The following is a 52377-nucleotide window of genomic DNA, read 5'->3' on the forward strand; positions in this document are numbered from 1 at the left end:
CCTAACCCTAACCCTAACCCTAACCCTAACCCTAACCCTAACCCTAACCCTAACCCTAACCCTAACCCTAACCCTAACCCTAACCCTAACCCTAACCCTAACCCTAACCCTAACCCTAACCCTAACCCTAACCCTAACCCTAACCCTAACCCTAACCCTAACCCTAACCCTAACCCTAACCCTAACCCTAACCCCTAACCCTAACCCTAACCCTAACCCTAACCCTAACCCTAACCCTAACCCTAACCCTAACCCTAACCCTAACCCTAACCCTAACCCTAACCCTAACCCTAACCCTAACCCTAACCCTAACCCTAACCCTAACCCTAACCCTAACCCTAACCCTAACCCTAACCCTAACCCTAACCCTAACCCTAACCCTAACCCTAACCCTAACCCTAACCCTAACCCTAACCCTAACCCTAACCCTAACCCTAACCCTAACCCTAACCCTAACCCTAACCCTAACCCTAACCCTAACCCTAACCCTAACCCTAACCCTAACCCTAACCCTAACCCTAACCCTAACCCTAACCCTAACCCTAACCCTAACCCTAACCCTAACCCTAACCCTAACCCTAACCCTAACCCTAACCCTAACCCTAACCCTAACCCTAACCCTAACCCTAACCCTAACCCTAACCCTAACCCTAACCCTAACCCTAACCCTAACCCTAACCCTAACCCTAACCCTAACCCTAACCCTAACCCTAACCCTAACCCTAACCCTAACCCTAACCCTAACCCTAACCCTAACCCTAACCCTAACCCTAACCCTAACCCTAACCCTAACCCTAACCCTAACCCTAACCCTAACCCTAACCCTAACCCTAACCCTAACCCTAACCCTAACCCTAACCCTAACCCTAACCCTAACCCTAACCCTAACCCTAACCCTAACCCTAACCCTAACCCTAACCCTAACCCTAACCCTAACCCTAACCCTAACCCTAACCCTAACCCTAACCCTAACCCTAACCCTAACCCTAACCCTAACCCTAACCCTAACCCTAACCCTAACCCTAACCCTAACCCTAACCCTAACCCTAACCCTAACCCTAACCCTAACCCTAACCCTAACCCTAACCCTAACCCTAACCCTAACCCTAACCCTAACCCTAACCCTAACCCTAACCCTAACCCTAACCCTAACCCTAACCCTAACCCTAACCCTAACCCTAACCCTAACCCTAACCCTAACCCTAACCCTAACCCTAACCCTAACCCTAACCCTAACCCTAACCCTAACCCTAACCCTAACCCTAACCCTAACCCTAACCCTAACCCTAACCCTAACCCTAACCCTAACCCTAACCCTAACCCTAACCCTAACCCTAACCCTAACCCTAACCCTAACCCTAACCCTAACCCTAACCCTAACCCTAACCCTAACCCTAACCCTAACCCTAACCCTAACCCTAACCCTAACCCTAACCCTAACCCTAACCCTAACCCTAACCCTAACCCTAACCCTAACCCTAACCCTAACCCTAACCCTAACCCTAACCCTAACCCTAACCCTAACCCTAACCCTAACCCTAACCCTAACCCTAACCCTAACCCTAACCCTAACCCTAACCCTAACCCTAACCCTAACCCTAACCCTAACCCTAACCCTAACCCTAACCCTAACCCTAACCCTAACCCTAACCCTAACCCTAACCCTAACCCTAACCCTAACCCTAACCCTAACCCTAACCCTAACCCTAACCCTAACCCTAACCCTAACCCTAACCCTAACCCTAACCCTAACCCTAACCCTAACCCTAACCCTAACCCTAACCCTAACCCTAACCCTAACCCTAACCCTAACCCTAACCCTAACCCTAACCCTAACCCTAACCCTAACCCTAACCCTAACCCTAACCCTAACCCTAACCCTAACCCTAACCCTAACCCTAACCCTAACCCTAACCCTAACCCTAACCCTAACCCTAACCCTAACCCTAACCCTAACCCTAACCCTAACCCTAACCCTAACCCTAACCCTAACCCTAACCCTAACCCTAACCCTAACCCTAACCCTAACCCTAACCCTAACCCTAACCCTAACCCTAACCCTAACCCTAACCCTAACCCTAACCCTAACCCTAACCCTAACCCTAACCCTAACCCTAACCCTAACCCTAACCCTAACCCTAACCCTAACCCTAACCCTAACCCTAACCCTAACCCTAACCCTAACCCTAACCCTAACCCTAACCCTAACCCTAACCCTAACCCTAACCCTAACCCTAACCCTAACCCTAACCCTAACCCTAACCCTAACCCTAACCCTAACCCTAACCCTAACCCTAACCCTAACCCTAACCCTAACCCTAACCCTAACCCTAACCCTAACCCTAACCCTAACCCTAACCCTAACCCTAACCCTAACCCTAACCCTAACCCTAACCCTAACCCTAACCCTAACCCTAACCCTAACCCTAACCCTAACCCTAACCCTAACCCTAACCCTAACCCTAACCCTAACCCTAACCCTAACCCTAACCCTAACCCTAACCCTAACCCTAACCCTAACCCTAACCCTAACCCTAACCCTAACCCTAACCCTAACCCTAACCCTAACCCTAACCCTAACCCTAACCCTAACCCTAACCCTAACCCTAACCCTAACCCTAACCCTAACCCTAACCCTAACCCTAACCCTAACCCTAACCCTAACCCTAACCCTAACCCTAACCCTAACCCTAACCCTAACCCTAACCCTAACCCTAACCCTAACCCTAACCCTAACCCTAACCCTAACCCTAACCCTAACCCTAACCCTAACCCTAACCCTAACCCTAACCCTAACCCTAACCCTAACCCTAACCCTAACCCTAACCCTAACCCTAACCCTAACCCTAACCCTAACCCTAACCCTAACCCTAACCCTAACCCTAACCCTAACCCTAACCCTAACCCTAACCCTAACCCTAACCCTAACCCTAACCCTAACCCTAACCCTAACCCTAACCCTAACCCTAACCCTAACCCTAACCCTAACCCTAACCCTAACCCTAACCCTAACCCTAACCCTAACCCTAACCCTAACCCTAACCCTAACCCTAACCCTAACCCTAACCCTAACCCTAACCCTAACCCTAACCCTAACCCTAACCCTAACCCTAACCCTAACCCTAACCCTAACCCTAACCCTAACCCTAACCCTAACCCTAACCCTAACCCTAACCCTAACCCTAACCCTAACCCTAACCCTAACCCTAACCCTAACCCTAACCCTAACCCTAACCCTAACCCTAACCCTAACCCTAACCCTAACCCTAACCCTAACCCTAACCCTAACCCTAACCCTAACCCTAACCCTAACCCTAACCCTAACCCTAACCCTAACCCTAACCCTAACCCTAACCCTAACCCTAACCCTAACCCTAACCCTAACCCTAACCCTAACCCTAACCCTAACCCTAACCCTAACCCTAACCCTAACCCTAACCCTAACCCTAACCCTAACCCTAACCCTAACCCTAACCCTAACCCTAACCCTAACCCTAACCCTAACCCTAACCCTAACCCTAACCCTAACCCTAACCCTAACCCTAACCCTAACCCTAACCCTAACCCTAACCCTAACCCTAACCCTAACCCTAACCCTAACCCTAACCCTAACCCTAACCCTAACCCTAACCCTAACCCTAACCCTAACCCTAACCCTAACCCTAACCCTAACCCTAACCCTAACCCTAACCCTAACCCTAACCCTAACCCTAACCCTAACCCTAACCCTAACCCTAACCCTAACCCTAACCCTAACCCTAACCCTAACCCTAACCCTAACCCTAACCCTAACCCTAACCCTAACCTCCTAACCCTAACCCTAACCCTAACCCTAACCCTAACCCTAACCCTAACCCTAACCCTAACCCTAACCCTAACCCTAACCCTAACCCTAACCCTAACCCTAACCCTAACCCTAACCCTAACCCTAACCCTAACCCTAACCCTAACCCTAACCCTAACCCTAACCCTAACCCTAACCCTAACCCTAACCCTAACCCTAACCCTAACCCTAACCCTAACCCTAACCCTAACCCTAACCCTAACCCTAACCCTAACCCTAACCCTAACCCTAACCCTAACCCTAACCCTAACCCTAACCCTAACCCTAACCCTAACCCTAACCCTAACCCTAACCCTAACCCTAACCCTAACCCTAACCCTAACCCTAACCCTAACCCTAACCCTAACCCTAACCCTAACCCTAACCCTAACCCTAACCCTAACCCTAACCCTAACCCTAACCCTAACCCTAACCCTAACCCTAACCCTAACCCTAACCCTAACCCTAACCCTAACCCTAACCCTAACCCTAACCCTAACCCTAACCCTAACCCTAACCCTAACCCTAACCCTAACCCTAACCCTAACCCTAACCCTAACCCTAACCCTAACCCTAACCCTAACCCTAACCCTAACCCTAACCCTAACCCTAACCCTAACCCTAACCCTAACCCTAACCCTAACCCTAACCCTAACCCTAACCCTAACCCTAACCCTAACCCTAACCCTAACCCTAACCCTAACCCTAACCCTAACCCTAACCCTAACCCTAACCCTAACCCTAACCCTAACCCTAACCCTAACCCTAACCCTAACCCTAACCCTAACCCTAACCCTAACCCTAACCCTAACCCTAACCCTAACCCTAACCCTAACCCTAACCCTAACCCTAACCCTAACCCTAACCCTAACCCTAACCCTAACCCTAACCCTAACCCTAACCCTAACCCTAACCCTAACCCTAACCCTAACCCTAACCCTAACCCTAACCCTAACCCTAACCCTAACCCTAACCCTAACCCTAACCCTAACCCTAACCCTAACCCTAACCCTAACCCTAACCCTAACCCTAACCCTAACCCTAACCCTAACCCTAACCCTAACCCTAACCCTAACCCTAACCCTAACCCTAACCCTAACCCTAACCCTAACCCTAACCCTAACCCTAACCCTAACCCTAACCCTAACCCTAACCCTAACCCTAACCCTAACCCTAACCCTAACCCTAACCCTAACCCTAACCCTAACCCTAACCCTAACCCTAACCCTAACCCTAACCCTAACCCTAACCCTAACCCTAACCCTAACCCTAACCCTAACCCTAACCCTAACCCTAACCCTAACCCTAACCCTAACCCTAACCCTAACCCTAACCCTAACCCTAACCCTAACCCTAACCCTAACCCTAACCCTAACCCTAACCCTAACCCTAACCCTAACCCTAACCCTAACCCTAACCCTAACCCTAACCCTAACCCTAACCCTAACCCTAACCCTAACCCTAACCCTAACCCTAACCCTAACCCTAACCCTAACCCTAACCCTAACCCTAACCCTAACCCTAACCCTAACCCTAACCCTAACCCTAACCCTAACCCTAACCCTAACCCTAACCCTAACCCTAACCCTAACCCTAACCCTAACCCTAACCCTAACCCTAACCCTAACCCTAACCCTAACCCTAACCCTAACCCTAACCCTAACCCTAACCCTAACCCTAACCCTAACCCTAACCCTAACCCTAACCCTAACCCTAACCCTAACCCTAACCCTAACCCTAACCCTAACCCTAACCCTAACCCTAACCCTAACCCTAACCCTAACCCTAACCCTAACCCTAACCCTAACCCTAACCCTAACCCTAACCCTAACCCTAACCCTAACCCTAACCCTAACCCTAACCCTAACCCTAACCCTAACCCTAACCCTAACCCTAACCCTAACCCTAACCCTAACCCTAACCCTAACCCTAACCCTAACCCTAACCCTAACCCTAACCCTAACCCTAACCCTAACCCTAACCCTAACCCTAACCCTAACCCTAACCCTAACCCTAACCCTAACCCTAACCCTAACCCTAACCCTAACCCTAACCCTAACCCTAACCCTAACCCTAACCCTAACCCTAACCCTAACCCTAACCCTAACCCTAACCCTAACCCTAACCCTAACCCTAACCCTAACCCTAACCCTAACCCTAACCCTAACCCTAACCCTAACCCTAACCCTAACCCTAACCCTAACCCTAACCCTAACCCTAACCCTAACCCTAACCCTAACCCTAACCCTAACCCTAACCCTAACCCTAACCCTAACCCTAACCCTAACCCTAACCCTAACCCTAACCCTAACCCTAACCCTAACCCTAACCCTAACCCTAACCCTAACCCTAACCCTAACCCTAACCCTAACCCTAACCCTAACCCTAACCCTAACCCTAACCCTAACCCTAACCCTAACCCTAACCCTAACCCTAACCCTAACCCTAACCCTAACCCTAACCCTAACCCTAACCCTAACCCTAACCCTAACCCTAACCCTAACCCTAACCCTAACCCTAACCCTAACCCTAACCCTAACCCTAACCCTAACCCTAACCCTAACCCTAACCCTAACCCTAACCCTAACCCTAACCCTAACCCTAACCCTAACCCTAACCCTAACCCTAACCCTAACCCTAACCCTAACCCTAACCCTAACCCTAACCCTAACCCTAACCCTAACCCTAACCCTAACCCTAACCCTAACCCTAACCCTAACCCTAACCCTAACCCTAACCCTAACCCTAACCCTAACCCTAACCCTAACCCTAACCCTAACCCTAACCCTAACCCTAACCCTAACCCTAACCCTAACCCTAACCCTAACCCTAACCCTAACCCTAACCCTAACCCTAACCCTAACCCTAACCCTAACCCTAACCCTAACCCTAACCCTAACCCTAACCCTAACCCTAACCCTAACCCTAACCCTAACCCTAACCCTAACCCTAACCCTAACCCTAACCCTAACCCTAACCCTAACCCTAACCCTAACCCTAACCCTAACCCTAACCCTAACCCTAACCCTAACCCTAACCCTAACCCTAACCCTAACCCTAACCCTAACCCTAACCCTAACCCTAACCCTAACCCTAACCCTAACCCTAACCCTAACCCTAACCCTAACCCTAACCCTAACCCTAACCCTAACCCTAACCCTAACCCTAACCCTAACCCTAACCCTAACCCTAACCCTAACCCTAACCCTAACCCTAACCCTAACCCTAACCCTAACCCTAACCCTAACCCTAACCCTAACCCTAACCCTAACCCTAACCCTAACCCTAACCCTAACCCTAACCCTAACCCTAACCCTAACCCTAACCCTAACCCTAACCCTAACCCTAACCCTAACCCTAACCCTAACCCTAACCCTAACCCTAACCCTAACCCTAACCCTAACCCTAACCCTAACCCTAACCCTAACCCTAACCCTAACCCTAACCCTAACCCTAACCCTAACCCTAACCCTAACCCTAACCCTAACCCTAACCCTAACCCTAACCCTAACCCTAACCCTAACCCTAACCCTAACCCTAACCCTAACCCTAACCCTAACCCTAACCCTAACCCTAACCCTAACCCTAACCCTAACCCTAACCCTAACCCTAACCCTAACCCTAACCCTAACCCTAACCCTAACCCTAACCCTAACCCTAACCCTAACCCTAACCCTAACCCTAACCCTAACCCTAACCCTAACCCTAACCCTAACCCTAACCCTAACCCTAACCCTAACCCTAACCCTAACCCTAACCCTAACCCTAACCCTAACCCTAACCCTAACCCTAACCCTAACCCTAACCCTAACCCTAACCCTAACCCTAACCCTAACCCTAACCCTAACCCTAACCCTAACCCTAACCCTAACCCTAACCCTAACCCTAACCCTAACCCTAACCCTAACCCTAACCCTAACCCTAACCCTAACCCTAACCCTAACCCTAACCCTAACCCTAACCCTAACCCTAACCCTAACCCTAACCCTAACCCTAACCCTAACCCTAACCCTAACCCTAACCCTAACCCTAACCCTAACCCTAACCCTAACCCTAACCCTAACCCTAACCCTAACCCTAACCCTAACCCTAACCCTAACCCTAACCCTAACCCTAACCCTAACCCCTAACCCCTAACCCCTAACCCGTAACCCTAACCCCTAACCCGTAACCCTAACCCCTAACCGTCACCCCTAACCGTCACCCCTAACCGTCACCCCTAACCCCCTGCCCGTAACCCCAATGTCCCTAACCCTAATGATGGTAACCCGTAATGATGATGAGTGTAACCGTAATGACATTAAGTGCAACCCCTGAAATCCCACCCTGTAACCCACTAACCCTGTAATGGTAACTGTACCCTGTAATGTGTGTCAGTGTAATGTGTATTACTGTCATGTGTGTGAGCCTAAGTGTCACCAGTAATTTGTACAGTGTAACTGTAAAATGTGATGTTCCTGTCTGTAAGGTGTCTTATGTGTTGGTATGTGTGAGGCTGATGACTGTAATCCTTACTGTAATGTGAGTAACCCTGTAAGTGCAATTGCCATTGCTGTGTTTGGAGGTGGGTTAGTGTGTGATAGTATGTGTGGATGTTATCCTTTGAGTAGGGTTGTGATTGATGTGTAGTGGTGTTCTGAATTGTTTTTTGGGTTAGTATTACAAATAAAACTATAAAAATAATAAGCCTGGTGCAGCACTGGAACTTTGCACCCACCCTGGGAATAATTTTTTTTTTTGAACTAAATAAGAATTGCTTAAATTATTCCCAGGGTGGGTGCAAAGTTCCAGTGCTCTAAAATTATTGTTGGAACATTTCCAAAACATTTGTTCGACTACAGTAACCAACATCAGACATACATTCAGTCACATGCTGAAAAACACTATTTTTGCCCTTCTTAGTATTAGTTTATTTCAGGACTGAGACAGAGTCGAAGAGAAAACAAAAGACAGGTGTAAGACATGGGATTAACGCACACTAACGCACTATGACAAAACAAACTTCACGCAAAGACCGAGGACAACTACATCTGAAAGCCAGATTTTGATTTGCACTGCTGTTCTCAGTCTAAACCTAAAGGTGACTGAGACAAGCGGAGCAAACGCGAAGACTAAGACAAAGACAGAGGCTGCCTAAAATAGTTATTTTTTTCCTAAATTTGGCATGTCCTGCTGATGCTAAGAGTCAAAAAGACTCGCCTATGAAACCGAAACACAAACAAAGACAGGAAAACCACACAACAAGGTGACGCAAACGCAACACATTTTCCAGACAAGGAGAAAGTCTAATGCTACTGAGGGAACGCACACACAGAGGAATAAACTGCTCCATAAAAGGAATGGGAGACATAAGAGTAAAAACTCTTTATTAAACTTTATTAGAGTTATTAACAGTTATTAACAGATCCACCTTTATTGGGCATGCTACATATTTCTGGTGCACAATGTCTCCACAACCTTATATACCTCCAGTACTTCTGATGGATACTTCAAAAGTCCAAATGGATATTCCCTTTAGCATCTCATTGCATACTTTCCCCACAGTACAACTCCCAGTTCATTCATTGCCTCCATTGCCCCATGAACTTCACCGTCCAGTTTCGGCATATGTTACACCCACCGATTGCTCTACAAGACCTTCAAACTACTCCTCCCTCTTAGATCTGCACTTATGCTACTGCTATTAAGCTATCCTTCAAGTAGTAAGACGCAGGATATTTTTCTAACCGTTCACAGCTACATTACACTAATGGGATATCCAACTGGACCGCAAATGCCTGTTTCATCTTAATTTATACCACACAGTTTCATTACCCTTATACTCCCCGGCCACACCTGTCCCTTTCTGCAGTGCATTTTTCCCCAAACGGTGTATTCACCCATGGACATGGAGGGCCACCCTTAGCTTAGTACCGTCATTTCCCGGTCTGTTGAGCAGTGGGATGGTAACCTGCATCCTTCACTGTCCTACACTTCAGTTTCTCTCATTCTTCCGGATTCATTGGGCTCACTACTGACACCGAGAATGTTTTATACTATCGTTACCCGCATTCCATTTCCACCATTTACTACAATCGCAGATTAGAACTTACTGCCTTGCTCATCTTAACTGCTGCTATTACTGTAGTCCATTTTAACTCTTTCCATGTGATCCTTAAATCAAACTCTACAAACTCTCCATTACAGCTTTCGACAACATTGGACCTGCAAATCCACAAACCGTAGCTACAATCCTTCCTGCGTTGCTCCCTTCCATTCAGCGCAGAAGCCACTGCTACACATAAATAATTGTTCCTCCGCAAGGCAACATCATCTCTGCTACTAGCACACCCAGGCCAACGATGACCGAGCTCTGCTCCGCCCAATGACGTCTCTTCCCCACCTACATGCTCATATCAACATTTCACAAATCATTCTGTCACAAACTACAATGACCGCAGCAATTTACAACCCTAACGCTCTACAATACAGTTAGGCCAACTTGCTACACATGCCAGTCCTTGTCGACACTGCCATCTAGTCCAACTCCCCACACCCTTCTGCTCGATCAATCTCCATCATCTTCCTATGACTGTCCACTACAGACGCATCCCTGCAGTGACACAAAATTCCAACATTCCAGGGGTGCGCTCCCCAGAAACAGCATTCCCAGAAGCCCCCCAATTCACCCTGCCTGCCAAAACCGTGGCCAGACACTGCCCGCAGCCCAAACATTGGCAGTGAACATCGCCTCGCAGAGCGGCCGGGACCAGCCGGATTGTGTAGATTGTTTTTACACATTCATCAACCACACGCTGACAGACACCATTTGCACTCACCTACCACACTAACCGCTCCACATGCTCACCCCATCCATTCAGCTCCCTGCCTGCCAGCACCCAGTGTCGGTGGTGCTCCTCGGGAACGCTGCTCCCGGAAGCCGCAAAATTCACCCTGCCTGCCAAAACCCCGGCCCGAGCCTGCCCGCGGCCCAAACATTGGCGATGAACATCGCCTCGCAGAGCGGCCGGGACCGGGGAAAAAAAAACCCAGCTGGGGGAAGGAAAAAAAAAAATCCCCCAGCTGGGGTTTTTTTTATTCTAACGTGGTTTGAGGTTTTTTGGGCTATTTCTACATCTCTGGAAAAGAATGCATCTCAAGGCCACATACAACCCGCTACAGAAACACAATCAACCACCACACGCTGACAGACACAATTTCCAGTCACCTACCGCACTCATCGCTCCACATGCTCAACCCATCCATTCGGCCCCCTGCCTGCCATCACCCTGTGTCTGTGGGGCTCCTCGGGAACGCTGCTCCCGGAAGCCGCAAAATTCACCCTGCCTGCCAAAACCCCGGCCCGAGCCTGCCCGCGGCCCAAACATTGGCGATGAACATCGCCTCGCAGAGCGGCCGGGACCGGGGAAAAAAAAAACCCAGCTGGGGGAAGGAAAAAAAAAATCCCCCAGCTGGGGTTTTTTTTATTCTAACGTGGTTTGAGGTTTTTTGGGCTATTTCTACATCTCTGGAAAAGAATGCATCTCAAGGCCACATACAACCCGCTACAGAAACACAATCAACCACCACACGCTGACAGACACAATTTCCAGTCACCTACCGCACTCATCGCTCCACATGCTCAACCCATCCATTCGGCCCCCTGCCTGCCATCACCCTGTGTCTGTGAGGCTCCTCGGGAACGCTGCTCCCGGGAGCCGCAAATTTCACCCTGCCTGCCAAAACCCCGGCCCGAGCCTGCCCGCGGCCCAAACATTGGCGATGAACATCGCCTCGCAGAGCGGCCGGGACCGGGGAAAAAAAAAACCCAGCTGGGGGAAGGAAAAAAAAATCCCCCAGCTGGGGTTTTTTTTATTCTAACGTGGTTTGAGGTTTTTTGGGCTATTTCTACATCTCTGGAAAAGAATGCATCTCAAGGCCACATACAACCCGCTACAGAAACACAATCAACCACCACACGCTGACAGACACAATTTCCAGTCACCTACCGCACTCATCGCTCCACATGCTCAACCCATCCATTCGGCCCCCTGCCTGCCATCACCCTGTGTCTGTGGGGCTCCTCGGGAACGCTGCTCCCGGAAGCCGCAAAATTCACCCTGCCTGCCAAAACCCCGGCCCGAGCCTGCCCGCGGCCCAAACATTGGCGATGAACATCGCCTCGCAGAGCGGCCGGGACCGGGGGAAAAAAAAACCCAGCTGGGGGAAGGAAAAAAAAAATCCCCCAGCTGGGGTTTTTTTTATTCTAACGTGGTTTGAGGTTTTTTGGGCTATTTCTACATCTCTGGAAAAGAATGCATCTCAAGGCCACATTCAACCCGCTACAGAAACACAAATCAACCACCACACGCTGTCAGACACAATTTGCAGTCACCTACCGCACTCATCGCTCCACATGCTCAACCCATCCATTCGGCCCCCTGCCTGCCATCACCCTGTGTCTGTGGGGCTCCTCGGGAACGTTGTTCCCGGGAGCCGCAAAATTCACCCTGCCTGCCAAAACCCCGGCCCGAGCCTGCCCGCGGCCCAAACATTGGCGATGAACATCGCCTCGCAGAGCGGCCGGGACCGGGGAAAAAAAAAACCCAGCTGGGGGAAGGAAAAAAAAATCCCCCAGCTGGGGTTTTTTTATTCTAACATCGCTTGGTTTCCTCAGCTACTCCTACATCTCTGGAAAAGTATACATCTCAAGCCCACGTACAACCCGCTACAGAAACACAATCATCAACCATCCACCGCTCGACAACACTGGCAGTCGACTACCACGCTAATCGCCCCGCACGCTCACCCCATCCTTTCGGCTGCCTGCCTCCCAGCCAGCCATCGCCCGGTGTCTGCAGAGCTCCTAGGGAACGCTGTTCCCAGGAGCCTCAAAATTCACCCTGCCTGCAAAAACCCCAACTGAAGCCTGCCTGCGGTCCACACGCTGGCAATAAACATCACCTCGCCGAGCGGCCGGGACCAGGGAAAAACACCCAGCTGGGGGAAGGCAAAAAAATTCTACCGGCTGTTTTTTTTTCCAACGCTATTTTACTAATTCCTATATATCTCAAAAAAAATAGACTCAGCCACCGGCACAGTCTGACAGGAAAAACATATTTAACCCTGACAGCATCATACAGTATCAGACACGTTCAAAATCTACCACTCACTCCACAGCCATTCATGACGCTCCTCACTCAGAACGTAGCCCCTTTCCCACGTGCCTGCCACAAAAACAGGTCACGGCACATCGAGCGCCATCCCTGGAACAGCCTCACCGGGTATCTCAAAACTACATCGCCGCTCCGCATCATCCCAAACTGCTAGCCTTCGTAACCGGATGCTGAGCAATATGCTGAGCTACTTCCGCTTCTGCACTGTCTTCACTTATCATTGTATACTCCAGCTAAATTCAATCAAGTATTTGCTCAGGGCTACAAAGTACTCAGTGGCACCTGAAAACCCCAATGGAAAGGGGTCGACAGCCTGCTGGTGCGCAGCTACCCGCCCCAAAAAACCCATACGACCTCCACCCGAAAGGGCCGTGCTAATCAACACGGGACCATCCCGTGCTGGGACTGTTCCATCCCTACTACAATTGCTACACAAACACGCAAAGCCTCTCTACCTCAAACGCACACGCTCTCTACAGACATGACCTCGGGACACCGGACTACCGCACAGGGGACTGTTACCGCTACACCAACATATGCAGCCTGACAATAAACACAACAACGCTGAGGCTATGTAGCGGGGACCCTCTGGTGTGCCCCGCCTTGAGAGCGCCTCCGCTTTGGCTAAAAGACAGGGGATCGAGTCACAGTCATTGATGGAGACTAAACGACACGAAAACAATGGGACTAGGATGCCGCAGGAAATAAACCCCTGGGATAACTGTCAAGAAAAGTCAGCGAGGAAACACCTGCTGGTAAAGCCCAATCTTCAAAGCGGACTAGCCTAATGCACACGTGATGCTACATTAGTGTCGCTGCCCTGGCCCATCATTCAGTAAAACGAGATGTGCGCAACTGGCCCCGTGTCAATAACTCGACCCTGCATAGATACTACTGACAGCTGCTGCAATTGCAGCAAGATGACAATATGCCCCATGCTCTACAAGCACCTGGTGCTGCTCTGTCACGTGCAAAAACAGAACGCGAGCCTCCTTAACAGACACCGCACCCAGAACACAAGGCAGCCCTCTGCAGCTGCGCTCCAAAACCTAGAATAACAGTCAGAGTCCTCTGTGACACTTCAGAATTCCAGAGCATCATCATAACTAATAAGCGCCAAACCAACCGACTGCTGAGGCCCGTCACGCTGCGCCTCAGACCTCGTCTCAACTGTTTCTGGAGGCTTGCTGCAAAGTGCCTGCAAAGCCAATAGGAAAGACATTGCCGAGTTACAAATTTACCTCATGCTAGCTCTCGATCCAATTGCGATCGCCTCGACTCCATCTCACACGCGTAAAGACCTCCGAGTCGCTTCCGGCCTCTACCCTGACGCTGCGATGCCGTACCGTATGGACTCAAACACCGAACCGGAGAACACTGGCAACAATAATGCCGTACCATGCAACGCACTCTTACATAACCGACAAGACAAACCGCAACGCAGGCCCATACAATGCTTACCCGTCTCAGAGAGCGTCCGTAAAGAGCGCTGCAATGCAAGACCGACAGAGATATACAGTGCAATTCAAAATCAAATAAATACAGAGCTCCACGTTACAAAACGCAACACGGCCCTCGATACAAGGCAAGACAGTCTCCGAGAACAGAGAATACAAATACAGAGCGCTGCAATGCCAGATCGATACAGAGACAAGCACTGCAATGCAAAATCGAGTACAGAGTGCTGCAGTAAAAAACACAATGCGGCATCATATAAAGCGGGACGCTCTCAGGTAACATTCGATACAAGTACAGATTGATGCAATGCAATACAAAACAGTACAGAGCCGCGCAATGCAAGGCGGCCCCAGGTATCGCTCGCTACAAGTACGGAGCGCTGCAATCCAAGACCGGTATGGACACAAACAATGCAATGCTAGATCAAATACAGAGATCCACAAGAAAAAAAACAATACACGGCTATACAAGCCTACACATATTCAAATACAGAGCTCCGCATGACAAAACACAATGCGAGTTCATGCAAGGCAAGACAGTCTCCGATAGCAGTCCACGCAAGTTACGAGTGCTGCAGTGCAGCACGCCCCAACATTGAAATAAAAATTCAAATACAGAGCGCTACAACACAACAAAAATACAGAGCAATACAAGGCAATACAATAAAAATACAGTGCTACGAGAAAAAAAAATACGGTGCCGTACAATTCAATAGAAATAGAGCGCTGCAATACACACACAATAAAGGACTATTCAGTGCCAGACACTCGCATGGCAGGTGATACAAGGCATAATAATACAGTGCAAAAGAACACAAAACGCTGCAAAACGATGCGGTCGCAGATGGCGGTCAAAACCGATGCGGCGTTTTGAGAAGCCGGGATTTAAGACCTAAGCCCGTAACGAGCCGGAGGTGAAATGCTGCGGGGGAACTCTATGGTAGCAGAACTGCCATGAGCGGAGCTTTCGTTCTGGCCCGCAAAGGGGACTCTCCAGAAAGACCTCTGATGAAAACTACACCTTAAGCTCCAATCGCGAGATGATGAACGCTTGACAGGCTCTAGGCCAAAGCAGCGAAGCTTGAGACGCCCAATGCACGCCGACCGAAGTGTACAAGAGTGCAGAAGGTAGATACCTGTAGAAACCATCACATACAAGACTAATCGCACAACACAAGTGACACTGGGAAACACACACAGGCCAGAACGGTCACACCCTAAAGGACGTACGTCAAGACCTCTGTCCGCCCCAAACGTAACAGGCCCTAAATAGCTCCCTCCGCAACCCTGGTGTTACACCTCCTGCCGGCCTCACCCCACCCACAGCTTTTGCCCTGGACTTACCTTTGAGGGAAGGATGCAGAATCCATCGTCATCGTGCACATCACAAAATTAGATGCTCCTGCGTTCCACATGTTCTACGTCAGTATCTGCTTAAAATATATAAACAAACACGCCTCGCTAACATCACTGACTGGAAGCATCACATTAGCAAACACCGCTCCCTTCCGCAAGATACCCAGTTGCCGATACGTAACTTAGCAAGTCCAGCAATATCGGTAGCGTTTTGGAATACCGTCTAGAGTCCAACAAAAGCTTGCAATTAAAAACAAACCCCCCAAAAAACCCAAACTTAAAGCCCCACACCTACAAGCCTGAACACTGTCAACATTCAGTCTTCTTGGCTACTGCTGATCATCCCCTCCCACCTAGCTCCCATCATCACTTCTAAATACCGTTGAAATGATAGACCGCGCAGCCTGCCAATGAGCAAGTCCATGCGAGCTCACTACCCAACCGCTGCCTGAACAGTCGAGGCCTATCAACAGATTAAGCATAACCTCCTATCGCTATGCCACCTAACCCTCACTCAGCACCCCTGGGCAGAGAAGCACGAAACAAAACACACACACAGGCACAGACCAACACTACACAAACCACCACAAACAATGGGATTCAAAGAACAGAGAAAACTCTCGGCAAGAAGAATGACTCCCCGACGGGAGATGCTGTCCGGCAAGACGACCAGCAGGGCCACGATGGCCCAGAACAAGGAGGCTCTACGGCAGCCCCGGAAGAGCAGAGTTGAACAGAATGGTCCGTTACAAGAAGTTACGCTCTAAACGGAGACGCTGGATCTGCAAGAAGCCGGCTTCAAGACCTAAGAACGTAAGATTGCGGGGAAGAAGTCCCACAGTCCGTGAAAAAGGACCGCTAGAGAGAAGAGCTGCTGACACAGCCTGAGATGACACCGCAAAAGAGAACCGATGGGAAACTTCCAAGATGTGACGCCGATCCACGCTTTATGCGCAAAACGCAAGATGAGAAGCGCCCAATGGACGCTATGCCCAAGAGTGCAGGCATTCCAGACCCTAGGAATGGCACCCGATACGCATGATGTGCTCATTGAGCACAGAGAGCAATAACAATGTTGAGACACAGGTAAAATCCCGGACACAAAACACAAACCACACAGATGACACCACCACAGACACAGTTCTGGAACTACCCTGCCCCCTCGGGCTACAGAGAAACCCCTTCCCTTGGCCCGCCTAAAGCGGCCTGTTCGTGGACAGCCCTCTCCCCTACACTAGCTTCGCAAGCTCTCCCTGCAATGCCCAACCGTAGTCCCCTCCCTCCAGACCCTTCCAAACCCCTGGACTTAGCTTTCAGAGGGACGAGGGCTCTAAATCCAACCTCGACCAAAAATGCATTAGGTATCTGGGATGCTCCTGCAGTCACCAGGTTGCACTTCATCACTGAAAAAGAGAAAACCCAGAAACACTGCTGACAGTAAGCATCACACTGGCCGAGATCAACCTCTTCCACAAAAACCCCCTCCTCAGAAGAGCTGGGGTGCTCCGCTCACCTGCTCGTTTCAGAGTCGGACGCTGCAGCCATCATTGCTTCTGCTACCTAAGATACCAAGAGACACAGAATGATCATTCCGCCCCTGAGAAGTCACCAAGCCCACACTCCTCCTCGCTGCCGTCCCGGCTCACCTCAAACAGTTGTCCAATGCCACAGGTGTTCCTCACAGCCCCTGCAAAACCAAGAGAGACACCCCTCACTCAGTTGCTGCACAATACTTTGCTCTCACACGCTCACCGGGCCCACAATTGCCTCACCTTCTCAGACCTCATGTCAGCATGCTGCTTTGCTCCTCCGAGGCTATGTGCGGCACCTGCAATAAAATCAAAGCAAACAGAACGTGCTGAGATACTGCCCAAAACCAAAGCTTGCCTGCATCGATCCCAATCTCCTGCTCCTTTACTTGGCTGCTCAGCCACTCTGCCCTTGCGTTTTACGGGTTCCCTGGTTTCCCTGGGCAGAGCAGTTCCAAGGCAAGCACACGCAGGCACAGACCAACATTACACACGACACCACGAACGATGGGATTCAAGAAGAGAGAAAACTCTCCGCAAGAAGGACTCCCTGACGGGAGATGCTGTCAGACAAGGAGACCGACAGGGCCGCATTGGTCCAGAGCGAGGAGGCTCCACGGCAGCCCCAGAAAACCGGATTAGAACAGAATGGTCCGTTACAAGAATTTACGGTCAAAATGAAGACGATGGATGTGCTAGAAGCCCGGCTTCAAGCCCTAAGAGCATAAGGATTCAGGGAAGAAGTCCCACAGTCCATAAAAATGGACCGGAAGAGAGAAGAGCTGCTGCTGACGCAGCCTGGAACGCCACCGCCAAAGAGAGATGCGAGACCGATCCATGCTTTACGCTTGTAAGGCAAGAAGAGAAGAGCTGAATTGGCACTATGCCAATGAGTACACGCATTCGAGACCCCAGGTATGGCACGGAGGCACAAGATGAGCTTTGTGAGTGCAAAGAGCAACAAGGATATTGAGACCAGAGGAAGGTCTGCGACACAAGACACACCACAAAAACAACATAGCACCGAAGACACAGGCTGGAACTGCCCTGCCCATGCTAGTCCTAGGATGCAGGGAAACTCGGTCCCTTTCTGTGCCCAGAGAGGCCCGCTCCTGCACAGCCCTCTCCCCTGCACTAACGTTACAAGCCCTGCCCGCAATGCCCAACTGTGGTCCCCTCCCTCCAGACCCTTCCCAGCCCCAGTCCCTCGACTTAGCTTTTGGAGGGCCAGGAGTCTGAATTCCCCCTCGACAACAAGCATGTTGGCTAACTGGGATGTTCCTGCAGTCAACAGGTCTGCTTCGTCATCTGACAAAGAAAAAAAAACAGACGAGGACATCACACACCACACATGGTGCTGACAGTAAGCATCACACTGGCCAAGACCAACCTCTTCCACAGCAATCCCCTCCTCAGAAGCACCAGGATGCTCTGCTGCTCACTTGTTCATTCCACAGTCGGACACTGTAGCCATAATCGCCTCTGCAACCTAAGATGCCAAGACACACAAAGTGATCATTGCACCCGTGAGAAGTCACCTGCCCTACGCTCCTCGCTGCCACCCCGGCTCACCTCAAGAGCTTGCCCAATGCCAAAGGCGGCCCGCACAACCCCTGAAAAACCAAGAGAGACACCCCTCACTGAGTTGCTGCACAGTACTTTGCTCTTACACACTGACCCAGCCCGCAACCACGTCACCTTCTCGGACCTCTTGTCAGCATGCTGCTTTGCCCCTTCAGGAATGTGTGGCACCTTCAAAAAAAAAAGCAGAAGACACATGCTGAGATACTGCCGAAAACTGCCGCCTGCCACACCGATTCCCACCTCCTGTGCCTTTACCTTGGCTGCTCACCCATATTGCCCCTGACATTTACGTGTTCCCATGCTGAGGCTCAGGTACCACCTGGGAAACACAAACAGGGATGATAATTTCACCAACAACAGCACACCAGAAAAAATAACTGCTACTTCAGCATACTACTCATTGCTCACCTTGCCCGGGCCACCCCTGGTGCCGATATCATGCTTCACTCGTTGCTTTGCACCTACAATATTGCAAAAAAAACCAAACCACCAACTGTAAGGCAGTCGTATAGCCGCTAATCATGTCTTCCGTTCAACACCGTGCGCCAACCCACCTCCTGATGACGCTCTGCTCAGCGCCTCCATTGGTCTTTGGTGCCCATCTTGTTCCCTGGCACCTGAAATCAATATTGAACAAGTCACCCATATGCTGCTTAAGACATTAACAATTCCAGATGTATTGATGTGATTTTGGAATAGCGCCTAGAGTCCAAAATACAGCCTGCCATTACATACAGGCATAAGAGACAAAAGTTAAAGCCCCCCCCGTGCATAAGCCTTACCACCATCAACACTCAATCTGCTTTGCTGATGATGATCAGCCCCTCCCACACAACTCCTATCACCTCTGTAAAACACTGTTGAAATGACAGTCCACACTGTCTGCTGATGGCCGCTCCATCCGAGCGCACCTCCCAGCCTCTGCCTAAACAGTCCAGGCCTGTCGACCTATTAACCGCAGCCTCTTATCGCTATGACACCTACCCCTGACTCTACGCCGCTGGGCAGGGCAGCTCCAAGCCAAACACACACGGGCACAGACCAACATGACACGCAACACCACAAACAATTGGATTCAAAGAAGAGAGAAAACTCTCTGCGAGAACAATGACTGCTGGATGAGAGAAGCCGTCGGACAAGGAGACCGACAGGGCCACAACGGCCGAGAGCGAGGAGCCTTCGTGGCAGCCCCAGAGAAACAGGAGAACCAAATGGTCCCTTACAAGAAGTTGCCGTCAAAATGGAGACAATGGATGTGTAAGAAGCCTGTCTTCAAGACCTAAGAGCATAACAATTCCAGGAAAAACTCCTACAGTCCATGACAATGGACCGGTAGAGAGAAGAGCTGCTGACACAGCCTGGAACGACACCGCCAAAGAGAACTGACCAGAAGCTTTCGAAACACAAGACTGATCCATGCTTTGCATTTGTAAGCCAAGAATAGAACCTCCCAGTTGGCACTATCCAATAGCTACAGGCATTTGAGGCCCTAGAGATGGCATCCAAGGCACCTGATGAGCTTCTTGAGTGCAAAGAGCAACAAGGACATCAAGAACAGAGGAAGGTCTATGACACAGAAGACACCACAAAAACAACATAAAACCACAGACACAGGCTGGAACTGCCCTGCCCGTACTAGTCTTCGGATGAAGGGAAACCCCTTCGCTTTACATGCCTGAAGAGGCCCGCTCCTGCACAGCTCTCCCCTACACTAACTTTACAAGCCCTGCCCGCATTGCCCAGCTGTGTTCCCCTCCCTCCAGACTCTTCTAGCCCCGGTCCCTCGACTTAGCTTTTGGAGGGCCAGGGGTCTAAATCCATCCTCAACAAAAAGCACATTGGCTACTTGGGAAGCTCCTCCAGTCGCCTGGTTCCATTTTGTCATCTGAAAAGGAAAAAACCCAGAAACACTGCTGACAGGAAGCATCACACTGGCCAAGACCAACCTCTTCCACAAAAACCCCCTCCTCAGAAGCACCCGGGTGCTCTGCTCACCTGCACGTTTCAGAGTCGGACACTGCAGTCATCATTGCTTCTGCTACCTAAGATACCAAGAGACACAAAATGATCATTCCACCCGTGAGAAGTCACACGCTCCACGCTCCTGCTCGCTGCCACCCCGGCTCACCTCAAACAGTTGTCCAATGCCACAGGTGTTCCTCACAGCCCAGAGGAAGGTCTGCGACACAAGACACACCACAAAAACAGCACAGCACCAAAGACACAGACTGGAACTGCCCCGGCCACCTGGGCTGAAGACAAACCCCTTCCTTCCCTTTACATGCCCAAAAGGGCCCGCTGCTGCACAGCCCTCTCCCCTACGCTAACTTTACAAGCCCTCCCTGCAATTCCCAGCCATGGCCTCCTCCCTCCAGTCCCTCGACTTAGCTTTTGGAATGCCAGGGGTCTAAATTCATCCTCAACAAAAAGCACATTGGCTAACTGGGAAGCTCCTGCACTCGCCTGGTTCCGCTTTGTCATCTGAAGAGGAAAAAACCCAGAAACAGTGCTGACAGGAAGCATCACACTGGCCGAGATCAACCTCTTCCACAACAACCCCCTCAGAAGCACCTGGGTGCTCTGCTCACCTGCTCGTTCCGGAGTCAGACGCTGCAGCCATTATTGTTTCTGCTACCTCAGATAGCAAGAGACAAAATTACCATTGTGCCCGTGAGAAGTCACCCGCCCCACACTGCCACCCTGGCTCACCTCAAGAGCTTGTCCAATGGCAAAGGTGACCCGCACAGCTCCTGCAAAACCAAGAGAGATACGCTTCACTGAGTTGCTGCACAATACTTTGCTCACACACTGACCCGGCCCACAATTGCCTCACCTTCTCAGACCTCTGGTCAGCATGTTGCCATGCCCCTCCAAATCTGCATGTGGCATCTGCAACAATCACAGCAAAGAGACACATGCTGAGATACTGCCAAAAACCACACCGTCTACCCACACCAACTGCCATCTCCCAGCCTTTACCTTGGCTGCTCACCCGTGTTTTCTCTGCCATTTACGTGTCTATGCTGCAGCTTGGGTACCATCTACGAAACACAAACAAAGGACGCTTATAGCTTCACCAACAATATGACTCCTGAAAAATAACTGATACTTCAGCCCACTGGTCGTAGCTCACCTTGTTGAAGTCACCGCTGGTGCCGATATCTCACTGCACTTATTCCTTTGCACCTCCAAAATAACACACAAACCACAAACTAAGTGAAGTCATGTAGCCACCGGTCACATCTTCCCTCGACATCATGCACAAACCCACCTTCTTTTGGCGCACCTCTCGCCACCTCCGTGGCTCTTTGGTGCCCATCTCGTCCACGGGCAACTGCAAAAAATTAATAAACATGTCACCCAGAAGCTGACCGAGACCTTAGAGTCCAGCTCCATTGCTTGATTTCAGAATACTATCTAGAGGCCAACTCTAGCCTGCCATTAAGAAAAAACAATGCAAAAAAGGACAAAACCTTAGACCCCACACATAGAAGCCTGAATACTTTTGAGATTCAATCCGCTTTGCTGCCGTCGATCAGCCCCTCCTACACAACTCCAGTCATCTCTGTAAAACACTGTTGAAATGAGAGTCCACATTGCCTGCTGATGGCTGCTCCATTCAAGCTGACTGCCCAGCCTCTGCCTAAACAGTCCAGGCCTGTCAACCTATTAACCACAGCCTCTTATCGCTATGACACCTACCCCTGACTCTACGCCGCTGGGCAGAGCGGCTCCAAGCCAAAACACACATAGGCACAGACCAACATTACACACAACAACACAAACAATGAGATTCAAAGAAGAGAGAAAACCCTCCGCAAGAACAATGACTGCTGGACCAGAGAAGCTGTCAGACAAGGAGACCGACAGGGCCGCAATGGCCCAGAGCGCGGAGGCTGCACAGCAGCCTCAGAAAAACAGGAGAACCCAGTGGTCCCTTACAAGAAGTTACGGTCAGAATGGCGACAATGGATGTGCAAGAAGCCCGGCTTCAAGACCTAAGATGGTAAGGATGCAGGGAACAAGTCCCACAGTCCATGAAAATGGACCGGTAGAGAGAAGACCTGCTGGCACAGCCTGGAACACCGCAAAAAAGAATCGACTAGAAACTTCTGAGGCGTGAGATCGATCCATTATTTACGCTTGTAAGGCAAGAAGAGACATGCCCAATTGGCACTATGCCTATGAGGAGGGGCATTCCAGACCCCAGGGGTGGTGCCTGATGTGCATAGTGTGCTCCTTGACTGTGAAGAACAACAAGGATGTTGAGACCCTGGTAAGGTCTAAGACACAGAAGACGCATGACACAAACAACACAGCACCACAGACACGGCCTGGAACTGCCCTGCTCACTTGGGCTGGAGACAAACCCCTTCCTTCCCTTTACATGCCCAAAGGGGCCCGCTCCTGCACAGCCCTCTCCCCTACGCTAACTTCGCAAGCCCTCCCTGCGATGCCCAACCGTGGTCCCCTCCCTCCAGACCCTCCCCAATCCCTCAACTTAGCTTTTAGAGGGTCGAGGGTCTGAATCCACGCTCAACATGAACATGCATCAGCTAACCAGATGCTCCGGCAGTCGTCACGTTCTGCTTCCTCCTCTGCAAAAAAAAAAACACCCACAAACAGTTCTGACGGTAAGCATCATGCTGGCCAACACCAACATCATCCACAGCATCCCCCTCAGAAGCACTGGGATTCTCCGCTTACCTGCTCGGTCCAGAATGGGATGCTGCAGCCCTCATCGCTCTTGCTAACCTAAGATACCAAGAGACAAAATTACCGTTGCGCTGCTGAGAAATCACCTGCCCCAGGCGCCTCCTCGCCGCCACCCTGGCTCACCTCAAACGCTGGTCCGATGCCAAAGGCGGGCCGCACAGCCCCTGCAAAACCAAGAGATATGCGTCATTGAGGTGCCGTATGATATTTTGCTCTGAGATGCTGATCCGACCCATGACCGCCTCATCTTGTCAGATCTCTTGTCAGCGTGCTGCTTTGCGCATCCGAGACCATGTGACACCTACAAAGAAAACAAAGTAGAAAACATGTGCTGAGATAGTGCCAAAATTGCAGCCTGCCCGCACCGATTCCCATCTCCTGCTCCTTCACCTTGGCTGCTCGCCCGTGTCGCCCCTGCCATTTACATGGTGCCACCTCAAGTCTCTGGTACCACCTGAAAAACCACAAATAAGGGATATTGATAACTTCAATGACAATACCCTACCTACCAGAACCATAACTGCTACTGTAGCCTACTACTCATTGTTCTCCTTGACAGAGGCACTCCTGGTGCCCATATCCTGCTTCGCTTGTTTCTTTGCACCTACAATATTGGGGAAAAAACCCACCAACCTTATTGCAGTCACATAGCCACCGAATGCATCCTCCTTCTGATGCTATGCACCCGTCTGCCTTCATAGAGCAGTCTGTTCAATGCTTCCGTTGGTCCTCTGTGCCCATCTTGTCCCCCAACATCTGAAAAAACATTGAAAAAGTCACCTGGATGCTGCTCAAGCCATTAACTGTTCCAGATGTGTTGATTCCATTTGGGAATACTATCTGCAGTGCAACTGCAGCCTGCCACTAAATAAATGAAAAAAGGGCCAGACTTCAAGCCCCACACATACAAGCCAGAACGCTGTCCAGATTCAAGCTCCTTTGCTGCCGCTGATTGACCCCTCCCATGCAGCTCCCAGCACCTCCTCTAACCACTGTTCAAATGACAGACCACGCAGCCTGCCGATGGCTGCTCCCTGCGAGCTCGCTGCCCAACCTCTACCGCAACAGTCTAGGCCTATCGACATATTAACCGCAGCTTCCTATCGCTATTCCTTCTACCCCTGACTTTACACCCCTGGACAGAGCAGCTCCAAGCCAACAAACAGGCACAGACCGACGGTACACACACCACCACAAACAATGTGATTCAAAGAAGAGAGAAAACTCTCTGCAAGAAGAATGACTCCCTGATGGGAGACACTGTCCAGCAAGAAGACCTACGGGGCCACGACAGCCCAGAGCGAGGAGGCGCTACGGCAGCCCCAGAAAAACAGACAACGCAAGAGACCCTTACAAGAAGTTACCGTCAACACAGATGATGGATGCACGAGAAGCCCGGCTTCAAGACCTAAGAAAGTAAGGATGCAGGGAAGAAGTCCCACCGTCCATGAAAATGGACCGGTACAGAGAAGAGTGGCTGACACAGCCAGGAATGATGCCGCTAATGAGAACCGACCGGAAACTTGCGAGATGTGACACCGATCCGTGCTTTACGCTCACAGGGAAATAAAAGAATCGCCCAATTGACAGTATGCCACTGACCGCAGGTATTCGAGACTCTAGGGATGGCACCTGATGTGCCTAAGATGCTTGTTGAGCACAAATACCAATGAAGAACTGGAGACCCAGGTAAGTTTTAAGATGCATAAGACGGACCACACAAACAACACAACACCACAGACACAGGCTGGAACTGCCCTGCCTGCCAAGGCTTAAGAGAAACCCCTTCCCTTTACTGGCCCAAAGGGAGCTGTTCCGGGACAGCCCGCTCCCCTATGCTAACTTCACAAGCCCTCCCCACGATGCCCAACTGTGGTCCCCTCCCTCCAGACCCTCCCCAGGCCCCGATCCCTCTACTTCGCTTTCAGAGGCACACGGCTCTAAACCCATCCTCGACAGAAAACACATCGGATATCTGGGATGCTCCTGCAGTCGCCAGGTTCCGCTTCCTCCTCTGCAAAAAAAGAAAACCCACAAACAGTTCTGACGGTAAGCATCACGCTGGCCAACGCAACACCTTCCACAACAACCCCGTCCTCAGAAGCACCGGGATTCTCTGCTCACCTGCTGGGTCCAGAATGGGACGCTGTGGTCCTCATCGCTCTTGATAACCCAAGATACCAAGAGACACGAAATTACCCTTGCGCTCCTGAGAAATCATCCGCCCCATGCTCCTCCTCGCTAACGCCCTGGCTCACCTCAAATGCCAGCCCAATGCCAAAGGCCCCTGCAAAAGCTTGTATCTTCGCTGTCAATAAGACACGTGAACATTAACTGCTACTGCAGGCCGCTAGGCACAGCTAACCTTGCCTGAGTCACCTCTGCTGCCCGTAAACCCGCTTTACGCCTTCAAAATTAAAAAAACACCCACAAATCAAAACCTAAAAGCTAGTCCTATAGCCACTGGTCACATCTTCCCTCCGACATCACATGCGAACCCACCTTCTTACGATGCTCTGCTCGCCTCTCCTCCGTCACCCTTTGGCGCACGGCTCGTTCCTCTGCATCTGCAAAAAACATATTGTAGAAGTCACCCCAATGCTGACCAATAGCTTAGGGATTCCAGAGGTTTTGTTTCCATTCAGAAATACCACCTAGAGTCCAACTACAGCCTGCCGTTAGAAAAAAACAAAATCAAATGCAAAAGAACATTAAGCTCTTCACATACAAGCCTTAACACCTTTGAGGTTCAAAGGCCTCACGTTCAGCCCTCCGTCTTCAGATGCGGAGGCCCAGAGGGTTTGCGCTTCGTCTCTTGTGTCTTTGTCATAGCTCCCCGTCAGCCGCAGAGAGACTCAGACCAAATGAACCTCATCGATGTCCCATGGCGACTGCAAAACTATACTGACCGAAGCCGATAAACCCTCCTCGCTTCCTCAACCATCCCCCATCTCAAAGCTTTAGAAGCTCCTTCTCTCCTCCTGAACTGGCAAAGAAGGAACCACATGCCCTCTCCCGGCAGCCGCTTCCCTGTATTTGCGCCCCTGAACCCCCCGCATCGGCCGCTCCTCAGGAGCCTTTCTTCCAAACCATGTCCTGTGTTCTGTGGGCATCTCCCACATTATGCCTTCCCGCAGCCTCAGGGATTGGCTACAGGACCACAAAGTAAGCAAAGCCCCGATGCTTATAATCTATGAGGGGCCTGCCACGAGCCGCAAAGTTTCCAGGGGTGACACGGTCCACTGAGTGATTGGTAAAGGCAATGAGCCATCCCATGCTCTGAAAGACACTATGTGTCACAACCCTGCCGCTCGCTTGAGAAACGCTCAATCTCTGTACAAATGTGTACAACATGCTCACCCTAACCCCTGCCAGACAATGTCATCGTCAATCTGATTAAGACACACGGTATCAGCAAGTTACACAGTAAACAGTACCGCTAGTGAAAAAAACGCAATGTTCCATCCTCAATCAAGTCAGGAGATCCAGGAGAGTGTAATGAACCTAGAATAAAGAGAACAACACATACTATTAAACAATCTCACTGCCCACAAATTCTGAATAAAAAGTTACTGACCTGAAGAAAAAGGCTGTGGATAAATGTACTAGATCTGCTGCCGAGCCTTGACTCATCCTTAAAAGTCCAACCTCAAACAGAAGCTTCTGCTTCTCTAAATACCAAAATGCATTTCCTGGAGTAGCTTAGCTCAAAAGCTGTAACTGACTGAAGGAGGAGTAGAGCTCTAAGACCAAAGAAAGCTAGGAGTAGAATGAGCTCCCTTCTCAGCAGCTGCAGCTCTTATACTCCCGGCCTCGCCCACCACCCTTCCCACGCTCCCCTGGGAAAGGGGAGGGGTGAACCACCAAAAGGTATAAAGGCAGCTGGAAGAGCAGCAGCAAGTTCTTTTCTCTGCCTTCAATTTACATTGTGTGAAGCATCAACAGGAGAAAGCAACCCTTACCGGTAACAATGTCTGCTCTTTTACTATAACTGCATCTGTTGCATTAGCAATGCGACTGAGTAAGTAATTCAACTTAATTTTTCTGCGGTGTAGGTAGAAAAAGATAGAGTTCATATTAAGCTAGGCAAGAAGCTAGTTTGCTAAATGCAGTAACAATATTATTACCAAAATTTAGACGTTTCAGTTTCCTATAAAAAACCCACAATGCTATGGGTTTACTCTTCATTTCTAGTGAGACCAGGCATGCCACCTAAGTTCTGCCAGAACTATTTTCTGGATAGGACTGAATGACAAAGCAGAATTAGATGCTGTAAGAATCTTCTCTCAAAAGTATCTCTGGTGGCAAATTGCATTGTTTATCATCAACAGCGGATGATTTAGAACCTCTTTGAAGGTCTCTCTGCCTGACTCCCTTAAGAGAGCTAGGTGAATCCCAAAGAACAGAAAACAGAAAAAAATGTGGAAATACAAGAAACGTATCAGAAACAGAAAAAAACGGCCTGATTAATATCTAAGTAGATAGAAGAAAAATAAATTGCAAAACTTAACAAAAACACTCCACGGGAGATGTGTTGATAGAAACAGATGAAGGCTATCGCCTTCTCTGAAAATCCAAAGAGGAGGTTGGAGCTGACGACAGACATCTTTACGGTACTGGCTACCAAATAGAAGCATATGATAAGACAGAAAAGAAAAATACTGCTCTGGGGCACAAAGATGGCTTTCAAAAAGAATCCGATAGAACGGGAGGCATCATCACTGGGATTAGAGTGGTCCTGATGGAAATATTTCATACGATAGAGGTCGTTCTCCATTTATGAATGGGAGTTGGCCGCGAGTCAGGAAGCTATCCGCTTTCTCGTTTCCATGAGTTCAGGAGCTCGAACTCTTTCTGGGAGTTCGGTCTTTCTTGGGAGCTTTGTGAAATCTGTAAAATTTGCAAGTTAGGCGTGCTGTGTTGCTGCTTGGTTACCGGCTGCAGATCGGTCGTTGGGTGGTGAGAAAAACTGTGTCGTGTATAGCTCTGTTTGCATATTCTTTGTTCTCATTATTATCTTTAGTAGTAGTATTAGTATTTACTTTATTGTCTTATTAAACTGCCCTTATCTCAACCCATGAGTTTTCCCTTTTTTCTGTTTCTCCTCCCCACCTGCCTAGGGGGAAGGGGAGGGGTAAGCGAGCTGCCATCTAGCGCTCGGTTGCCGGCTGCCTGGTTAAAATATGACAATATATAAATAAATTTAAAAGCTAAGTGACACAGGACAGACAGGAGAGAATAAAAAATGGGGTTAGGCGTGTCAATGAAAGTAGACATAAAGAAAACCTTTGAAGTGACCTCATAGAGCACAGACAGGAAAAAAGTAAATAATAGAGCAAGAAAAATATATGAATGTTAACATAAAAACATTAAATTCAAAAGTGACCACAAGAAGATCAGAAAAAAAATTTAAATAGCAGAAAAACCTAAATAGGCAAGAGACGCAGAAAGAAAATTTTAAAAGCGACCGGGTAAGGGACAGATCAGAATGAATTAAAAACTAAAGACGGCGCGGCTAGGTGACAATAGACAACAAATGAAAATCTAAAAGCCACGGGGTACAGGAAACACAGGAAACTAATAAAAAATGTAGAGATTTCTTAACAAAAGACCTACAGCGAAGACCCCAAGACCCCAGGGAAGGTGGTGAGAACCTAGTGAAGACCCCAGGACCTAAATGAAGACCCCAGGACCCCAGTGAACACCTCGAGACCCCAGTGAAGACCCCGAGAACCCAGTGTTAACCTAGAACCCAGTGAAGACCCCAGGAACCCAGTGTTAACCTAGAGAAACCAGTGAAGACCCTGAGAAACCAGTGAACACCCCAGGACCCAAGTGAAGGTTCTGAGACCCCAATGAACATCCCAGGAGCCCAGGGAAGACCCCGAGACCCCAGAGGAGGTGGTGAGCACCTAGTGATCAACCCGAGGACCCCAGTGAAGTCCCCAGGACCGTAGTGAAGACTCCGAAAACTCAGTGAAGACTCCAGGACCCCAGCGAAGACCCCGAGACCCCACTGAACACCCCAGGACACCAGTGAATGCCCCAAAACACTTGTGATACCCTAAGACACTAGTGAACACCCCAGGACCCCAGGGAAGGTGCTGAGACCCCAGTGAACACCCCAGGACCTCAGCGAAGACCCCAGGACCCCAGGGAAGGTGCTGAGACCCCAGTGAACACCCCAGGACCGTAGTGAAGACTCCGAAACCTCAGTGAAGACCCCAGGACCCCAGCGAAGACCCCGAGACCCCACTGAACACCCCAGGACACCAGTGAATGCCCCAAAACACTTGTGATACCCTAAGACACTAGTGAACACCCCAGGACCCCAGGGAAGGTGCTGAGACCCCAGTGAACACCCCAGGACCTCAGCGAAGACCCCAGGACCCCAGGGAAGGTGCTGAGACCCCAGTGAACACCCCAGGACCCTTGTGATAACCCCAAGACGCTAGTGAACACCCCAGGACACCAATTAAGGTTCTGGGACCCCAGGACCCCAGTGGAGACCCCAGGACACCAGGGAAGTTGCTGAGAACCCAGTGAACACCCCGAGACGCCAGCGAAGACCCCAGGACCCCAGTGAAAACTCCGAGACACCAATGAAGCTGCTGAGACCCCAGTGAAGACCCCGAGAACTCAGGGATCACCCCAGGACACCAGTGAAGACCCCGAGAGGCCAATGAATGCCCCAGGACCCCAGCGAAGACCCCAGGACTCCAGTGAAGGTGCTGAGACCCCAGTGAGGACCCCGGGATGCCAGTGAAACCCCCGATACCACAGTGAACTACCCAGGATCCCATTCAAGACCCCAGGACAGCAGTGAACACACCAGTGAAGGTGCTGAGACCCCAGTAAAGACACTGAGACCACAGTGAATATGCCAGGACCCCAGTGAAGGTGCTGAGAACTCAGTGAAGACCCCTAGAAACCAGTGAACACCCCAGGACCCCAGTAAATGTGCTGAGACCCCAGTGAAGGTCTAGACAATCCAGTGAACACCCCAGGACTCCAGGGAAGACCCCAGGGAAGGTGCTGACACCCGAGTGAGCACCCCAGCACCCCAGAGAAGGTGCTGAGACCCCAGGGAACACCCCAGCACCACAGGAAAGGCTTCACTGGTGTGTTCACTGCTGTCCTGGGATCTTGAGTGGGGTCCTGGGTGGTTCACTGTGGTATCGGGGGGTTCACTGGCATCCTGGGGTCCTCACTGGGGTCTCAGCACCTTCACTGGAGTCCTGGGGTCTTCGCTGGGGTCGTGGGGTGTTCACTGGGGTCTCGGGGCCTTCGCTGGAGTCCTGGGATGTTCACTGGGGTCCTGGGGCGTTCATTGGCCTCTCGGGGCATTCACTGGCCTCTCGGGGTCTTCACTGGTGTCCTGGGGTAATCCCTGAGTTCTCGGGGTCTTCACTGGGGTCTCAGCAGCTTCATTGGTGTCTTGGAGTTTTCACTGGGGTCCTGGGGTCTTCGCTGGCGTCTCGGGGTGTTCACTGGGTTCTCAGCAACTTCCCTGGTGTCCTGGGGTCTCCACTGGGGTCCTGGGGTGTTCGCTGGGGTCTCAGAACCTTCTGTGGGGTCCTGGGGTCTCCCCTGGGGTCCTGGGGTTATGACAAATGTCCTGGGGTTCTCACTGGGGTCTTGGGGTGCTCACTGGGGCCTCAGAACCTTCCCTGGGGTCCTGGGGAACCTTAGGCCTTCCCTGTGGTGCTGGGGTGTTCCCTGGGGTCTCAGCACCTTCACTAGGGTCTCAGCACCTTCTCTGGGGTGCTCACTCGGGTGTCAGCACCTTCCCTGGGGTCCTGGGGTCTTCCCTGGGGTCCTGTTCTGAATCAGAGAGAATAAAAGAGGGTGGCAGAACTCAGAGGGTGCCATGGGGCATGAGGGTTATCTCAGGAGAGGTTGTGATGAGAGTGAGGGGAACGTGAACACGGAGACAAACAAATGATTGCTGACACAATGGGGAACTCGGGAAGTGATCTGAACAGAGGACGGGTGTCCTCAGGGGACCGGGGACCAAATGGAGGCATCCGACACGGCGGAAGAGAAGGTAAGAGTGTTCTGGGGCAAAAGGAAAGCCCGAGGAAGAGTCGCTTCTGAATAAGAAAGGTATAAAGCCTGCTGCAGAACTAAAGAATGGCCATAGAACACAAGGATGCCCACGGGAAATGTTGCGACAGAAACAGAGAGGGGCTAAGGTGGCTGGAGAGACAGATGGTGGCTCGAGGGGACAAAGGTACTCAGGAGGTGATTTGAACAGAGTACGGATGTTCCAAGGGAGATGCTGACCCACTGGAGATGAGCGAGATGGAGGAGAGGACAAAAAGACTGCTCTGAGGAAGAGGAGATACTCTGGCAAACCGAGAGGGGTACGAATGATGCTCTAGAGATAGAATTGTGCCGAGGAGACCCTCTAAAGCCTCAGGATGAACTGAGAGAATAGGGTGGAAACAAGTTTTACAAAACAAAGGGATGAGGGAAGTAAAGGGAAAAAATAAAAAATAGGAACAGCAAACTAAAACAGAGAGGTAGAAATAATATCTAAAACGCAAAGGCATTAAGGAAAGAGAAGAAACAAAAATAAAGACAAAGAATGGGATAAAACCAGAAAATTTTAAAAGTGATGAGGATTAACAAAACAAGGAACAAATTTTAAAATGGAGACATAGAAAGAAAATATAAAAAGTCACTGAGGAAAGACAAGTAATTGAAAGAAAAGACAACAAATGAGATAAAAGTAGACAGAAAATCTTAAAAGTGACAGTGATGAGGGAAATAAAGAATAAATTAAAAAATAACGATGGCGAACTAAAACAGAAAAAATCTAAAAAGTGATGGCAAAGAAGCAAGAGAAGCAAAGGCAAAAAAAAATTGTTCTATGTCGCGATGGAATGATGCACTTCATTTGTAAGAGGGAAGCAACAAAAAGTTTATTGATATAAAACAGCAATTTAACAAAATTTGATAGTAAATGGAACAGTGATTGAACAAGATTCAATGGCAAGGTACACTGGATTATCTACTGCGTAGAAGACTGGGTCAGACCAAACTGTCGGGGAGATCCTTCCATGGAGCCGTGAGGTTCAGAACGGACACCCTTGCTTTCTAAGCTCCTTCTCAGAGAGGAGTCTGGGTGCGGCTGCATCCAAACTTAGCGCCAGACTCGGTAAACAGTTTATGTCTAAAGGATTATACGCGCACAATCAATCCTTTATATCACTTATCCAAGATGTAAATAGGTTCAGCAAACTAAATGGACGAAGATAGTGAAACAAAATTTTTAAAGTGAAGAAGCAGAGGACAGGCAGGAAGAAATAAAACACACGGACAGAGAATGAGTTGAACGTGGACACAGAGAGAGAATTTAGAAAGCAACGGCGTACTGGCCGTACAGGTAAGAAGTTTAACGTCAGGAGAGGGAGCCACATAGACAGCCCAGGGAAAGGACACTGGATGAGCAACATAGTGCAGAGCAGAGGGGGTCACTGAAAACAGACACAGGTCGCTGGGTAGAGGGAGACTTAGAAGTGCGGTTTTCCCAAGAAAGGTGGAAGAAGGCAGCATGGGAAGAATGCAGTAGCAGCAGGTGGTGAGCCAGAAAGGGAGAGGCATAGGAAGGAAACGTAGAAAGCAATGGCATACAAGGCAGTGTTGGTAGAAGAGCAAAACACTTTGGGGAGCCAGAGAGCCCGAAAAGGAGATGGAGGCAGGCAGAGATCTAGAGAAGCGTGGCAGGGATGGCCCCCAACTCACCACTGCTCCTGGTGCTGGCAGGAGACCTTCACTTCCCCGACGCTTCTGTCTCTGCCTCTGCCACCCTCCTCCTCCGCAGTGCCGGCTGCCTGACCCTTGCCCACCCAGAAGCAGGCGGCGGGTGCCTCGACGCTTCTCTCCCATGAAGTTTCCCGGACACACAGCAGATCACATGTGCAGCCGACGGAGGCACCGAGCTCCCGGAGCCATGTGCTGGTGGTGTGCTTTGTTGGGGATGGCTGGCAGCGATCCTTCCTCACCGTGGGGACCGGCCAGTCCTTGCTGGAAACCCCCATTGCCTGTGGAACCCCCTTTGTTAGCCGGTTCCTGCAGGCAGGAGTGCCCGGGCAGCCCCCTCTCCAAGCCAGAGCCCCTTGGCACAGCAGAGCCAGCCCTGTCCTCATCTCACCGGTGGCACTCGGGGCTGCCCCAGCCCATCCCCACCTGCAGCCTTTTGAATACCTTGGCCCAGCCCCATCCTCCCCTCATGGGCCCCACCTGGGCTGCCCCAGCCAGCAGCTGGAGCCCTTCGGGAACAGGGGTCATCATCAGTCCCTCCCCTGGACCCCACTCCAGCCACTCGCTGTGGAAAAAATAGAAGAAAAAATTGAAAGATCGGGAGAGTGAACTGAAATGGAGACATAGAAAGAAAATCTAAAAAGCAAGGGCACTAAATAAAGAGAATAAATACTCAAAAATAAAGACACTGAAGGGAAAAAAGTAAGCATATGAAAAACATTTAATAGGGATAGGCATTAGAAAAGTAAAGGAAATAATTATGAAATAGAGATAGCAAACTAAAAGAGAGATGTAGGAAGAAAAATTAAAAAGAGAGGCCACTAAGGAAAGACAAGAAATAATTAAAAAACAAAGGTAGACAAATAAAGACCACAAAGGGACAAAAGCAGATAGAAAATTTAAAAAGCAATACGGATTAAGGAACTAAAGAAAAAAATTTTAAATAGACAGAAACTAACACAGAGACTTAGAACGAAAATTTTAAAAGCAATGGCAATAAGGGATAACAAGAAAAAAAATAATTAAAAAATAAAGACAGCAAATGCGTTAAAAGTAGAAATTTTTAAAAGCCAAAGGATTAGAAGAGGAAAGAATTAAAAAACAGCAACAGCAAACTAAAATGCAGTGTTGTGGTTTAGCCCCAGCCGGCAACAAGAACCACACAATTGCTCTCATACTCCTCCCCTCCCCCCCAGTGGGATGGGGAGAAGAACCAGAAGGAAAAGGCAAAAACTGGTGGGCTGCGATAAAAACAGTTTAACAGAACAGCGACGGGAGAACAAAATAACAACAAGAATACTGTGTTTTTTAAAAAAAAACAAAAAATATATACAACAGGGTGCAATTTTTCTCACCATCCGATGCTCAGCTTGCTCCTGAGTAGCGAACCACCCTGCTCTAGCACGCATCCCCACTTAAATACCAAGCATGATGTCACATGGCATCGAATATCCCATTTGACTGGCTGGTTTGGGTCAGCCCAAGCAGCTTCTTGTGAAAACTGACCCTATCCCAGATCAACCCAGGACATGCAGGCATAGGCAAGAAATTTTAAAAAGCAACGGCACTAAGGAAAGAGAAGAAATTATTGCAAAATAAGGACGGCAAACAGGATAAAAGTAGGCATAGAAAGAATATTTTAAAAGCAAGGGCACTAAAAAAAGACAGAAAGCAATTAAAGACAGCGAAGGGAATGAAAGTAGACATAGAAAGAACATTTAAAATTGATAGCCGTTAGGGAAGTCAAGGAAAAAATTATGGACTGGGGACAGCATACTAAAACAGAGATGTAGAGAGAACATTTTAAAAGCAACAGCACTAAGGAAAGACACGAAATAATTTTAGAAACAGCAAAGGGAATAAATTAGGCAGAGAACGATAATTTGAAAAGCAATAGGCATTAGGGGAAGTGAAGGGACAAACTAAAAATAGGGACAGCAAACTAAAACAGCTGTAGATAGAAAATTCAAAAAGCGACAGCGCTACGGAAAGGCAAGAAATGATTAAAAGAGAAGGCAGCAAAATAAAGACAGCCAATGGGAGAAAAGTAGACAGAAAAATCTTAAAAGCAATGGTGATTAAGGAAACAGGGAAAAAAAATCAATATCAGCCCACATACCGACTTCCTCCTGGTCAGCCTTGCAAAGACAGGAGGAAGCCCAGCGCTACCTTCCCGGATACCCTGGCGCTCCGCTGCTCCCATCGTGGGAAAATACTGGTAAGGATACCTAAGCCAAAAAAAAGAGGAAAGAGAGCCACAGGGACGTGGATGACGAAGAAGACCTGACTTTACCTGCAGGAATAAACAATAGAAATCCTGCCAAAAAAAATCTAACCAAAACCCAGGAAATGAGGAGAAATCCCACCTTATCTTTAGGTTTATATGCTTTCATACATTCAGACCAAGCATAAATTCTCTAGTTAAGGGAGAACGCCTCACTACGGGACTAAAATCTTGATAAAGTTCAGGAGTAGAGAGATAGAAAGAGAAAGAGATGAACAGGGAGCAGGACAGAGGGACACAGAGGAAGAGAAAGAAGGAAAGAGAGAGAGAAAGACAGGGATAGAGCGCAGAACATGCAGAGAGAAAAACAAGACAGGGAATGTGGTTTAACCCCAGCCAGCAACTAAACACCACACAGCCACTCACTCCCCCTCAGTGGGGTGGGGGAAAGGATCAGAAGAGTGGAAGTGAGAAAACTCGTGGGTTGAGATAAAGATGGCTTAATAGGTAAAGCAAAATCCATGCAGACAAGCAAAGCAAAATAAGGAATTCATTCATTACTTCCCATCGGCAGGGAGGTATTTAGCCATTTCCAGGAAAGCAGGGCTCCACCACATGTAACAGTGACTTGGGAAGACAAATGCCATCACTCCAAGTGTCCCCTCCTTCCCCCAGCTTCTACGGCTGAGCATGATGGCATCTAGCACGGAAGATCCCTTTGGCCGGCTGGGGTCAGCTGTCCCAGCTGTGTCCCCTCCCAGCTTCTTGCGCCCCCCCCAGCCTGCTCACTGGCAAGGTGGTGTGAACAACCGAAGCGGCCTTGACGCTGTGTAAGCACACTGCTCAGCAATGACTAAAACAACCCTGTGTTACCAACACTGTTTTCATCACAAATCCAGAACATAGCCTCATACAAGCTACTACGAAGACATTAACTCCATCCTGGACAAAACCGGGACAGGGACAAAGAGAGCGATAGGACGAGGATACAAAGAAAGAGAAAGAAAAATCAGCAATGGGCAGCAGGACAGAGAGAGAGAGATGGGAAAAAGGACAGGAGGATGGCCAGAGGGATACAGAAAACCAGTGAGGGACAGGGAGACAGAAAACTGGATTCAGAGAACAAGAGAGGGACAGGGAGCAGGACACCGAGACAGAGAGAGAACGAGAGTGACGGGGGAATGGCAGAGCGATAGAGCAAGAAAAAGACGGGGACAGAGAACGGGATGAAGGCAGACCAATAAATAATAGGGAGACAGGGACAGAGAGAAGATAATACAGGGTCAGAAAGAAAAGCAGAGTAAGCGAGAGATTAAAAAGGGAAAGAGAACAGGACAGAGATGCTCAGCTGGACAACAGAGGGAAAAAGTAAAAGCAGGGTTAAAAAAAAAGCAGGAAAGAGGAACAAGGAGACAACGAGATGCGAGGACAACAGCAAGGCAGGAAGCAGCAGAGAGGGACGGGGAAAGCAAGAAGGACGGGGAGCAGACAGAGGGGCAGAAAAACGCGAAGCGGGAGCGGGGCTGAGACGCTGAGGGAGGAGCGGCGCGGCACCGCGCTGTCACCCCCGCAGCCCGCAGGGAACGACAGCTCCGGGAACGAGCACGGCCGGCACCGGCGCTCGGCCACCCCGCCGGGACGCCCCCCGCCCCCCCGGGGCAGTCCCCGCGCCCACCCCCGGTGCTCGCAGTCCCCGCCAGCAGACCCGGAGCCCCGGGGCGCAGGGCAGGCCGGGGGTGCTTCTTCGTGGGCGCTCCCGGGACGGGGGCTCCCCGGGGGCTCGGGGTCTCCCCGGGGGCTCGGGGCCCGCGTGCTCCCCGCAGAGGCTCCTCGGCCCGGCGGGGAGCAGTCGGGTCCCGGCGCCATGCGCGGCGGGGACAGCCGCAGCGACGGAAGGGGGCCCGGGACGCAGAAGGGGAGACAGGGGACAGCTGGCTGGGCAGAGGGAGCAGAGAGAGCCGGTGGGACAGGGAGCACAACGGGGGGGCCCTCGGAGAAAGGGGTCAGGACAGCGCTGGAGAAAGAAGCAGCCGTGATGAGCGGCAGGGCAGATACAGAGAAAGGAGAAGCAGAGAAGAAGGGAGGGCCAGATGGACAGGGGGTTACAGCACGAATCGATGGGTCGGGGAACAGGACAAAGACAGAAGGATGGAAAAAATAAGGAAAAGGACAGAGGGGGCAGCAAGAGGAGAAAAAAAGGGGCAGGGATTTGGCCAGAGATAGAGAAAGAAGCAGTAGGAACAGATGAAAAAGACAAGAAGGGAGATAGGGAGCAAGACAGACCTGGAGAAAGCAGCAGTATGGATAGAGGGGTAGAGAGAGAAAAAGACAGGAGGAAGGACAGAGAAACAAAAATAAGGACAGGAAGTAGGACAGAGATGGAGCAAAAAACCTAGGATGAGCAGCATGACAGCGGGAGTGAAAAAAAAATAGGGGCAGGGAGCAGGACAGCAGGATATGGTGAGAAACAACGGGACAGAAAGCAGGACAGTGACACATAAAAAGGAAGAGGGAGCAGGACAGAGAAATGGGCAGGGAAGGACAGAGAAACAGGGAAAGAGTCAGAGCAGGACGCTGGGATAGAACAAGAAGGGACAGGGAGCAGGACATGCACAAAGAAAGGCAACAGGAGAGAGGGAATGAATGGGAGAGAGATGCAGATCAGGACAAAGAGATGGAGAAGGAAATAAAAAGGGGGCAATGGAGGAGGAAGAAATAAGGATGCAGAGCCCTATAGAGGGATAGAGAAAACAAGCGAGAGACAGGGAGACAGAAAATAGAATGGAGAGAAAAAGACCAGAAAAGGGAGCTGGACTGAGGCGGGCAGGGTCCAGGACAGTGGGACTGAAAGACAGAAAGAAAGGGAGCAGGACAGCAAGGTGGAACAAGAAAAAGCACAGATGGGAACAGACAGAGGAAAGTGCAAGAAAGAGAGGAATGCGAAGAAGAATAGTGAGATTCAGATATAAAAAGAAAAAATAGTGACAGACATCAAGGAGGAGGGGCAGAGAGAGAAAAATGAGGCCAGGAAGAAGGACAGAGAGAAAAAAAGAGGGATCGGGGGACCGGGACAATGAAAGTGCGGGACACAAGAATACACAGAAAAACAGATACACAGGGAAGTGGGGGAAAAAGAAAGAGAAAGAAAGGGACAGGGAGCAAAGGGATGGAGAGAAAAAGAGAAGTATGGGAAGCAGGGCAGTGGGATGCAGAAATTAAAAATAGTCATCGGACAAGACAGATGGATAGAGAGGAAAAAAAAAGGAAGGACAGAGGGATTGTCAGAGAAAGGGACAAGAAGCAGGCCAGAGTGACAGAAAAAAAGGACAAAGCAGGACAGAGGAATAGAGAAAAAATACCGATAGGGAGCAGGACGAAAGGATGGAGACAAAAACGAGGGGAATGAATGAGGGATAGAGAAAGAGAGGATAGAGGTTGGGACAAAAAGAAGAACAAGGAACAGGATGGGGGGATTGAGGAAAAAAAGAGAGATGCAGATCAGGACAAAGAGATGGAGAAGGGCAAAATAGCGATGGGCTGGAGGATGGAGACATGGAAGAGAAAAAAGGGTTGGGGAGCAGGACAGGAAAAGAGAGAGCTAAAAAGGGACAGCCAGCTGGACAGGGGATATACTGAGAAACTATGGGATGGGCAGCAAGATAAAGGCAGAAAAACATAAGGAGAGAAAGCAAGACAGAGGGACAGTGAGACAGAAAAAAAAATAGCAGGGAGCAGGACAGAGATGGAGAAGGAAGCAATAGGGACAAAAGCACAGAGAAAGACAGACTAGAAAAAGGACAGAGGGCCACAAAAAGAGAGTGACAGGACCAGGACAGGGAGATGGAGAGAAAAAAATAGCGATGAGTAACAGGGCAGAGAGAGAGACAGATGAGAAGCATGACAGAGGGATATAGAGAGAAAGACCGGGACAAGTAATGGTGTGGGGAGACAGGGAGCACAACAGATGAACAGAAAGAAAACAAGAGGGGTGGGGAACAAGACAGTCCTATTGCGGAAGAGGGATGGAGCAGACAGAGCAAGAACAGAAAAAAAGAGAGGTGCAGAGAGGTAGAAAAAAATGTGTGTGAGAGCGAAAGGAAGGATTGGGGAGCAGAAGAAAGAGATGGCGAAGGAGCAAAATAGCAGTTGGCACAAGAGAGAGACGGAGAATAAAAAAATACCTGTAGGAAGCAGGACAGAGGGATAGAGTGAGGAAAAAAAAGGGACAGGAACAGCGTAAACAAAAATAGAAGAGAGGAAATAAAAAAGGACAAGGCGGGTGGAGAGAGAAAAAAAACTGGGATAGAGAGAGAAAGAGGAACCCAGAGAAGGACAGAGATGGCAAAATAAAAAATAGTGAAGAGGGGCAGCAAGTAAAACCGAGACAGGGAGAAATACAGAGAAAAGGGAGGAAGGAAGGAGAGGAAGATACATGGAGCAGGACAGAGGAAAAAAAAAATGCTGATGAGGAGCAGGACAGGTAGAGAGAGGAAAGACAGGTGGATATAGCGAGAAATGATGCAGCAGGACAAAAGCAGGACAGAGATGGACAAAGATTAGTGACAGAAGGATAGAAAAAGACAGACAAGAACAGAGGAACAGACAAAAAGAGTAACAGGACCAGAACAGAGAGATGGAGAAAGAAAAAACAGTAAAGAGCAGCAGGACAGAGGGAGAGAGAGGGAAAAAGAAGGACAGGAGAATGGCCAGTGGGATACAGAAAACCAGTGAGGGACAGGGAGTCAGAAAATGGGATTCAGAGAACAAGAGAGGGACAGGGAGCAGGACACTGAGACAGAGAGAACGAGAGTGATGGTGGAACGATGGAGAAGTAGAGCAAGAGAAAGACAGGGACAGAGAGCAGAATGATGATGGAGCAATAAATAGGGTCACGGAGAATGACAGAGTGATAGAGACAAAAAGAGAGAGACACGGAGAACAATAGGGGACCAGAAAAAGAAAAGACAAAGGACAGGGAACAGCACAGAGGGACGGAGAGAAAAAGAGTTGACAGGCAACATGGGAGAGAGATGTGGATACAAGTAATAGGGACACAGACCAGCACAGAGGAACAGAAAGACAACAAGACACACAAGGATAACAATAAAGAGACAGACAGGGACAGGGAGCAGCAGAGAGGGACGGGGAGCAGGGCAGAGGGACAGAAAGAGAAAAATAAGAGGAGGAAGAAGGTCCAAGGAGCAAAGAAAAAGAGAGATACAAGGAAAAGGATAGAGAGATGGAAAAAAAACAGTAAAAAGAGGGATGAAATATCTTGCAGACAGATGGAGAAATTAAAAATACTGACAGGGAGCAGGATGGAGGGAGAAAAAGAGGGACAGGCAGAAGGACAGAGAGATACAGAAATATGGGGAAAGAGCGCGCAACATAATGACGTACAGAGAATAAAGAGGACTGGAAACAAGCCAGAGGCATTGAGAAGAAAAAGGGACGCAGGTCGGGACAAAGAGATGGAGAAGGAAAAAAATGGTAATGGGCTGCAGGACAGAAATGGAGGCAGAGAAAAAAGAGGGACAGGGAGCAGGACACGAGAACAGGGAGAGAGCAAATATACAAGGAAGGAAAAAAAGACAGAGGAAAAGAGAACATCAGGAAGCGAAACAGAGGAATGGGGAGCCAGGCAGACAGATGGACAGGCAGAGAGAGACACAGGGATGACAGACAGAAAGAGACAGCAGCAGAGACAAATCGAGAGGTGGGCAGGGATCTGGAGGGCTGGAGGATGCAGAAAAGGGCAGGGGGAGACCAAGATGTGGATGAGTGGGATGTGGCCCTAAGGGCCTTGGACTCACCGCAGCTCCTGCTTTCAGCACTGTCCACAGAGTCCTCCAGATGCTGCTTTGTCTGTCTCTCCCTCCCTTCCTCTTCTGCAGCTCTGGTCGCTTGACTGTCCTCCACCTAAGAGAACACAGCGGTGTCTAACAGCTATTAAATGCACAGCCTTGCACGTGCACACCTGCTCCCCAGGGCTGCATCGCGCCTTTGGATACGTACATGGGCCCTGAGGTGCATGTCGGCCATCGGGTCTGCTGAAGGTTACTCAGAGGGACCCTTCCTCACTCAGAAAGCCTGGCCGTCTCTGTGGCTGGAGGCACCTTCCAGCTCAACCCCCTCGATTTTGTTCTCCAGCTGCTTTACCTTTTTCTGGCCTCTTTAAGCGTCATCTGCAGCAGCTCCTGTCTCCAGCCAGCAAGCGTCCACCAGTCCCCGGTCACCCACGGCACGAGGAGACCGAGGCCAAACAGCAACAGCCCGTGCAAACCTGGGCAAACGCGGCGAGCATCAGCCCTGAGGAGGAACAGACAGCCGAGCCCTCCGCATGGCCGCTGGGAGAGGAGCAGAACCGGCAGCCATCAGTGGTGGGGTCCATGGCAGCTCGCCCCGGCGGGAGCCTCTCCTGGGGCAGGAGCTCCTGGGGACGCTGCTTTCCCGCACGGACCCCCCAGCACCGGCGTTCACGGGCGACAGAGCGCGGTCGAGGGCAGCTGGCTGCTGCCGGGAGGGGGCCGGGGGGAGCGTCGCCTCACGGTGCCCTTGGTGGGGGCACAGAGAGCTGGGACCCCTCTCCTTGTGATGGGACAAGGCATGGGAAGTCCTCCTACAGATTTCTAGGAACTTTGTAGGAGCTTTTAGGAATTTTTCTTTAGGAAATCCCGCTAAAGGCTGTAGCTCTTGACTTACCGTGCCTCATGCGACCACTCGGACGCCCGTGCCCCCCAGGGCTGTGCCCCGGGGGACTGGCGTGGTCCCGGCCTCCGGTTCCCTCAGCCGCCTGCGGCAGGAACTGCCTGGGAGGCCGGGGGGGGGCAGGGAAGCGGGGGTGCTCCCTGCCGGGGCTCCTCCTGTGCTGCCAGGGATGGGGGGGAGAGGGTCACGTCACGCAGAGGTCACGTCACACAAGGCCACGCACACCTCCATCACACACACACGTGTGACAATTTCTGTTTTGGTTGGGTTTTTTTTTTTAATATTTTATTATTTTTGCCATGAAAAGTACAAACAGTCAAGTCTGGGGGTGAGGGCCAGGAGTCCGTCCCCTCCCGGGGGCCCCGTTCCACCGCAGGGGGCCCTGGTCACGCTTGGGAGCCTTCTCCCCGTGTTGGGTCCCCCCAGACAAATGGCAGGGGCCAGGGCAGGGCCCCCCGGGGTGCAGCTCTTATTGCTACTGAACTGGGGGTCCCCTTGGCCCACCCATACTGCTGGGGCTAGGGCTGCCTGGACGCCTGGGTCCCTGGGATGGGGGTTCCCAGGGTGGAGCCACCCCAGGGGGGCCAGACCTTGGGGAGTGGAGGCAGCCCCAGACGCCTGGGTCCCTTGCCCACCCCAGGAACTCGCGTGCACACAGGCAGGGGGAGTAATAAATATCTACATTAACAATAAGTTAAAAATACAAGAAGCTGCAAACGGGCACGACACGACGCAACGCAAAAAGCGGGACCCGGGAGAGGTGAGGTGGGGTCTCAGGAGGAGCAGAGGGTCCCAGGGCTGGGGAAAGCCAGCGAAGAATCAAAAATAAATAGGAACTGAAACCACCGAAAAGCAAGAAATTATCCCGACGGAGAAAATCAATAAGAATAGCAATAGTGGTAACACCAACAGCAGCAGCAACAATAATAACAACAACAATAATAATAATAATAATGAGGATGGGGCTGCTATAGGAAACTCCGGCTGTTGGGACGGTTGGGGGTTTCAGGGGCTTTTCTGCCCTTTTCTTTGGCCAGGACACTAGAACTGGCCAAGCAAAAGCACCCGCCCCAGCGAGCTGAGGAGCTTGGGGCAAAACAATGCCCATTTTAGGGTATTTGGAGAAGGGTGGGGACAGGGCAGTGTGGACAAGACCCCTCCCTCGCCCTGGTTTGGGGGTGCTGGAGGCTCAGGGGCAGTGGGACCCCCTGGCAGCCTTGACCTGATGACATTTTGGTGCCAGCAACCCCCCCAAAACAGGTTGTGACCATGTTGGGGAACACAACCTCTGGCCGTGCCTCCAAGCAATTGAGGGGGGCACATAACAGATTCCCACCCCCATCCCCAACTTCCCTCCACAGGGGCAGTTTTGGGGGACTTCAGGGAATTTTTTTTTTTTTTATTTATTATTTTTTTCTTCTTCTCTTACAAAAATAGATGGTTTTGCGTCTGTCGCTGCAGAGGAGTCACCGCTTGCTGTGTCAGTTTCTCTCCTCGCTACCATTAGCGTTACTGTTACTATTATTAGTTGTTATTTTTGGTTCTTTTTCCCCAAAAAACTTCCCCCCTCCAAAAGAAAAGAAACAAACAGAATAAAAGAGGAGAGAGAGCAAGCAGACGCAACCCCCCCGGACTCCTGGACTAGAGGCGAGGCAGCCAGAGCCCCCACCTGGCCGCAGCCTGGGGACAAACTGAGCCAAATCAGGTGCTCTGGTGGGGGTCCCTCCCCAGGACGGTGGCTGGAGCCGGGGCTCGAACCAGGAGAGCCCGGGCGCTGCTCCGGGTGGTCTGGCCACCACCAGAGGGCGCTGCGCTGGAGGCGTGGTCTCCGAGCTGGGGGCGGGGCTAAGCCCCTGGAGGCCGGGGGCGGGGCTCCTCCACTGCCCCTCCCTCACGGTCCGCCCGGGGACAGCCTGGTCCCAGGGGGCCCCTGTGGCCTCCACAACCCAACCCAGTCTCGCCTGGGGGGAGCGGGACACCCCTAAGGGGGGAGCCCCAATTCTCATTTGGGGGTGCACGACTCCCCACACACACAGAGGAAGGAAAAAAAAGGGCGGGGGGGGGGGGGGGGCCGGCACCTGCCCCACAGAGTGCTGGGGGTCCCGGAGTTCTTCGAGATACCTGGGCTTCCAGGTGCTGGAGGAGGGGCAGGGGTCCAACCTCCAGGGTCTCCGCAGTGCCCAGAGGGGTCCCCCAACATCGCTGGGGGGGGGGGCGTTGTCCCCAAGGTCTTTGGAGTGCCCATGGCATTCCTGGAGGCTTTGGCGATGACTCCCTTCCAGATCCAGACTCTTCCACAATTCCCGGGGTTTTTGGGGTGCCTGGGGCCTCCCCAGTTGTTCTCAGTGTCCTGGGGGTTCTCCAGCCTTTCCAGGGTGGTGGGGAGAGGGGATCTTCGGGGGTGCCCCCGGCATCTCCACACACCCCCCAGTGTCCAAGAGCTCTGGGGCATCTGGGGGAGTCCTCAGTGTGTCCATGGTGCCTAGGGAAGAGGTGGGGGTGTCCATGGTATCCAGGCTATCTTTCAGGTGTCCCCATGGCGTCCTTGGTGCTCACGGAAGGGGTCCCCAAGGTCTCCAGGTGTTCGGGAGCGTTCTCCATGGTCTGCAAGGTGGGGAGGTCCCTACGGTGTCCTTGGTGCCTGGGGGCTGTCCCCAAGGTCTCCAGGGTATCCTTGGGGTGTGCCCACAGTGTTCTTGGTGCCCATGGAGAGGGTGCCCAAAGTGTCCAGGGGGGTTTCTCCATGGACTCCAGGGTGTCCTTGGTGGTCGTGGGAGTCACCACGGCCTAGTAGTGCCAGCAGACCCGGTCCTGTCGGCCAGCGGGTAGGGTTCAGGCCTTGTGCTGTTTGCTGGTCTTGAAGGAGACCTGGAGCACACGGTCACCCAGGCGGTAGCCGTTGAGGCTGGCAATGGCCATGGCTGCCTCCTCATAATTGGTCATGGTAACGAAGCCAAAACCCTTGCACTTGTTGGTGGCAAAGTCGCGGATGACCTTGACGTTGGTGACAGCACCAAAGGGCCCAAAGAGCTGCCAGAGGACGCTCTCGTCTGCCTCGGGCGCCAGGTTGTAGACGAAGATGCACCAGCCAGCGCCAGGGGCCCCCAGGCCCACCCCGGCCAGTCCTGGCACCGCCTCAATGGCCAGCGGGGAGAACCTGGGCAGCAGCGACAGCGGGCTGGCCTGGGGTCAGGGCACCCAAATGCTGGGTTCCCCCCCCAGGACACGTGGGTCCCCTCCTGCCAGGGTCCCCAGCCTGTACATGGGGTTGGGGGGTGCAGAGATGGACTGGGGAAACCAGGGGGTAGGGAGGAACCGTTACCTCTTCACGCCGTAGGCCATGTTCAGCAAATTGTCAAGCCTAGAGGGAAAAAGAGGCCATTAGGGGGGGCATGGGGTGTGCCCGTGTCTCTCTGGGATGGGGGTGTCCCCGTTACCAGGGGTGTCCCACCCCCAGTGCCCCCAGGCACATCGGGCTCACCGGAAGCGCTGGGGCGGGTGGTGCAGGGCGCCGTAGCGGCGGGCGCTGGGGCAGAGGCTGAGCAGGGCTCCCCCTGACTTCTGGCCTGGGCTGTTGGCGAACTTGACGGTGATGGGCTCGGCGGCACCCAGTGGCTTCTGCCCGTGCAGCCCCCGGACGGCCTCCTCCGCCTCCACACGCTTGTCAAAGCGGATGAAGCCCACCCCGCGGGAGACACCTGTGTGCAGGGCACCCGTGGGACACAGCCCTGAGGCTCCGCTGCGCAGCTGCAGCAACCCCGGCGTTTGGGGAAGACCCTCTAGACCTACACACGGGACCCAGGCGTCTGGAGAACCCCCCTCCAGACACCTCACTGTCCCTCCGCCCATGGGAGCCAGGCATCCAGGAAACGTTCCCCCACCCCACAGACCCTGCTGGGGAACCCGGGCATCGGGGCAGCCCCCCTTCCCCCAGGGGACCCAGGCATCCGGGCGCACCTGTGACCTGGTCGACGAGGATGCGGGAGGTGATGATGCGGCCATACTGGGAGAAGAGCTGCTCCATCTCCTTCTGTCCCATGGCCTTGGGGAGGCCACTCACGTAGAGGTTGGCATCACGGATAGAGGCCGAGCTGGGCCGGGCATAGGACACCTGCAGGGGGTGGGGGTCAGCCCTGGGGACCTAGGTGTCCGTGTGCCAGAGCTGCCTCCTGCCCATGAACCCCCCACAGGGACCCAGGCATCTTCCCCCACCCAAGACCCCCCTGGTGTCCATCCACCCTCCAAGGGACCCCACAGCATTTGCACTCCACCCCCCCCCAGACCCTTCTTGGTGTGTCATCATCCACCCGCCAAGGGACCACAGCACCCGCTCCTCCCCCAAGCGAACCCCTGGTGCCCAACATCCCCCGCAGGGACTCCAGCATCCACCCCCTGGTGCCCACCGCCCAGAGGGTCCCCAGCACCTGGCACCTTGATGGTCTTGGTCTGCAGCTTGAGGCCGTTGAGGGTGCTGATGGCCTTGTCGGCATCACCCGCCTCAACGTAGTTGACGAAGCCATAGCCCAGGCTCTGCCCTGGGACACAGGATCAGCACCGAGAGTGGCTCCAGCACGAGGCCCAGTTGTGCCATCCCCAGTCCCTGTGCCCACCCCTGTCCCTAAGGCTCATTTCCATCCCATCTTCATCTCTCCCTGTGGGTTTTCATGTGCCCCCACATCCATGTACCAGGGATCCTGTGGTGGAGCTTGCAGGACCCGACGTCCCCAGAGAGGTTCCAGAAGTTCTCCCTGTCCCCACGATCCCATCCACGTGCCCAACCCTGTCCCGGTCCCCAAGTCCCATCTCCCTATTTCCTGTGTCCCATCTGCCTGTGCCACGTGTCCCTCTGTCCCACGCCCCATCTGCCCATGTCCCGTATCCTGTCCCCCCATGTCCAGTCTGCCTGTGTCCCTGTGCCCGTCTGCCATAGCCTGTCTCCCCAAGTGTCGTGTCCCTTGTTCTGTCTCCCCATGTCCCAACCCCCTGCGTCCCCATGTTCCATCTGCCCGTGTCCCCTGTCCCATACCAGTGACCTTGTCGCGGACGAGCTTGCAAGACTCAATGTCCCCGAGGCTGCCAAAAAGGCTCCGCAGCTCCTCCTGGCTCATGCTCTGGGGCAGGTAGTTGACGATCAGGTTGGTTTTGCTGTCATCTGCCACGGGGGGGGCCGGGGGGGCCCCATTGGGCAGTGCTGCCACCACCGGCACAGCCACGGGGACGGGGCCGCACCCCGACGGCCCCGGCGTGCTGGGAGCCTGGGCCTCCACTGTGCTCAGGATCTGCTAAGAGGACGGATGGGTGTCACCAGCGTGTCCCTATCACGAGGACAGCGGAGGGACAGGGACACTAGGGCTATGGGGACAGCGCGGGGACAGGGAGATGGCGACGGGGAACCCCAGGTGGTGGGGAAACAGAGTCATCACTGAGGTGCAGCAGGGACAGAGCCATGGGGGGACGCGGGGATGGGGACAGTGGGACACGGCAGCAGGGTTGAGGACACCGGGGAAGGGACAGGGACAACTCCGTTGGGGGCAGTGGGCTCTTCAGGGCGCGGATGCCTGGGTCCAAACAGGCTGCCCCTCCCTGCCGCCCCAAAGTAGGAGGGGACACAGGCGTCTGGCGCGCCCCTCCCCCCGGGTATAATCCCCCATTGTGCAGTGGAGCCCCCATCCCTCCCCCCCCGCACAACAGTGGGGGACAATGGGCCTTTGTCACCGGGAGACGGGACACCCGGGGCCACCAGCCACGGTCACGGGCATGTGGGGGCCACCAGCCCCCCCAGCGGGATGGGGACCCAGGCCGACACGAGCTGAGCAGGGGCTGAAACAGGGCGGAGGGGCCTGGGGGGGGCACGGTACTGCTAAGGGAGGGGAGGCCGAGGAGGCCAGCACGAGCGAGAGGGTCTGTCTGTCTGTCCACCCGCCCGCCCGCAGGGCAGCACCAGCCCCGAAACTGGCCGGTGAGAAAAGAGAAAGCAGAAAAGCTTGAAAATCACCAAATCGGATTGAGAAAATGGGATTAACAGGCGACACGGACCCACGCGCACCCCCGCCATGCACAGACACCTGCAGACACGCGCCTCTGCCACTCACACCCACCCCGCGCGGGGACAGAGCCACGTGTGTCCACGTGCACGCACACGTCTCCACAAATGTGCCCCTTCACCCGCGCTCTGAAGACGAGGCGTGTGTGTGTGTAAAGCCACATGCGTGTGCCCCTGTGCACAGGCCCCACGATGCTGTGCACACGCGTGTGCATGTGGCAGCGGTTCCACGCAGCCCTGGTGCTAAGCAGAGAGCTGGGGGGGGCATGGGACAGCTGGGTCCCCACCCCGCCCTCGCACACGCGTGTGCCACACGAGCACACAGGGTACGCCTACGTCCCACACAAGCAGGTGCCACACTGACCAACACACCCTACGCACCCTGCGTGGCGTGCGCATGGCCCTGCTGCGTGCACATACGTGTGCCCTCAACACATGATACACGCATGCACACGCAGCTCTAGTGGCACTCCTGTCCCCACCCAAACGTGTCACACGCTCACAGGGGCATCGCCCCGGGGGGACAAGCAGAGACAATGGGGACAGGGTGGGGAGGGTGCTGGGGGTGCTGGGGGAGGAGGGGACACAGGGAGCCGGGGACAGGGGATGCCGGGGAGGCCAGGGAGAGGGGCGTCACGGGACGGGGCTTTCAAGAAATGGAAGACGCAGGGGGTGCTGGCCGCGCCCCCACCCCCGACGACACCCCCAGCCCCCGCAGCCCCTCCCCAAGCTCCTACCGTCACCATCGTCGCGGGGCCGCGGAGGCTGCTCGGGGGGGGGCCCCCGCACGGCCCAGCGGCCTCGGGGGGCTGCGGGGGGCCCCAAGGCAGAGGAGGTTCCAGGGGTCGCGGCAGCAGCAGCAGGCGCTGCGAGCGGCAGCCCCGTCGGTCCTTTAAACGTCCTTGGGCGGCCGCGGGGCGGGGCCCCCCCCAAACCGCCGCGGTGGGTGCGGCCCGGCCCCCCCCCCCACAATGGCTCCATCCAGCCCCCACCCGCAGGTAGGTCAGTCCAGCCCCCCCCACCCCAAAATGGACCGGCCCGCTCCGGCCCCCCCGGCAAAGCCCATTGGCTGCCGAGAGGGCGTGGCCCCCCCCGGACGCCCCCCGAGACCCCCTATAGACACCGCCTATAGCCCCCCCCCCCCCCAAGTCCCGCCCACGTGACCCGCGGAGAAGGAGAGAGTGATGAGGGAGAAAGGGGGGTGATGAAGGAGGAAGCGGCTGGCGGGGGGGGGGAGGAAGGAGGAGGAGGAAGGACGGGGGGGGGGGGGGGGGGGGAGGAAGGAGGAGGAGGAGGAGGAGGAGGGACGGGGGCGCTCAGGGAGGCGGGGGCGGGGCGGTGAAGACCCCGCGCGCGCGCAGGGCGGGGCCGCCGCCGGTCCAGCACCGGGGACAGCTCCGGGGCGGGGCCCCGCCCCCCGAGCCGCGGTGTGAGCCCCCCCCTCCCCCCAGGACACACCCCCAGCCCCCGCCCCCCCCAGGCAGACAGTGGGAGGCAGCACGTAAAAGCCATCACTTTAATGGAACGGGGGGGGGGGGGGGCCGGGGCGGATCCACCCTCCCAAGACACAACCAGGGTCCCCACTGGCCCCCCCCCCCCCTCCCCAAGACCCAGCCGCCCTGGGGGGGGGGACGACGACGACGACAACCCAGGGTCGGGAAATAAATAAAGGGAGCAAGGGGACCCGAGGCAGCAGGGATCCTGGTGGTGTCGGGGCCCCGGGGCAGCTCGGGGAGCCCAGGGGCGAGGGGCTCTACCACATGCACAGCGCTCCGGGCACCCCGTGAGGGGTTTGGGACCCCCAGGAGACACCCCCCCACCTCCACGGGCTGGGGGGCTGCCCCGGGCTGGGGGGAGCCCCTAGGTGCGGCGGGGCTCAGGGTGGCTCTTGAGCGTGTGGAGCTTGAGACCCTCGGGGCGCTCGAAGCGTCGCCCGCAGCGCTCACAGGGGAAGGGGCGCAGCCCCGGCCCCCCGTGGCGCCTCATGTGCCACGTCAGGGAGGCACGCTGGCGGCAGCGGTACCCGCAGACCTCGCACCTGGGGGAGCAAGGGGGGGTGAGGGGTACCCGCAGACCTCGCACCTGGGGGGGCAAGGGGGGCTGAGGGGTACCCGCAGACCTCGCACCTGGGGGGGCAAGGGGGGCTGAGGGGGTAGAACAGGGTGGGGGGGAGCCAGCAGAGCAAGTGGGGTCCCCTCCCCATCCCCCTTGCTGCAGCAGTGACCCCGCCTATCACTGACCAGCAGTGGAGGTCTCCCCGGTGCCGCCCCTCGACGCTTCCCATGCAGGGTGTCCCCCGTGCCCCCCACCTCATCACTCACTGCAGGGGGGTCTCCCCGGTGTGCGTCCGCCTGTGCACCTCCAGGTGGTTCTTGCGCTTGAAGGATTTCCCGCACGTCTCGCACGTGAACTCCCGCACACCTGGAGAAGGAGACACGAGATGACGCCTGGAGAATGTGGCAGGGACAGCGGGGGGACACAGCGGGGTCGCTGGGGGCTCACCGGAGTGGATGACCATGTGCCGGCGCAGGTGGGTAGCCAGATAAAACCTCTTCCCGCAGCCGGGCTGGGGGCACTGCTGGGTCCGGCCCTTGCGGTGCACCAGGTTGACGTGGTTCTGGGTGGCAGAGAGATGAGGGGGGCCGCGGGAGACCCCAGGGAGCACAGAGGGGAGCGGGTGACCCCAGGGGGGCCGCACCTGGAAGCTGCTGAGAGCGACGTAGACCTGCCCACAGCCTGTGTAGGGGCAGGCGATCGGCTCCGGGAGCTCCTCAGGGTCAGGGTGGGGGGTACGACCCCGCCTGCTCTGCCGCCGCCTGCGCAGGGAGGGGCAACAACACGGCCTGGGGTGAACCCCCCCACCAAAGTCGCAACACAGCGGGAGCAGCAGGTGTTTGGGGGTCTGGTCCCAACACTCTTTGATGGGCTTGAAGACTCCTGAACGCCATCACAAACCCTAAATACCTTGTCTGCCCGAAAAGTATCCCCAAAAAAGACCCCACAGCACCTAGAAAGCATCCCACACCATCGACCCCCAGAAAAACACCTATCTCTCCAAAGGCCCCCAGAGCGTCCCTCCTTGTCCCCAAGGACCCCTCCACAACCCTAAGACCAACCCCCCCAGTCAGCGAACGCCTCGCGACCTTCCAGGCCCTCCCCAGCCCTGGCCCCCCCCTTCATGTTCCCCGAAGCTTACAAAACCTTGTAGTGACCCCCAAGCACCTCTCCAACTCCTCACACTTCCCCCAGCTCCCAGAGACACCCCAAACTCCATCACACCTCCCAAGTCCCAACACCCCCAGCCTGACCGCCCTTGGGGCCCTGGGTACCCACGTGACCCCCAACCCCCGCCCCCTGACCTCTCGGGTTCTTTGGGGATCTCGTAGATGATGGCCGATATGTCACCACCGTCATCATCCTCGGCCAGAGGGGGCAGGGCGGGCTCCGGAGGGGTCCGGGGCTCGGCGGTAGGGAGGGGCACCTCCTCCTGCTTCAGCCCCAGCAACTCGTCCTCCTCTGCCGTCAGCGTGGCAAGTGAAGCACCGCTGCCCCCCGGCCCCCCTCCACACGATCCTCCCCAGCACCCTGACCACCTCGATTTCTGGCCTCAATCCACCCCCACCCCGCCAGCACCCCAACCTCCCCCAAACCCTGGCACCCCCAACCCCCCCCAGCACCCCAATCCCCCCGACACTCAAGGTCCCAGCCCCCCCAGTCTCCTCATACCCTCTCCATGACCTCTACCCTCCCACGTACCTGTCTTAGGGAGGCTGGGGCCCAAGGGGGATGGGGGGAAGGTGCCCCCTGCCTCCAACAGAGCGCAGGGCACCTCGTCCCCGCCCACGCCCAGCTGTAGCCCCCCCAGCGCCTCATAGCCAGGACTGGCTAGGATGAAGAGAGGGGGGCTCTGCAGAAGGGCAGGGGGCCCCCCCCTCGGCCAGAGTCCCTCGCCCTGCACCCAGCCGAAGAGGCAGTGGCAGCGGCACGCAGACCACAGCCTCCAGCGCTGCCCCA

The 52377-nt window shown here is 53.1% G+C and overlaps 2 protein-coding genes and 5 long non-coding RNA genes across 11 annotated transcripts; all 7 read right to left on the reverse strand.

Moving 5' to 3' along the window:
- Positions 1–17306: 17306 nt before the first annotated feature.
- LOC142360398 (uncharacterized) lies at positions 17307–18429 on the reverse strand. Its single transcript, XR_012762992.1, has 3 exons — positions 17564–18429; positions 17438–17478; positions 17307–17351 (listed from the first exon to the last, which is right to left on the reverse strand). It is a non-coding gene; the product is annotated as an uncharacterized LOC142360398 (long non-coding RNA).
- A 136-nt stretch (positions 18430–18565) lies between these two features.
- On the reverse strand, positions 18566–18935 carry LOC142360401 (uncharacterized). The gene is made up of 3 exons (XR_012762994.1): positions 18893–18935; positions 18711–18809; positions 18566–18628 (listed from the first exon to the last, which is right to left on the reverse strand). It is a non-coding gene; the product is annotated as an uncharacterized LOC142360401 (long non-coding RNA).
- A 62-nt stretch (positions 18936–18997) lies between these two features.
- Positions 18998–20132, reverse strand: LOC142360400 (uncharacterized). The gene is made up of 4 exons (XR_012762993.1): positions 19459–20132; positions 19313–19365; positions 19160–19223; positions 18998–19072 (listed from the first exon to the last, which is right to left on the reverse strand). It is a non-coding gene; the product is annotated as an uncharacterized LOC142360400 (long non-coding RNA).
- Positions 20133–20704: 572 nt separating this feature from the next.
- On the reverse strand, positions 20705–21110 carry LOC142360374 (uncharacterized). Its single transcript, XR_012762988.1, has 3 exons — positions 21033–21110; positions 20900–20946; positions 20705–20789 (listed from the first exon to the last, which is right to left on the reverse strand). It is a non-coding gene; the product is annotated as an uncharacterized LOC142360374 (long non-coding RNA).
- Positions 21111–21310: 200 nt separating this feature from the next.
- Positions 21311–22259, reverse strand: LOC142360368 (uncharacterized). Of its 2 annotated transcripts, XR_012762987.1 has the most exons (7): positions 22176–22259; positions 22038–22090; positions 21884–21945; positions 21738–21793; positions 21614–21654; positions 21493–21535; positions 21311–21385 (listed from the first exon to the last, which is right to left on the reverse strand). It is a non-coding gene; the product is annotated as an uncharacterized LOC142360368 (long non-coding RNA). The 2 variants fall into 2 exon arrangements; XR_012762986.1 differs by lacking the exon at positions 22176–22259 and having other exon boundaries at positions 22038–22121.
- Positions 22260–42567: 20308 nt separating this feature from the next.
- On the reverse strand, positions 42568–49335 carry LOC104330864 (ELAV-like protein 3). Of its 4 annotated transcripts, none has more exons than XM_075412603.1 (7): positions 49101–49335; positions 47347–47602; positions 46752–46855; positions 46278–46431; positions 45802–46018; positions 45643–45681; positions 42568–45498 (listed from the first exon to the last, which is right to left on the reverse strand). In XM_075412603.1, exons 1-7 carry the CDS (start codon positions 49107–49109, stop codon positions 45153–45155), a joined length of 1125 nt encoding a protein of 374 aa, XP_075268718.1. In that variant the 5' UTR covers positions 49110–49335; the 3' UTR covers positions 42568–45152. The 4 variants fall into 4 exon arrangements, with proteins under 4 accessions (XP_075268718.1, XP_075268719.1, XP_075268720.1 ...); XM_075412604.1 differs by having other exon boundaries at positions 42569–45498; positions 47347–47599; XM_075412605.1 differs by having other exon boundaries at positions 42569–45477.
- Positions 49336–49865: 530 nt separating this feature from the next.
- On the reverse strand, positions 49866–52375 carry LOC142360369 (zinc finger protein 653-like; the record flags this gene model as incomplete). Its single annotated transcript, XM_075412544.1, has 6 exons — positions 49866–50401; positions 50685–50784; positions 50866–50980; positions 51062–51179; positions 51723–51879; positions 52120–52375. Coding segments are annotated over 6 exons (924 nt in total), but the record flags the coding sequence as incomplete, so codon positions are not given.
- Positions 52376–52377: the final 2 nt, after the last annotated feature.

Source organism: Opisthocomus hoazin, unplaced genomic scaffold (assembly GCF_030867145.1).
Source record: "Opisthocomus hoazin isolate bOpiHoa1 unplaced genomic scaffold, bOpiHoa1.hap1 HAP1_SCAFFOLD_115, whole genome shotgun sequence".
Classification (NCBI taxonomy): Eukaryota; Metazoa; Chordata; class Aves; order Opisthocomiformes; family Opisthocomidae; genus Opisthocomus; species Opisthocomus hoazin.

Coding starts and splice junctions, on each gene's coding strand:
- LOC104330864 (XM_075412603.1), bottom strand. Junction 46,432..46,751: donor TGCAGACCAAGACCATCAAG/GTGCCAGGTGCT, acceptor CACCCCCTGCAG/GTGTCCTATGCCCGGCCCAG. Junction 45,682..45,801: donor CACCCGCCCCAGCGCTTCCG/GTGAGCCCGATG, acceptor TTTTCCCTCTAG/GCTTGACAATTTGCTGAACA.